Raw genomic sequence first — 72089 nt, forward strand, 5'->3', positions numbered from 1 at the left:
GTTCTCCCACTTAAAAAGATGAGAGAGGCCTGTAATTTTCATCATAGGTACACTTCAACTATGACAGACAAAATGAGAAGAAAAAAATCCAGAAAATCACATTGGATTAGGATTTTTAATGAATTTATTTTCAAATTATGGTGGAAAATAAGTAAGCCACCCCCACTGGCTCCAGGTCAAAGTCTTTGCTAGGTGAAGCCCTGCCTTATCTCAGTTCACTGGTCACCATTGCAGCACCCACCCATAGCACGCCCTCCAGAAGGTATACTTTACGGGTCACCCCCAAAGCCAATTCCTCCTTTGGCCGCCTTTCCTTCCAGTTCTCTGCTGCCAATGATTGGAATGAACTGCAAAAATCACTGAAGCTGGAGACTCATATCTCCCTCTCTAGCTTTAAGCATCAGCTGTCAGAGCAGCTCACAGATCACTGCACCTGTACATAGCCCATCTGTAAATAGCCCATCCATCTACCTCATCCCCATACTGTTATTTATTTGATTTATCGTGCTCCTTTGCACCACAGAATCTCTACCTTCACACTCATTTTCTGCACATCTATCACTCCAGTGTTAATTGCTATATTGTAATTATTATGGCCTATGTATTGCCTAACCTCCCTTATCATACCTCATTTGCACACACTGTATGTATGTTTGTTTATTCCATGTGTAACTCTCTGTTGTTGTTTACTGCTTTGCTTTATCTTGGCCAGGTCGCAGTTGTTCTTGAGAACTTGTTCTCAACTAGCCTACCTGATTAAATAAAGGTGAAATTAAAAAAAAGAAACAATGAAGATCTGTGAAGTTATTTGGATTTTTAAGCGATAACTGGAATGAAAGTAAATGCAGAGGTATTCATGAGTAATGTAAATGGTCAATTTCTTGAATGGCTGAAGTGGCTGTGTTGAAGCCTAAATTGAAGCCAATCCTCCAATGAGAAGTATTTAATAGTTAATCAAAAGCTTTAGTCTAAAGTGCACAAATACTACTTATTGTATCCTTCAAGTCCAGAGTTCTCCATGCAACAGCAGGGACAGCTGCCCTCGTTCACAGCTCATTTGCTTCTGCTTGTCATCTGCCGAGACCTACTGTTTTTTTCCTTCTACTTTTATATGCCATTGTTATCCCCTGTCAGGTATTTCTGTCAATAGTCTCGTGAAAGGAACACGGTAACTTGCGTACAGTTGGGCACATTTGTGGACATTTGAGAGTTTATTGACCACTATCAATTTAGTGAAGTCACTATTGATTTTATTGAACCACTATCAAACAAATGTTTGCCCTATTGAGTTATTTAGATTATATTTTGTTGAATTACTAGACCAATGTGTTCAGATACAGTGCATTCTGAAAGTCTTCACACCCCTTGACTTTTTCCACATTTTATTACGTTACAGCCTGAATTTAAATGAATTAAATGTTTTTGTCACTGGCTAACACAAAATACCTCATAATGTCAAAATTGTCACGCCTGCTCCCGCTCCCTCTTTCTGGCGCTCAAGGGCGCCAGGCTGCCCTTCATTACACACACCTGTCACCGTCATTACGCGCCGCTGTGCAATATTGGACTCATCTGGACTCCATTACTTTGTTGATTACCCCCTCTTTATCTGTCTGCTCCTCGTGTTATTCCCTGCATTTATGTCATTATTTTCCCCCTGTCCAGATGCTGTTCTTGTCCTGATTCATGTCCGTTGTTCTTTAAATGTTCTCTCTGTACCTGCTTCCTCTCTCCAGCGTCGATCAAATACAAAAATGGAATTATGTTTGTCCAATTTTTTACAAATAAGTATTCAGCCTCATTGCTATGGAAAGCCTAAATCAGTAAGGTGTACAAATTAGCTTAACAAGTCACATAAAAAGTTGCATGGAATAGTAATGTAATAGTAACATGATTTTCGAATGACTACCTTATCTCTGTACCCCACATATACAGTTGAGCAGTGCAATTCAAATACAGATTCAACCACAAAGGCTGGGAAGGTTTTTAAATGCACTACGCCACAGGATGTTTTTGTGCTGGTTAAGGACAGTCAAGTCTGGAGTGAACCAAGGGCTATATCAGTTCTTAGTTCTACATTTTCTGAATGGGGCCTGCTTATTTAAGATGGTGAGGAAGGCACTTTTAAAGAATAACCAGGCATCCTCTACTGACGGGATGAGGTCAATATCCTTCCAGGTTGATTAGAAAGGCCTGTTCGCTGAAGTGTCCTTAGCAATTACAAGCATACACATAACATGACGCAGCCACCACAATGTTTGAAAATATGGAGAGTACTGTATTGGATTTGCCCCATCAAGGACAGAAAGGTAATTGCTTTGCCACAGTTTTTGTATAATTGCTTTAGTGCCTTGTTGCAAACAGGATGAATGTTTTGGAATATTTTTATTCTGAACAGGCTTCCTTTTTATATCACTCTGTCAATTAGGTTCGTATTGTGGAGTAACTACAATGTTGTTGATCCATCCTCAGTTTTCTCCCATCACAGCCATTATACCCTGTAACTGTTATAAAGTCACCATTGGCCTCATGGTGAAATCTCTGAGCTGTTTTCTTCCTCTCCGGCAACTGAGTTAGGAAGGATGCCTGTATCTTCGTAGTGACTGGGTGTATAGATAGACTATCCAAACTTCACCATGCTGAAATGGATATTCAATGTCTGATTTTTTTCTACCAATAGGTGCCCTACTTTGCGAAGCATTTGCATTGAATAGCCCCCGCAATATGCAACTATTCAGTGAAGTTAGGAACCAATATACACATTCAGTTAGGAAAGCAATAGCCAGCTTTTTCAAACAGAAATTTGCATCCTGTAGCAAAACTACAAAATGTTTTGGGACACTGTAAAGTCCATGGACAATCAGAGCACCTCCTCCCAGCTGCCCACTGCACTTAGGCTAGGAAACACTGTCACCACCGATAAATCTACTATAGCCGAACATTTCAATAAGCATTTTTCTACAGCTGGCCATGCTTTCCACTTGGCTACTCCTACCCCGGCCAACAGCTCTCCGCCCCCCCCCCCCGTTTCTCCCTCACCCAAATCCAGATAGCTGATGTTCTGAAAGAGCTGCATAATCTGGACACCTACAAATCAGCCGGACTAGACAATCTGGACATTCTCATTCTAAAATTATCTGCCGCAATTGTTGCAACCCCTATTACTAGCCTGTTCAAACGCTCTTTTGTATCATCTGAAATCCCTAAAGATTGGAAAGCTGACAACTCGCAGTTGTAAATGGCAACTTGCTCTCAACTGGCCTACCTGGTTACATAAAGGTGAAATTAATAAAAGGACTGGGGAGGTTTTAAGGATAAAAATAAACATAAAGGAGCGAAGCACAGGCAAAAACCCTAAAGGAAAACCTGGTTCAGTCTGCTTTCCAACAGACTCTGGGAGATTAATTTACATTTCAGCAGGACACCATGCTAAAGCACAAGGCCAATTCTACACTGGAGTTGCTTACCAAGAAGACAGTGAATGTCCCTGAGTGGCCGAGTTACCGTTTTGACTTAAATCTGTTTGAAAATCTATGCCAAGACCTGAAAATGGTTGTCTAGCAATGATCAACAACCAATTTGACAGAGATTGAATAATGTTGAAAAGAATAATGGGCAAATGTTGCACAATCCAGGTGTGGAACATTTTTAGAGACCTACCCAAAAAGACTCACAGCTGTAATCTCTGCCAAAGGTGATTCTAACATGTATTGACTCAGAGGGTTGAGTCAATCAAGATATATTAGTGTTGTGTTTTATTTCCTTTTTTTTTTTTTACAAATGTTACATTTTTTATTCCACTTTGACACTACAGAGTACTTTGTGTAGATCGTTGACAAAAAAAAGACATTTAAATCCATTTTAATCACACTTTGTAACACAACAAAATGTGGAATAAGCCAAGAGGAGTGGATACTCTCTGAAGGAACTGTATCTATACTTTTCATCTATAATATAAAATATCCCACTGCTGCGAGATATGTCTTGATAAATATATTCATCTTATACATATATTCATCTTTTGAATGTATTTCATAATTTAGATGCATGGTGTTATAACTCCATTAAAAGTTGTAACCATTTACCTCACAGCCCATTGTTGTGAACATTCAGTGATTTTCCAACCACAAGCACATCTCCAATACTCTTCACCAGTGAGAAAGAAGTACAAAAAAATCGTCCATGATATTTCCATGTGATTAAGAGTCAAAATAAAAAGTTGTTTCATAAAAATGAGTTAGTCCTTTGAGTTAATGTCGAGGAAAGACTGATAAGGGGGACATGGGGGCTCAAATTGATAATGAGTGATGCTTGCTGGGTCAGCATTTCCATTTCCATTTTGTCAATAGTGTGCTTCCCAAATTTTACAAGGTGATTCATTCATTAAGTTGGAGAAAGAGTGACCGGGCCTTCCAAAGGTAAGCACCCACTTCAAAAGAAGACAGAAGACTTGTATTGAGATGTAGGGAAGATTAACATAAATGTCTTCTTTTGATGTTTTATTTGTGTGAGAGGGAAAATGAGAGGCAACATGTTTGCAACATGTTTGCAGTGAGTGGTAGGGTCTTCTCACTGGTGCTCTGAGAGGTTTGTCAGATAGTACTACATAACATGTCTTTGGTTTGGTTTTGCAGCATTCACAAATCTCAATACTCTCGTCTTGCCCTCTGCTCTCCTCTGCTGACTGACTAATGGGTTATTGAGTAATTAATCAACTTCTAACGAGTTGGCCACAGAATTCAAAATGGGGGCCAAAATTAGTCTGAACCGCACACTTAAACATGCACTGTGACTCGACGTTCAGGACACTGCAATTAAAAATGCAATATCTAGTCTTCTCCTCCAATGATTCTCTTGGTGGAAGTGGATGACTCTGGCTTGTGTCCTTGTGAAGAGGAAAAACACTTGACTTTATCTGTCAAAAGTGAATGTTTACAAGCCTTAGTTTTATGAGTAAAGTTGTATTGTCATGTGCACAATCACAGTGAAAAGCTTTTCTTGCAATCTCAAAAACCCAACAATGCAGTAATCAATGTAGTACTAAAAATAACAAGGTAGAACAAAAAAAATAATAAAGTATAAGTAAGCTATACACAGTGTCAGTTCCTGTGCCATATTTACACTGTGCAGGGATTCTGGAGTGATGCTTTATCTTGGCCAGGTCGCAGTTGCAAATGAGAACTTGTTCTCAACTAGCCTACCTGGTTAAATAAAGGTGAAATAAAAAATAAAATAAAAATAGAGGTAGTGTTACGATCGTCATAAGGAGTGGACCAAAATGCAGCGTGGCATGTTTCCATCCTTTTATTTAGGAAGAGAATACTCAAATAACAATTCTGCGAACAAACAAAACGCTCAGCGTCGTGCTCACAGGCAACTATACCTCGACAAGATCCCACAAAGCAGAATGAGAAAATGGCTACCTAAATATGATACCCAATCAGAGTCAACGATAAACAGCTGCCTCTGATTGGGGACCATACTAGGCCAAAATAGAAATATAATTCACCTAGATAACCCACCCTTAAATCACACCCTAAATATGTGTGCATGTTGTGTGTGAGAGCAAATTAAATGTGTGTGAGTGTATTTATTGGAGTGTCAGTGTGCGTTAGTGTGTAGAGCTCTGTGAGCGTGCATATAGAAACATGTTAATAAAATACAAGGATCCACTCAGATAGTTAGTGTTATCATTATCGGCTATTTATCAGTATGCTTTGGTATTGGGTTTCTAATGGGTGGGAACTAGCACCATTTCACCAATTCAAAATATTGACACCTGCACCATACAGGTTGCAAAATAGTTGGGAGATTTGATTTAAATTATACAAATTATTCCAACCAATAAAATGTTGTATGGGGGATACAAGCATCCCAGCTCTGCAGCTTTTACTGCGAGGAGACAGAATCATAAGATCACCTGTTTTGGTACTGCCCAAATGTAGTTTGTTTTTAGTTGCAGGTTCAGGGATGGCTGAAAAAAAAACATTTACTTGGTGCTAGCTCTGCAAATAGCACTGCTGGGTGATATGAAAAGTCAAAGTCAAGCAATAATTTAATAATACTCTTAGTGTTAAGCGGAGCAGCAAAGGGGAACCCAAGAGCAGACTCAGACCAGGAAACAGGGATGATTGAACAAATATATTTATTGTAACACAGGGAGAGATGAAGTGCAGATCCAGGGAAGCTCGGATGAGTTGTAGGAAACCAGACGTGGAGGCTGAGGTTGGAGTGAGCTGGGTTGGGACAGGGTAAACAGGTCCGGGGGGGAATCCAAGGGAGTGATGATGAGTTGTAGGAAACCAGATGTGGAGGCTGAGGTTGGAGTGAGCTGGGTTGGGACAGGGTAAACAGGTCCGGAGGGGAATCCAAGGGAGTGATGATGAGTTGTAGGAAACCAGATGTGGAGGCTGAGGTTGGAGTGAGCTGGGTTGGGACAGGGTAAACAGGTCCGGGGGGGAATCCAAGGGAGTGATGATGAGTTGTAGGAAACCAGATGTGGAGGCTGAGGTTGGAGTGAGCTGGGTTGGGACAGGGTAAACAGGTCCGGAGGGGAATCCAAGGGAGTGATGATGAGTTGTAGGAAACCAGATGTGGAGGCTGAGGTTGGAGTGAGCTGGGTTGGGACAGGGTAAACAGGTCCGGAGGGGAATCCAAGGGAGTGATGATGAGTTGTAGGAAACCAGATGTGGAGGCTGAGGTTGGAGTGAGCTGGGTTGGGACAGGGTAAACAGGTCCGGAGGGGAATCCAAGGGAGTGATGATGAGTTGTAGGAAACCAGATGTGGAGGCTGAGGTTGGAGTGAGCTGGGTTGGGACAGGGTAAACAGGTCCGGAGGGGAATCCAAGGGAGTGATGGTGAGTTGAATCCAGAACAGGGTAGCTTGGTGGTGAGATGTGGAACAGGAGACAGGAACCAGAGTCAGAGCGGCAAAACAGCAGTGAGAGGAGAAACAGCGCCAGGCAAGGAAACAGGCACAGTAGGATACAGGATATGAAAATTCCTCTCGTCTTTCCTCTTATTTACAACAATAACATTATTGCAAATATGATGACATAGCACATATTTTTTCCTTTGGGCAATTTTCGGTAAAATGTATTTCTATGGCTAAAGAAACCCATTACACCTAATACCAATAAAAGACCAATAAAAGACGTTGAATTAAAAAATCTAGATTCGATACTAGCCATGCTTAATTTGAGATCAACTCACCAAACCAATACTTTTTCCTCCACATGTCTTCCTCTAGTGTATGTCCTGCACCAGTTAGAGAGATAAACATAATTAGCTGAGAGGAAAGGGCACTGAAGAGCTGCTGAGAGATGCTGTGTTTGTTGAGTTTCAACCACTGGTTATCCACATCTGAACATAGAAATATAATTACTGGCATGGGTACACTCATTATGGCCGCCGGGCTATCCATCGCAGAACATTGACTTGTAGTTTTAGTAATCATATTTCTATGGATGTGATTTCACAAGCTGGGCCAGACATGGCCGCTCCCCTGTGGGGCTTCGACAATGCAGCTGTCGAGGTTGGCAGTTGGCAGTGTCACTGGAACGCCAGTTTCCCGCTTGGAAGCCGTTTGAATAGAAAAACATCTGATGCTTTCGTTTCTGTGGAGGCCTTTGTGGTGCAAATTTGTTATTGGGTTTTCACTTCTACCATTTTTGACCTTCGACTCCAGTTTGAAATATTCTGTAATGTATGTCGTTGAGAGTGAAAGAGAGACCCTATCAACTCGCTCAGTGGGCCCTCCGTTGTCACGTGTTGCTGAAGAAACTCAGAGGGTGACTTCCAGAGATTGGGATAGGATCAATACACCTATCAACTTCGGGACACACTTCTGACTATAATGATGCAATTCATGTTCCACTTTTAAATAATAAAACTAGCATGAAATTCAAATTGATAAATCCCCTGTCGTGTTACAAAATATGGTCTCAGTAACCTCAGTTAAACATTTCATCTGGTACATGTCAAGTCTCGAAATCAGACATAAACAATTGCACGTGACATATAATTAGGCACGCCTCTCCATTATTTTGTATGACATTGTGCAAACTCCAAACATATGGCATTGCGTGGACTCCGGCCGCAAACCTGACACTATAGGGGAGGGTCCGGTTGGGCATCTATCTTGGTGATGGCTCCGGTGTGGGATGCAGACCCCGCTCCACCTCTGGCTCCCCCAACTTTGGTGGCGCCTCTGGTGCGGGGACCATTGTTGCCGACCCCGGACTGGGGATCCTCTCCGCAGGCCCCGAACTGGGAACCCTCACTGCAGGCACAGGACTCACCAGGCTGGGGATACCTACTGGAGGCCTGGTCCGTGGAGCAGGCACAGGACTCACCAGGCTGGGGATACCTACTGGAGGCCTGGTCCGTGGAGCAGGCACAGGACTCACCAGGCTGGGGATACCTACTGGAGGCCTGGTCCGTGGAGCAGGCACAGGACTCACCAGGCTGGGGATACCTACTGGAGGCCTGGTCCGTGGAGCAGGCACAGGTCAAACTGGGCTGTGGGGGAGCACTGGATATCTGGTGCTTAAAGCTGGCACCACTCATCCTGGCTGAATGCCCACTTTGGCCCAGCACGTGCGGAGCACAGGCACAGGACGCACTGAGCTGTGATAGCGCATTGGAGACAGTGTGCAGAGCCGGCGCATGGATACCCTGGGCCGAAGAGGCACACAGGAGACCAGGAGCGCTGTGCTGGCACAATCCGTCCTGGCTGGATGCCCACTCTAGCAAAACACATGCAGAGAGCTGGATCACAGTGCACTGGAGACACCGTGCGCTTCACCGCATAACACGGTGCCTGACCAGGACCACGCTCCCTACCGTGAGCACGGGGAGTTAGCTCCGCCAACCTACCTGTGTGCCCCTAAAAATTATTTTTTTGGAGTGGCCTCCCGGTCTTCCTTGCCAGCCGTGACCCTGTGTAACGCTGGGACCCTTTACTAGCTGCTTCTGCTTTCCTCGCTGCTTCCACCTGCTTCCACGACAGGATCTCCTCCCACATCCAAGATCCCTTTCCTTCCAGAATGTCTTCCCATGTCCACTCTCTCTGCTCCTCCCGGCCACGCCGCTTGGTCCGTTTGTGGTGGGTTGTCTGTCACGATCGTCGTTAAGGAAATGACCGGACCAGGGTGCAGCGTGGTAAGAGTACATTCTTCTATTTTAAATGTCACCAAAAAGACAATAAACAACAAAATGAACGTGAAGCTCTGTAAGGCTATACATGCCACTAACAAAGACAACAACCCACAAATAAGAAAAGGACAAAAACACTGCCTAAGTATGATTCCCAATCAGAGACAACGATAGACAGCTGTCCCTGACTGAGACTCTTTCCCAGCCAAATTCAAAGAACCAGAAAGCATAGACTTTCCCACCCAAGTCACACCCTGACCAAAAAAAACATAGAGAATAAAAGGACCAGTGCGTGACAAAATTGTCTAACATTGGTCTGTGGAGACAAGACAATATAATCTGTTTTCTATTGCTTTCCTTCAATATGATTCGACTCACCTTAGAAAGAAAACATAACTGATACCTTGTGAAAGTGGGGTTGTCAGCCCGCACCTGCACTGAGCAACATACACTCAATGGTATTGATATTGCATGACACTGTTAAAAACTCTTTGATGAAGTGTGATCCGCAAACATATTAAGACACCATCTGTGCTTTCGTTTTCATTTTCTCCGTCTCCAAAGGACCATACTGAATGTGTCTAAAGCTATTATTACTGAAGCTATTTTGTGTTCAGATCACCCAACTCCTTACACAATGCTGCAAGGTTTCACCTCTGCGTTTTAGCATGGCACCTTCTCAGTGTGCCAGACACAACTCAATTCAGTGAGGCTCATAAATACAAATGAATATCACTTGAGCTTTTGGCTTTGCTTTGTATCTATGCGTCTCAGAAGTGGAGGCAATTTTAGTGGAGGAAAATACAGGTAACTGACAAAATAAAGGAAACACCAAAATAAAGTATCTTAATAGGGCAGTGGGTCACCACAAGCCAGAACAGCTTCAATGCACCTTGGCATAGATTCTACAAGAGTCTGGAACTCTACTGGAGGGATGCAACACCATTCTTCCATAAGAAATTGCATAATTTAGTGTTTTGTTGGTGGTAGATAACGCTATCTCAGGAGCCACTCCAGAATCTACCGTAGGTGTTCAATTGGGTTGAGACATGGTGACTGAGACGGCCATGGCATATGTCTAACATAGTTTTCGTGGTCCTCAAACAATTCAGTGACCCCCTCGTGTCCTATAGATGGGGGCAATGTCATCCTGTGGGGGCATAGCCAAGGCAGCCAAAGTAATGGCCAAAATAATGGTCTGCCCAGCATTTTTATACATTTAATTAAGTCAAGAAGCACACGTGTGGAAGCACCTGCTTTCAATATACTTTGTATCCCTCATTTACTCACGAGTTTCCATTATTTTGGCAGTTACCTGTATGTGAAATTCATTATAAATCCATTTACTTGTGCCACTGAAGATATACTCTCAAAGTGCTCTATTACATCCATAGTGCTGAAGTTACTCTTTAAAGAACAATTGACAATTAAGGGCGATATTCCCACGGTTGCGGAGACTGCATTCACGGTAGGCCTAAACACTGCGATACTTCAGTGATACGAATTGAGTGCAGCCCAAAGATTCACCTTAAAGTATATTTACGAACAAAGTTGTAGCTCACCTATGTACTTGGTGGGCTGAGTAGTCTCTCAACTGAACAACACTTGGTCTAGACATAAAGTAATGCCAGACAAAAATACAAATTAATATCACTTGAGCTTTTGTTTCCACCAAATGAAAAGCTATACCTCCTGTTCTTCTGGAAATTATGATGAAGATTTGAGATTCAGGTTTGAGTTGTAAAATGACAATGAAAAGGCGACACTAGGATTATGCACTGTCTATAACAGTGGATGGGTCTATAACAGTGGATAGGTCTATAAAAGTTGATGGGTCTATAACAGTTGATGGGTCTATAAAAGTGGATGGGTCTATAACAATGGATGGGTCGATAACAGTTGATGGGTCTATAACAGTGGATGGGTCTATAACAGTGGATGGGTCGATAACAGTTGATTGGTCTATAACAGTTGATGGGTCTATAACAGTGGATGGGTCTATAACAGTGGATGGGTCTATAACAGTTGATGGGTCTTTAACAGTTGATGGGTCTATAACAGTGGATGGGTCTATAACAGTTGATGGGTCTATAACAGTTGATGGGTCTATAACAGTTGATGGGTCTATAACAGTAGATGGGTCTATAACAGTTGATGGGTCGATAACAGTTGATGGGTCTATAACAGTAGATGGGTCTATAACAGTTGATGGATCTATAACAGGTCTGTAACCTCTCTTTATGCTGCATCTCTGTCTCAGTAGTGAAGGCAATTTTATTGGAGGAATGTAAGTGAAATACATTATAAACCCATCCACCTGTGCTGTTGAAGATAGACAACCAAAGACTCATCTTAAAGTTTAGTTACCAACAAAGTTGACGCTTAGCTGTGTCAACAACAGTAAAGTCAGAGAAAAAAAATGGAACCTAGTTTTGGTTTTTAAGAACTGGATATTCCCTTCCCCAAAAGCAATACCTTGGAGATCCATAAAACTGAGTGGGTATTCTGATCCTCTCTGATGCACATTGATATGACATTGTTTTGATATAAGATTCCCTGACAGGCTTGTGCTTTGCACATGGTTAGCTACACATTCAAGATGTTTAGTATTTCAGAATGTGTGGGAAGAGTTGTGCGATACACATTTAGTAAGAAAGGAGCCCTGTTGAATGGGAAGAGTCAGTTGGCATATCAATGAGTGGAGATTTTTTTAGGTCTCACTTCCTGAGTCCCTGAGCATTTTAACTCATCTGTCAAGCACAGTTCACTTGTGTACTTGGGGGGCTGAGTAGAGTCTCTCAACTTGGTCTCTTGCTCTTGTCATCTTGATGTGGCTTTGATCTCGAAGAACAAACACACTTTTATACGTATTACTTATCCAGTGGTGGAAAAAGTCATCAATTGTCATACATGAGTAAAAGTAAAGATAACTTAATAGAAAATGACTCAAGTAAAAGTAAAAGTCACCCAGTAAAATACTTGTTGAGTAAAAGTTTAAAAGTGTTTGGTTTTAAATATATTTAAGGATGAAAAGTCAATGGAATTGCTAAAATGTATTTTAAGTACCAAAAGTAAAAATAGAAACCATTTCAAATTCCTTATATTAAGTAAACCAGATGGCACCATTTTCTTATTTTTTTTTATTGACGGATAGCCAGGCGCGCACTCCAAATCAAATCAAATCAAATGTATTTATATAGCCCTTCTCACATCAGCTGATATCTCCAAGTGCTGTACAGAAATCCAGCCTAAAACCCCAAACAACAAGCAATGCAGGTGTAGAAGTACGGTGGCTAGGAAAATCTCCCGAGAAAGGCCAAAACCTAGGAGGTTTGAGGGGTGGCCAGTCCTCTTCTGGCTGTGCCGGGTAGAGATTATAACAGAACATGGCCAAGATGTTCAAATGTTCATAAATGAACAGCATTGTCAAATAATAATAATCACAGTAGTTGTCGAGGGTGCAGCAAGTCAGCACCTCAGGAGAGTTCATCTCAGCCTATGCCTCCCTCCAGTCCCTCGACTTCCTGGCACTGACGGAAACATGGATCACCACAGATAACACTGCTACTCCTACTGCTCTCTCCTCGTCCGCCCACGTGTTCTCGCACACCCCGAGAGCTTCTGGTCAGCGGGGTGGTGGCACCGGGATCCTCATCTCTCCCAAGTGGTCATTCTCTCTCTCTCCCCTTACCCATCTATCTATCGCCTCCTTTGAATTCCATGCTGTCACAGTTACCAGCCCTTTCAAGCTTAACATCCTTATCATTTATCGCCCTCCAGGTTCCCTCGGAGAGTTCATCAATGAGCTTGATGCCTTGATAAGCTCCTTTCCTGAGGACGGCTCACCTCTCACAGTCCTGGGCGACTTTAACCTCCCCACGTCTACCTTTGACTCATTCCTCTCTGCCTCCTTCTTTCCACTCCTCTCCTCTTTTGACCTCACCCTCTCACCTTCCCCCCTACTCACAAGGCAGGCAATACGCTCGACCTCATCTTTACTAGATGCTGTTCTTCCACTAACCTCATTGCAACTCCCCTCCAAGTCTCCGACCACTACCTTGTATCCTTTTCCCTCTCGCTCTCATCCAACACTTCCCACACTGCCCCTACTCGGATGGTATCGCGCCGTCCCAACCTTCGCTCTCTCTCCCCCGCTACTCTCTCCTCTTCCATCCTATCATCTCTTCCCTCTGCTCATACCTTCTCCAACCTTTCTCCTGAGTCTGCCTCCTCAACCCTCCTCTCTTCCCTTTCTGCATCCTTTGACTCTCTATGTCCCCTATCCTCCAGGCCGGCTCGGTCCTCCCCTCCCCGCTCCGTGGCTCGATGACTCATTGCGAGCTCACAGAACAGAGCTCCGGGCAGCCGAGCGGAAATGGAGGAAAACTCGCCTCCCTGCGGACCTGGCATCCTTTCACTCCCTCCTCTCTACATTTTCCTCCTCTGTCTCTGCTGCTAAAGCCACTTTCTACCACTCTAAATTCCAAGCATCTGCCTCTAACCCTAGGAAGCTCTTTGCCACCTTCTCCTCCCTCCTGAATCCTCCTCCCCCTCCCCCCCCTCCTCCCTCTCTGCAGATGACTTCGTCAACCATTTTGAAAAGAAGGTCGACGACATCCGATCCTCGTTTGCTAAGTCAAACGACACCGCTGGTTCTGCTCACACTGCCCTACCCTGTGCTCTGACCTCTTTCTCCCTCTCTCTCCAGATGAAATCTCGCTTCTTGTGACGGCCGGCCGCCCAACAACCTGCCCGCTTGACCCTATCCCCTCCTCTCTTCTCCAGACCATTTCCGGGGGACCTTCTCCCTTACCTCACCTCGCTCATCAACTCATCCCTGACCGCTGGCTACGTCCCTTCTGTCTTCAAGAGAGCGAGAGTTGCACCCCTTCTGAAAAAACCTACACTCGATCCCTCCGATGTCAACAACTACAGACCAGTATCCCTTCTTTCTTTTCTCTCCAAAACTCTTGAACGTGCCGTCCTTGGCCAGCTCTCCCGCTATCTCTCTCAGAATGACCTTCTTGATCCAAATCAGTCAGGTTTCAAGACTAGTCATTCAACTGAGACTGCTCTTCTCTGTATCACGGAGGCGCTCCGCACTGCTAAAGCTAACTCTCTCTCCTCTGCTCTCATCCTTCTAGACCTATCGGCTGCCTTCGATACTGTGAACCATCAGATCCTCCTCTCCACCCTCTCCGAGTTGGGCATCTCCGGCGCGGCCCACGCTATTGCGTCCTACCTGACAGGTCGCTCCTACCAGGTGGCGTGGCGAGAATCTGTCTCCTCGCCACACGCTCTCACCACTGGTGTCCCCCAGGGCTCTGTTCTAGGCCCTCTCCTATTCTCGCTATACACCAAGTCACTTGGCTCTGTCATAACCTCACATGGTCTCTCCTATCATTGCTATGCAGACGACACACAATTAATCTTCTCCTTTCCCCCTTCTGATGACCAGGTGGCGAATCACATCTCTGCATGTCTGGCAGACATATCAGTGTGGATGACGGATCACCACCTCAAGCTGAACCTCGGCAAGACGGAGCTGCTCTTCCTCCCGGGGAAGGACTGCCCGTTCCATGATCTCGCCATCACGGTTGACAACTCCATTGTGTCCTCCTCCCAGAGCGCTAAGAACCTTGGCGTGATCCTGGACAACACCCTGTCGTTCTCAACCAACATCATGGCGGTGGCCCGTTCCTGTAGGTTCATGCTCTACAACATCCGCAGAGTACGACCCTGCCTCACACAGGAAGCGGCGCAGGTCCTAATCCAGGCACTTGTCATCTCCCGTCTGGATTACTGCAACTCGCTGTTGGCTGGGCTCCCTGCCTGTGCCATTAAACCCCTACAACTCATCCAGAACGCCGCAGCCCGTCTGGTGTTCAACCTTCCCAAGTTCTCTCACGTCACCCCGCTCCTCCGCTCTCTCCACTGGCTTCCAGTTGAAGCTCGCATCCGCTACAAGACCATGGTGCTTGCCTACGGAGCTGTGAGGGGAACGGCACCGCAGTACCTCCAGGCTCTGATCAGGCCCTACACCCAAGCAAGGGCACTGCGTTCATCCACCTCTGGCCTGCTCGCCTCCCTACCATTGAGGAAGTACAGTTCCCGCTCAGCCCAGTCAAAACTGTTCGCTGCTCTGGCCCCCAATGGTGGAACAAACTCCCTCACGACGCCAGGACAGCGGAGTCAATCACCACCTTCCGGAGACACCTGAAACCCCACCTCTTCAAGGAATACCTAGGATAAGATAAGTAATCCTTCTCACCACCCCCCTTAATGATTTAGATGCACTATTGTAAAGTGGCTGTTCCACTGGATGTCAGAAGGTGAATTCACCAATTTGTAAGTCGCTCTGGATAAGAGCGTCTGCTAAATGACTTAAATGTTAAATGTAGGAGTAAATGTCAGTTGGCTTTTCATAGCCGATCATTAAGAGTATCTCTACCGCTCCTGCTGTCTCTAGAGAGTTGAAAACATCAGGTCTAGGACAGGTAGCACGTCCGGTGAACAGGTCAGGGTTCCATAGCCGCAGGCAGAACAGTTGAAACTGGAGGAGCAGCACGACTAGGTGGACTCGAGACAACAAGGAGTCATCATGCCAGATAGTCCTGAGGCATGATCCTAGGGCTCAGGACATCCTCCTCTGAAAGAAAAACATTTAGAAAAAGAAAGAGAATTAGAGAGTGCATACTTAAATTCACACAGGACACCGGATAAGACAGGAGAAATACTCCAGATATAACAGACTGACCCTAGCCCCCCGACATAAACTACTGCAGCATAAATACTGGAAGCTGAGACAGGAGGGGTCAGGAGACACTGTGGCCCCATCCGATGATACCCCGGAGAGGGCCAAACAGGCAGGATATAACCCCACCCACTTTGCCAAAGCAAAGCCCCCACACCACTGGAGGGGTATCTTCAACCACCAACTTACCATCCTGAGACAAGGCTCAAGTATAGCCCACAAAAATCTCAACCAGGGGGTATAACTCAAGGGGGGGCGCCAACCCAGACAGGAAGATCACGTCAGTGACTCAACCCACTCAAGTGACACACCACTCCTAAGGACGGCATGGAAGAGCACCAGTAAGCCAGTGACTCAGCCCCTGTAATAGGGTTAGAGTTAGAGAATCCCAGTGGAGAGAGGGGAACCGGCCAGGCAGAGACAGCAAGGGCAGTTCATTGCTCCAGAGCCTTTCCGTTCACCTTCACACTCCTGGGCCAGACTACACTCAATCATATGACCCACTGAAGAGATGAGTCTTCAGTAAAGACTTGTAAAGGTTGAAACCGAGTCTGCATCTCTCACATGGGTAGGCAGACCATTCCATAAGAATGGAGCTCTATAGGAGAAAGCCCTGCCTCCAGCTGTTTGCTCAGAAATTCTGGGGACAATTAGGAGGCCTGCGTCTTGTGACCATAGCGTACGTGTAGGTATGTACGGCAGGACCAAATCGGAAAGATAGGTAGGAGCAAGCCCATGTAATGATTTGTAGATTAGCAGTAAAACAATCAGACATAATTGACAAACAAAGCGTGTGTATTTAGTGAGTCTACATTCATTTCTTTTGGAATGTAGTGAAGTAAAGTCAAAGTTGGCAAAAATATAAATAGTAAAGTAAAGTACAAATACCCCAAAAAACTACTTAAGTAGTACTTTAAAGTATTTTTATTAAGTACTTTACACCACTGTACTTTTCCATCAACAATGGATGGGGAAATAGGAATATGATCTAATTTATGTAATTAGTAAAAAAGACCATAGATGCTGCAATTGTAATTAATTGCCCTTATCCCTAATGTTGCATGGTGTTGGATGAATCATTAGCAATAGAACAAAATAAAACATCATGATTATGTTCAGAGGTATATCAAAGGGTATGCAAAGTTTTCCACCCACAGAAGTTGTTTTGTCACTTCAAATCTATAATGGAGATGCAATATTCATCTGCTGGCCGTTGTATTCAGTCAACCCAATGACTCAGTCAACGGAAAATGAAAGCCAATTCCTCACATTTCACATCTCAGCTGTGACGTGTTTCCAACACCAGATGATTGGGCCAACGTTACCTCAACGTTATATCTTTCACTTCACAAGTTCTGCAATAGCTGGAAGATTCTGAAGTATTTTTGTAGTTTTTCAAAGCCGGTTTATGTGATTTTGATGAAAATCGATTTCCATAAAAAACAAACAGTGTAACCTGTGTGGACTGCAGATGCCGAGCGCTACAGAATAACATGAAAGTATAATGATGAAAGACATCAAGTCCTAATGAAGCATCTGGAATCATCAAATAAGAAGACAACCTGGTGTATTCCTTCTCTCCCTCCCTCCCTGGTGCTTGTCCTTGATGCTCAGGGCCTTGTAAAAAAAACTAGGTGGATGCCGTGGGAGGGTTACCAATAGGGGGTAAGAGGGTTGGAAAACTCATATATTTTCATGAGTTTGCCTGTAAGTAAATTGACACAAAACAACAGGAAGAGGCTCGGACAGCTTAGAAGCCACCCCCTCCCCAAGGTTCAAATATCAGTTTAAAGGTCAATTAACTTAGATTTCCTCTCTTACTCGGCACAAAACTGAGCTTACTGAGGCAGTTGAATTCATTACAAAACTGATGGAACTGTTTCTGGGATTGATTGATCAGAAACGGTCTGTAAACCTTTGTCCACTTAGGGGCACTTTGGAGTTTATTGGATAAAATACTACTGTATTCTGCAAAAAAAAACAACTTTGGACAGACGAATGGTGTGAGTCAGTGATGAGTATTGTCTTTCAGATGCCTGGAGGATGGTTGTGTTAGCTTAATATTTCACCTCGGAATGGCGATAACTGGAATGAAAGTAAATGCAGAGGTAGTCATGAGTAATGTAAAATGTCAATTTCTTGATGGCTGAAGAGGCAGAGTTGAAGCCTAATTGAACTAAGTGTTCACTCTGACACAGGGGTTTGGGATATTTACTTATACAGTTCTATTGAGTATGGCAGTGTTTCCCAACCCTTGTCCTCGAGTACCCCAACAGTACACAGTTTTGTTGTAGCTCTTGACAGGACGGCATCCATCTCACAGCCACTTTACCCTCGCCGACACACAATCCTCCAATGATAAGTATTTAATAGTTTAGCATTATCCTTAGTGTACTAATACTGCCTCTTGTAAGTCCAGAGTTCTCCATGCAACAGCAGGGACAGCTGCCCTCGTTCACAGCTCATTTGCTTCTGCTTGTCATCTGTGTATGAATAATAACTCTGCCGAGACCTACTGTTTTTTTCCTTCTACTTTTATGTGCCATCGTTATCCCGTCAGGTATTTATGTCAATAGTCTCGTGAAAGGAACACCGGAACTTGAGGAGTCATACAGTTGGGCATATTTGTGACATCTGAGAGTTTATTAACCACTATCAATTTAGTGAAGTCACTATTGATGTTATTGAACCACTATCAAACAAATGTTTGCCCTATTGAGTTATTAACATAATATTTTGTTGAATTATTAAACCAATGTATTCAGGTATATTCAGTGCCATCGGAAAGTATTCACACCCCTTGACTTTTTCCAGATGTTGTTGTGTTACAGCCTGAATTTAAATCAGATTTAATTTAGATTTGTTTTGTCACTGGCCTACACACAATACACCCCATAATGTCAAAATGGAATTATGGTTTTCCAATTTCTTTAACAAATTAATTACAAATGAAAGCTAAAATGTCTTGAGTCAATAAGTGCTCAACCCCTTTGTTATGGCAAGTTCAGGAGTACACATTTGCTTAACAAGTCACTAAAGTTTCATGGACTAACAGTGTTTAATATTATTTTTGAATGACAACCTCATCTCTGTACTCCCCACATATAAAATTATACAGTGCATTAGGAAAGTATTCAGACCCCTTGACCTCCTCAATTTTTTGTCATGTTACAGCCTTATTCTAAAAGGGATTTAAAAACACTTTTGCTCATCAATATACACACAATACCCCATAATGGCAAAGCAAAAACAGGTTTTTAGACATGTCAGCAAATGTATAAATACAAAAAAAGAGAAATACTACATTTACATAAGTATTCAGACTGTATACTCCGTTATTTGTTGAAGCACATTTGGCAGCGATTACAGCCTTGAGTCTTCTTGAGTATGAAGCTACAAGCTTGGCACACCTGTATTTGGGGAGTTTCTCCCATTCATATCTGCAGATCCTCTCAATCTCTGTCAGGTTGAATGGGGAGCTTTGCTGCACAGCTGTTTTCAGGTCTCTCCAGAGATGTTTTTACTGTGCCATTATGGGATATTGTGTGTAGATTCATGAGAAAAAAACAACTATTTAATCCCTTTTAGAATAAATCTGTAATATAACAACATGTGGAAAAGGGGAAGGGGTCTCAATACTTTCTGAATGCATTGTAAGTAAGGTCCCTAAGTTGAGCAGTGAATTTAAAACACAGATTCAACCTCAACGACCAGGGAGGTTTTCAAAAGCCTCGCAAAGAAGGGCACCTATTGGTAGATGGGTAAAAATAAAAAAAGAGGACATTGACTATCCCTTTGAGCATGGTGAAGTTATTAATTACACTTTGGGTGGTGTATCAATACACCCAGTCACTACAAGGATGCAGGGGTCCTTCCTAGCTCAGTTGCCGGAGAGGGAGGAAACGGCTCAGGGATTTCACCATGAGACCAATGGTGACTTTAAAACAGTTACAGGGTATAATGGCTGTGATGGGAGAAAACTGAAAATGGATCAACAACATTGTAGTTACTCCACAATACGAACCTAATTGACAGAATGAAAAGAAGCAGCAAAAATATTGCAAAACATGAATCCGGTTTGCAACAAGGCACTAAAATAATACTGCAAAAAATGTGGCAAAGCAATTCACTTTTTGTCCTGAATACAAAGTGTTATGTTTTGTGCAAATCCAATACAACACATTACTGAGTACCACTCTCCATATTTTCAAGCATAGTGGTGGCTGCATCATGTTAAGTGTATTCTTTAAATAGTTAAGGACGGGTGAGTTTTTCAGGATGAAAAAGAAACGTAACGGAGCTAAGCACAGGCAAAATCCTAGAGGAAAACCTGCTTCTGTTTGTTTTCCACCAGACTCTGGGAGATGAACCTAAAGCACAAGGCCAAATCTACACTGGAGTTGCTTACCAAGAAGACTATGAATGTTCCTGAATGGCCGAGTTACAGTTTTGACTTACACCTGCTTGAAAATCAATGGCAAGACCTGAAAATGGTTGTCTAGCAATGATCAACCAATTTGACAGAGCTTGAAGAATATTTAAAAGAATAATGGGCAAATGTTGCACAATCCAGGTAAGCTCCTTGAGGCTTACCCAGAAATTCTCACAGCTGTAATCACTGCCAAAGGTGATTCTAACATGTCTTTTTTAAACTTTATTTAACTAGGCAGGTCAGAAAAATGTACATTACATTACATTTAAGTCATTTAGCAGACGCTCTTATTTTGTATTTTCAATGACGGCCTAGGAACAGTGGGTTAACTGCCTTGTTGAGGGGCAGGTTTGTACCTTGTCAGCTTGGGATTTGAACTTACAACCTTGCGGTTACTAGCCCAACGCTCTAACCACTAGGATACACTGCCACCCTTACTCAGGGGGTTGAATGCTTATCTAATCAAGACATCAACACACATACGTTTTATTTTTCATTTTATTTTTACAAATGTAGGCAATTTTCTTCCTCTTTTACATTGCAGAGTAATTTGTGTAGATCATTGACAAATAAATGATAGTTATTTAAATTTTAATCACAATTTGTAACACAACAAAATGCGGAAGAAGCCAAGGGGTATGAATACTTTCTCAAGGCACTCACTGATCATCCCTAAAGCCAACACCTCATTCGGCCGCCTTTCGTTCCAGTACTCTGCTGCCTGTGACTGGAACGAATTGCAAAAATCGCTGAAGTTGGAGACCTTTATCTCCCTCACCAACTTCAAACATCAGCTATCTGAGCAGCTAACCGATCGCTGCAGCTGTACATAATCTATTGGTAAATAGCCCACCCATTTTCACCTACCTCATCCCCACAGTTTTTATTTATTTACTTTTCTGCTCTTTTGCACACCAATATCTCTACCTGTACATGATCATTTATCAATCCAGTGTTAATCTGCAATATTGTAATTATTCGCCTACCTCCTCATGCCTTTTGCACACATTGTATATAGACTCCCCTTTCTTTCTACTGTGTTATTGACTTGTTAATTGTTTACTCCATGTGTAACTCTGTGTTGTCTGTTCACACTGCTATGCTTTATCTTGGCCAGGTCGCAGTTGTAAATGAGAACTTGTTCTCAACTAGCCTACTTGTTCTCAACTAGCCTAATAAAGGTGAAATAAAATAAAATAAAAACTGTATGTATACTTTTCATCTATAATATAAAATATCCCCCTGCTGCATGATGTCTTATTAAATATATTCATACTATAAATATTTTCATATTTTGAAGGTATTTCGTCATTTAGACGCATGGTGTTGCAATTCAGTCCATTAAAATTGTAACGCACTTCACCATCACCATCTTCACCAACATTGTTGTGAACATTCAGTTATTTTCCACCCACAACCACATTTCCAATACTCTTCATTGAGTAAGAAGTACACAAAAAAACTGTTGTCAGTAATTATTCAGTGTAATTAAGAGTCAAAATAAAACATCCTTCAATGAAAATGAATTAGTCCTTTGAGTTATGGTCGAGGAAAGACTGATAATCAAATTGATAATGAGTGATGCTTGCTGGGTCAGCATTTCCATTTTGTCAATAGTGTACCTCCCATATTTTACATGGAGAAAGAGCGACCGGGCCTTCTAACGATAAGCACCTACTTCAAAAGGTGACATGAGACTTGTATTAATATGCAGGGAAGATAAACATAACACTTGTTCTTTTGATGTTTTATTTGTGTGAGAGGGAAAATGAGAGGCAACTTGTGTGCAGTGACTGGTAGGGTCTTCTCACTGGTGCTCTGAGAGGTTTGTCAGATAGTACTTGTCAGATAGTACTTGTTTTTGTGTTTTTCTTCATGTATTGGGTCAGGCCAGGGTGTGGCATGGAGTTTTTGTATTGTGGTGTGTTTTGTCTTGGGGTTTTGGTGTGTATGTATTTGGGATTGTAGCTCGTGGGGTTATCTAGCAAAGTCTATGGCTGTCTGGAGTGGTTCTCAATCAGAGGCAGGTGCTTATCGTTGTCTCTGATTGGGAACCATATTTAGGCAGCCATATTCTTTGAGTTTGTCGTGGGTGATTGTCCTTAGTCTGTGTTAGTTTGCACCAGTTAAGGCTGTTTCGGTTTTCACTACGTTTATTGTTTTGTAGAGTTTGTGTTTTGGATTCGTGTTACGTTGTGTAAATAAACATGGATCACAATATACGCGCTGCAGTTTGGTCCGACTCTCCTTCACCATTAGAAAACCGTGACAGTACTACATAACATGTGTTTGTTATGTATGTATACAACCTGTAACATTTGTGGGAACGGGCAATAGCATTCAATGGTATCCTACGTACTATAACACAGGAGTGTCTACCCTCCTCCTAGATAACTGGGTATGTACTGTAGGATTTTGCGCCTCACGCTTGACATTCCTTGTTAAAAGTATTTGTCAGACATATTGTCAGCAACTTTGCCTACATTGTCCAATATCAAAACCACTTTATTTCCGTATGTTTGCAACATTCACGAATCCCGATACTCTCGTCTTGCCTTCTGCTTTCTTCTGCTGACTGACTAATGGGTTATTGAGTAATTAATCAACTTCTAATGAGTCGACAGTAGATTTCCAAATGGGGTCTGAAATGATTCTGAACGGCACACTTAAACATGCACTGTGTCTCGATGTTCGGGACACTGCAATAAATGCAATATCTAGTCTTCTCCTCCAATGATTATCTTTGTTGAGGTGGATGACTCTGGTTTGTGTCCTTGTGAAGAGGAAAAACACTATACCTTAGTCTTAAGATTCAAGTTTTAATGTTATGTGCACAAGTACAGCGTAATGCCTTTCTTGCAAGATCCAAATCTAACAATGCAGTAATCAATATCAATGTAGTACTAAAAATAACGTAAGGTAGAACAGAAACACAACAAACAGAAATATGAATTCCAGTAGCATATTTACAATGTGCAGGGATTCTGGAGTGATAGATATATATATAGGGGTAAGGTGACTAGGCACCAGGATATTTGAGTTTGAGTGGGTAGAGTCAGTATAAGTGTGTGTGCATGTTATGTGTGTGAGCAAATGAAGTGTGTGTGTGTGCGTGCGTGTGTATTGGAGTGTTAGTGTAAGTGAGTATGTAGAGTCCTGTGAGCGTGCATATAGAAACATGTTAATAAAATACAAGGATCCACTCAGATAGTTAGTGTTATCATTATTGGCTATTTATCAGTATGCTTTGGTATTGGGTTTCTAATGGGTGGGAACTAGCACCATTTCACCAATTCCAAAAATTGACCGCTGCGCCATACAGGTTGGAAAATAGCTGGGAGGAGGTTTTCAATGTACCGATTCAGTGGCGCAAGTTTTTCAATCTACATTTTGATAGAAAATAAATTCAACCAATAGAATGTTATATATATGTGGGATACAACCATCCCAGCTCTGCAGATTTTGCTGCGAAGAGACAGAATCCTTATATCACTTGTTTTGGCACTGCCCATATGTAGCTTGTTTTGGTACTGCCCATATGTAGCTTGTTTTGGCACTGCCCATATGTAGCTTGTTTTGGCACTGCCCATATGTAGCTTGTTTTGGCACTGCCCATATGTAGCTTGTTTTGGCACTGCCCATATGTAGCTTGTTTTGGCACTGCCCATATGTAGCTTGTTTTGGTACAACCCATATGTAGCTTGTTTTGGTACTGCCCATATGTAGCTTGTTTTGGTACTGCCCATATGTAGCTTGTTTTGGTACTGCCCATTGGTAGCTTGTTTTGGCACTGCCCATATGTAGCGTGTTTTGGTACTGCCCATATGTAGCTTGTTTTGGCACTGCCCATATGTAGCTTGTTTTGGCACTGCCCATATGTAGCTTGATTTGGCACTGCCCATATGTAGCTTGTTTTGGCACTACCCATATGTAGCTTGTTTTGGCACTGCCCATATGTAGCTTGTTTTGGCACTGCCCATATGTAGCTTGTTTTGGCACTGCCCATATGTAGCTTGCTTTTGCACTGCCCATATGTAGCTTGTTTTGGCACTGCCCATATGTAGCTTGTTTTGGCACTGCCCATATGTAGCTTGTTTTGGCACTGCCCATATGTAGCTTGTTTTGGCACTGCCCATATGTAGCTTGTTTTGGTACTACCCATATGTAGCTTGTTTTGGTACTGCCCATATGTAGCTTGTTTTGGTACTGCCCATATGTAGCTTGTTTTGGTACTGCCCATTGGTAGCTTGTTTTGGCACTGCCCATATGTAGCGTGTTTTGGTACTGCCCATATGTAGCTTGTTTTGGCACTGCCCATATGTAGCTTGTTTTGGCACTGCCCATATCTAGCTTGTTTTGGCACTGCCCATATGTAGCTTGTTTTGGCACTGCCCATATGTAGCTTGTTTTGGCACTGCCCATATGTAGCTTGTTTTGGCACTGCCCATATGTAGCTTGTTTTGGCACTGCCCATATGTAGTTTGTTTTGGCACTGCCCATATGTAGCTTGTTTTGGTACTGCCCATATGTAGCTTGTTTTGGTACTGCCCATATGTAGCTTGTTTTGGCACTGCCCATATGTAGCTTGGTTTGGCACTGCCCATATGTAGCTTGTTTTGGTACTGCCCATATGTAGCTTGTTTTGGCACTGCCCATATGTAGCTTGTTTTGGTACTGCCCATATGTAGCTTGTTTTGGCACTGCCCATATGTAGCTTGTTTTGGCACTGCCCATATGTAGCTTGTTTTGGTACTGCCCATATGTAGCTTGTTTTTGGTCGGAATTTCAGGAACGGCTGAAAAATGTCACCATTTAATTGGAGCTAACTCTGTAAATAGCACTACTGGGTGATTTGACTTTTTAAAATTAATAATATAATAATACTCTTAGCCAAGGTGTTTGTCTTTAATTTACAGTGTGTAGAAACTACTGTATGAGAAAAGAAAGATTCAAAACTTTTGTGAAACATCACAGCACAGTAGAACATTTATGGCAGCTGGATCAAACTGGATGGTGTTTGAGATAGATGGGAGTGGTTGAGGGTAGCTGAAGGCTGGGATACTAAAAACGAACAAAAGATAACTAATGTACAATATACTGTCCGTGAAATGTATGCAGTATTTATGATCTGGAAGTGGAAGCCTAAGTATTGTTGTCCATTATTTCTTCCAATTAGGAGAGGGGGTGGTAGGGTTAGGGGAAAATAATAAAGAGGGAAAATATATTAACAAATCTATAATATATATTTACCCCAAAAATATATTGGGGATTGGAAATGATTCAGAGAATTACACTGATAGAAGCCACAATTGATTTGCAGTTTTAAAGCTGATTTTGCCACTAAAAAAGTGTATAAAAATATATGTATATCTGTGACTACAGGTCATAATTCCTCTTGTCTACAACAAAAACATTAATGCAACTATGATGACATAGCACATATTTTTCCTTTGGGCAATTTCCCATAAAATCTATTTCTATAGCTAAAGACACTTATTAGACCTAATACTAATAAAATACATTGAATTACAAAATCCCTCGGTCCAGTTGAACTAGGTTTCTGTAGTAGCCATGCATAATTACAGATCAAGTCACCAAACCAATACTTTTTCACCACATGTCTTCCTCTAGTGTATGGCCTGCATCAGTTAGAGAGATAAACATAATTAGCTGAGAGGAAAGGGCACTGAAGAGCTGCTGAGAGATGCTGTGTTTGTTGACTTTCAACCACTGGTTATCCACATCTGAACATAGAAATATAATTACTGGCATGGGTACACTCATTATGGCCTCCGGGCTATCCATCGCAGAACATTGACTTGTACTGTAGTTTTTGTAATCATATTTCTATGGATGTGATTTCACAAGCTGGGCCAGACATGGCCGCCCCCTGTGGGTCTTCGACACTGCAGCTGCTTGGAAGCCGTTTGATTAGAGAAACAACTGATGCATTCGCTCCATTGGGGGCCTTTGTTGGTACAAATTTGTCATTGGGTTTTCGCTTCTACCATTTATGACTTTCGACTCCAGCTTTGTCTGGTTTATTTCAGAAAATGTGTTATTTGCCGTGGCCAAATGTGTGTTTTGGTTTGAATTGTCATGAATTTCTGTATTTAGCAGGTTGTTGACATGGGATGTTCTGACATAAGAACTGGAGCACAGTGTGTGTTCACAGATGAGACATTGGCATCCATTAGGTATATGAGAAAGTACCATAAAGGTTTTAAACCCTTACTTTACCAGGTAACTTGATATACAAGCAAAGCTAGAGGGACAGGTCAGAATTTAAATTCTAAGATTGTATTTATTCAAGTTAGCTTCCTATATAGATAAACCAGTTGGTCAGGACTCATTCCTGTTGGGATGTAGTTAATAAGGGATCAAGATGTAACCCACAATATATATGTGGCAGCACAACCACCCATAGTGTGTTTTTCGCTGTCTGCAACCTCCATGTCGCTGAGTCATCTCACCACTCGTTCCAACGCTGCCCCGGCCTCTTCCCTGCTCACACCTTCTGGCCACCGGGTGTGAAACTAGAAAGAGCAAAAAGGGAAGACAGGTGAGAGGGCAAAATAAGTTCTTTTGTAGTGGCAGCAGACCACGATTTTTCCTTTCTATTCTCTTCTCTTAAGATTTGTGTTAATACCTTTCACAAAGCAGTTTTTTTTACTGAAAATAAACAATTGATTTGCCATTCAATTATATTTAAATACAAAATCCCCTAACTAAAGTTAAATTAGGGCAGAGCAGCCGCTATAACAAAAAATAACTAAAACATTTAAATACATATTTAGTACAGGCACCCACATCGCCTATATTGGTGGCCATTTTAGGTACTACCGGATCAGTCAAATTAGCTCAATTGCCAATTTCTAAGGCTCTGGGTATCACAGAAACACTTTGAATGAGTAGCAGACAAATCTTGTGATTGTGTTTAGTATTTAAAATGGTATTTTAAAATCTAAATTGGCATTAAATCCCACAAATGAAATGATGTGTTACTCAACACAAATAATATAATATAATATAATAATATATAATAATAATATATCTATATTTTTATTTTAATAGGCAAGTCAGTTAAGTATAAATTCTTATTTTCAATAACAGCCTAGGAACAGTGCCTGTTCAGGGGCACTGTCAGCTTGGGGATTTGAACTTGCAACCTTCTGGTTACAATCCACCGCTCTAACCACTAGGCTAACCTACAGCCCCACCCTGATCTCTAAGAGCAACATGTCATGCAGTATCTATCCTGTAATTAGACTGAGGGCTCCATCAAGGTCTTTTAGTTCTTTCCATGGAGCTCCATTTCACTTAATGGATGTTGATGCTGATAATATACAGTAAATATACAGTCTTTAAAATAGACAACTGGGATGCAATGAAAATTACTATGAGAAGTCACATCTCGCTCCTGGCGACAATAACGCATTGTCTCCCATCGTGCTCCAGCTGTTATAGTCTACAAACAAATTCACATTTCATGTTTCAATGTAAATAACATCTCATGCGGATTTCATTTTTTCTCTGCCTTTCCATACATCAACATCATGTGTCTGTTTTCAGTATATGGCAGTATAAAGGGCAACAACCTCAACGACAACGGGATTAAGAGGAGTAGGAGTGTTTGTGTCTACAACAATTAAATCAGAGTAATTACAAATTCAAACATTGGAACAGTTTATTTTTTTAGACTGAGACACTACATCCATGATTTCCCCTGGGTTGGGCCACGGACTCTGATCACAGAGCTCAAGGTGAAGGAGAAAATAAGAAAAACAAAGGGCCTTATAAAATTCCCCTTATAGCTTGATAGTATTGTTTGCTGTACACCTGTAAAATCTAACAAATGATGACTGGTAATTAAGTGGTAATACAACATAAAAGGGAGTCTGGGGTGTGTGAGAATGGGTTTACCTTGAGATGACCTTGTTCTCTCTTTGATTCTCAACCCCTTGCTGCATATTGGAGAGTGTGGATATTGGCTACACAGTAAATATCTGAAGTAATTGCATTATTTACATGGGAATAGTTGGTTTCATAATGCAAATTAAACAGGACTGTAACAATGTTCCAAAGGTAAAAACCAGTCACCACAAGACATCATCCAGGTCAACACCACAACCAGCTTTTTTATATAAGTTCTATTGTAAACAACACACACAACTTTAACACAAAAACAACCCTGGCAGTCACACATATAGAACATTTTTTTTTGCATGGGATCAATCGAAACAAAAATTTGCGAGCGCCTAGTAAAGTAGCCTGGAGGAGTAGAACTCTGTCCCCTCACTTTGAAAATTCTGGAGCATTTCAAAGGAGATTTTTATTTTACCTTTATTTTACTAGGCAAGTCAGTTAAGAACAAATTCTTATTTTCAATGATGGCCTAGGAACAGTGGGTTAACTGCCTGGTCAGGGGCAGAATGACAGATTTTGTACCTTGGGGATTTGACCTTGACCTTTCGGTCACTAGTCCAATGCTCTAACCATTAGGCTACACTGCCGCCCCAGATGAATAACAAGGACGGTTTAAAATGTCCTGCGGAGGACCCATCAGGCCGTTTCAGCGACAATCTATTTGCTCAGTGTCAGTCGGAAATATTACATTGAGGAGATAAATCTCTCAGCTGTCAACTGATGATCCAGTTTTAACTGTAAAAATGTAACAACTTTTCTTAAGTGTTGAAGCTTTTGGTATGCAGATGAATCATTTCATAATTATTGAGTGATAATCTTTGGACTGTGACCAGAAATGGTGTTGTGTTTGACCTAAGCTACCTCAATGCATTTTACAGCATATAAACTACAGTACAAGAGAAGTAGCACTGAATGCCACACTAATACATCTTCTTATAGCAACAGCAGTGCACTTCCATGTCTCTTGTGAAAATACGTCCACTTTGATTTGAGGGGAGCGTCCGGATGTACTCTCTCAACTCGTCGTGGTTGCCGGGTCCAAGACGAATGATCCATGATTGGTCAGGTCTGGGTACTCTGGCCAATCGGAAATAAAGTTTTCAGAGCGATTCCAATGTAAGGACGTACAGTACTAATAGTGCTAATCAGATTTTCCAGTAATTGGAAAAGTCCTGAATGTTTCAGCGGCACCTCTTAAACTGTTTATGGACAATAATTGAAGACTTGAGAAATATGAAATCCCCCAAAAATTGCAGATTGCAAGAGCTAGCTATAAACAATATGAGAAGTAGAATCATGACCAGCTGAGAACCCTGTCACTGTCAGTGTCTATTGTACAATCCTCACATCTGCCTTACTCCACTAATGTGGGTAGTAAAGTTCAACTTGCATATTCTTAATTGCAAGATATATATTTGTACTCACAACCTTTTATAAAAATAGCACATGAAGAAGGTAATTGTGGATGACGTGTTGCCTTAACCTTGGAAACCTCTGACTTTGGATCACTCATCAGTCTCTCCTCCCATCCTATCAAATTTAACTATCAATGAGATGGGTAGCAACTCTGTGGCAGTATATACAGCTCAGTAATTGGTGCACCGTTTTGTCACCTCATGCATAAAACATACCTTTTTACATCTTTAAGTTCCTCGTCTGGTACCTCGCCATCAACGGTCCAAGGAGAGATTTATCATTTCGCCTCCTGTCAGATGAGGAATATATTAGGAGTGGCGCCTCCATGGAGGATCAGCTTCACGATAAATACCATATTTATAATGGCTGGAGGAAGATGGTGATGGCTGATAATTTGCTGTCTTGATGTCTGACCCAATGCTGACTCCTGGTTGGGGCAAGTGATGAATGTTTACAAAATCCACCAGGGGAAATGTAGTGATTGTCGATGAGTAATGTGCAAAATACTACAGAGGTTAGTGGATTTATTGTTTATGCGCTGTAGCCTTCTCCCGACAGTTGGCATACAGTGACGAAAGTGAGGGTCCAGAAAATAGCAGATTCATCGAGGGATACTTCAGTCCATGGTTCAGGGGACCCAATGATACATATTTTGTTTCTTGCCCAGAACTGACACCTAGTTCAACTAATAGGCAAGTCAGTTAAGAAATAAATCTTATTTACAATGACTGCCTACCCCAGACGACACTGGGTCAATTGAGCACCGCCCTATGGCACTCCCACAGTTGGTTGTTGAACCAGGGTCTGTAGTGATGCCTCGAGCACTGAGATGCAGTGCCTTAGACTGGTACATCACTCGGGAGCCCCTAATTTGACTATAAATTAATGAACATGTTTAAATACTTTATATGCTTATTTTGGGGAATTTAAACCATTTACTTGTGTTAAAAAAAAATTAAAATATAAATAAATGGTACTGCTTGACAGACTGTCTCTTAGGGGTAATTCTCTTGTCTCTTAGGGGTAATTTTACTCCTGTTGGTGCCTTTAAGCTAAAAAAATATGTTGTCGCTTTTAGGGTTAACTTCAATCAATTAAATATCGCTGGCATTTCTTCTGAAGAAGGTGCCACCATTTTGTTATTGATGCTCGACTGAGCGGAAACACCTCAGCAGTTTTTAACCTTTACTATGTGCTAGATAAATCTCTTTTATTAGACTTTCTGTCACAACACTGGCAGTACACATCATTGACCCCTGTGTTCTCGGCAGCAGGTCAGTTGCCCTTTAAAATGGCCTTTAAATCGGACTTTAAATGTGGATCTTAAAGAATCCAATCTGTTAGAGGATACATTATCCCATTGTTGTTCATCATATCAAAATGGTGGACTGTTTTGTTGCCCCCTTCAAACTATTTTCATTTGTTTTATTTACTTGACCATCTTTTGACATTCAGAACTTTCTATGAAAAAAAATCATTTAATGTAAACAGAAAGCAGAGGAAAGCTTTTTATCAGGCAGAAGTGTACTATGAGTAGGATAAAAACATGGTAATCTTGTTCCTCCCTTCTGAGTATTTTAAGCCCAAGGCTGTGGCATTAAACTTGAAGTTACATTTCCTTTAAACCTGTGGACTGAATAACCCCACCAAATAAATACTAAACAGCCTAATAGTAGTCTCATGGGATCTGTGTATAGTCAACTTACGATGTGCCATTCATGTTCTATGGTGTGACATTCTCTTTGACGGGATATAGGTTTATCCCAGCAGCGGCGCTGCCTTATGAATGTGGAATCACATTGCGGTGACAATAATGGCACACTGTTTATTTCCAGGATATTCCTCATGGATGATTTACAGTAGCATAATAAATGACCAGTGGCATGAATCACATCATAGTGTAAAGAATACTGAGTCACATCCCAAGCCTGATAATGATGAGGTTTATAGGGCTGTTACAGTACAAGCTGGATTGTCTTAACTCGATCCCTAATAGACAGGCGTAATACAAGGGTGTGTGTGTGTGTGGTGGGAAGGGAGAATTGTAGGGTGTGTGTTTATATGAGTCCACGCATGTGTTTGTGGCAGTGAGCGTGTGTGTTTTTGTGTGTGCGTGTTTACGTGTGTTTGTTTCCATTAGACGTGCATTTGTTTCCACTTCTAAGAAATGCATGTAATCCACTGTGTTGTTGCTGCGATAGCTAAAATAAGGTTGGTCTTGGAATAGCTTTCCTTTTTTCTGCTGATGTGGAACAGGTCTTTGCTGGCTTACCTCCTACAACATTAATTAATAGTCTAGTCTATGATTGATGACCTCAGCTTTAGCTGCCTTGCTCGCATTCATCACCAGAAGATTAGGAGGATGGGATTCAAAACATTTGATTTCTTTTTTTCACTCCCTTCCTCTTTCCTCTGTGACATGAACAGAGCCGGAGTGGCGTTATGTGCCACAGCTTTGTGAGGTAGTCACAAAAACACTTGTTGATTTGATCGAGTCGGCCTTCTTGGACATCTCTGCTCTCCTGCGCTTGACTCTTTCACCCACCTCTAAATACAATAACGGAACACATCCACAGAAGCCAAGACAGATTGTCTGCGGTGACATAAATAGGTCTTTGCATGTTAATCATATCAGATATATGTGTTTTTCAGTTCCTTAGGTGAAAGAGTCAAGCGCAGGAGAGCAGAGATGTCCAAGTAGAGTCTTTTAATAGGCAAGTCCACAACAATAGGGTCAGGTACAATACCAAAATAAATGGCCACGACAAAAGAGAACACAGTTACTCACAGAAGGAGGAAAACCAACGCTCCTTAAACTTATACACAACCGGTATATACGTGAAAATAACTGAGGCACAACCTCAACAAGCAACATGAAACGAATAATCCCGCACAAACCAAAGCAGGCAACAGGGGTAATTATACACACAGAAATTAATGCAAATTAAACCAGGTGTGAGAGAACCAAAGACAAAACAAACGGAAAAGGAAAAATGGATCGGTGATGGCTCGTAGGCCGGCAACGCAGACCGCCGAGCACCGCCCGAACAGGGAGAGGAACCACTTTGGTGGAAGTCATGACAGGATGTCGGTTGTTGATGTGAACAAAACTAGAAGAAATTGAATGATATGAAAATATTGGTAGGGTTTGGAATTAGTAAATCATTTTAAATATATTCCAAGGCATGACAAATGACTTCATTGCATGGTTCATGTCATTATACAGTGACAACGAAACAATAAACCTAATTACACTGTACTGTAGAATATTTTAGCGAACAGGGAAGTGAAACTGGGTGGCTAGCGTGAAAGGCAAATACCTTACACAATAGTGTTTACCCACCTGGTGGGAATTGTAATGTGGCTCATATAGCAAGGATGACTACTCAGCTCCTTCACACCTCTATGCTGTGCAGGTGGTCTCACAGCCGCCATCCCACTTTTGACACCAACTTAGCGAACGGCGGGGCAGGAACGGGAACCTGGGTCGCTGACGTGAACAGCAAACACCCTACTCATCTCACCAATAGGGTTAACCCACTTGGTGGGAATTCTAATTTGGCTCATATAGCAAGTATCAATACAATACTTTAGATGCCAGGTATTTCTTTATGATTTGCATTAAATGAATTGAATAATGCTTACAAAATAAGTTACAGTATGATTTTAAATCATCTTTAAGAAACCTGTTCTATGATGGTATTGACAGAGGCACGTTTGTTTTTTCGAGCTGTGCAAACCAAGACCTGTTGACTCTAGCTATTTTCAGTCCGAGTTTTGACCGCTTGTGTAGAATATTCATCTGACGTTCCTCCTCTGGGTGTCAAAACAAGATGAATACCTTTTCTCTAACCTTTGCTCTCTGGCAACTCATCCCATTCACAAAATAATACTGCTAAAATACAGAATCTATTTTTATCTTAGAGATGTGACCAGTCTTAGCTCTGCTCTATTTTGTAGGTACTTTTTTTTTCACTCAGGTGTTGCCAATTTCCCCAAGAGAAGAGAAATCCTTGCTCGATCATCAATTTGTTTCTTACAGCAACAGTCTTTTTCTATTGGTGAAAATTACAGAAATTGAGCTTGTATATTGTAGCAACTTGACTTCACTCTATTTGGGGGTGTACGCTCAAAGTAAATCTTTATTATTGTTTTAAATTGAACTAGAAAAGTCCGTTAAAAACACATGTTTATTTACAATGACAGCCTACGGGGGAACAGTGAGTTAACTGCCTTGTTCAGGGGCAGAATAACAGATTTTTACCTAGTCTGCTGGGGGGATTCGATCCAGCAACCCTTCAGTTACTGGCCCAATGCTCTAACCACTAGGCTACCTGCTGCATAAGTAAAATGTAGGATGAGGCACAGTAATTGATAGTAATTACCTAATCCAAAGCGCTGTAAATTCGTTCGGGCAATTTGGTCTACTGCTACACCAATTAGGTTTTCCTCTTAATGAATGAGATAGCTATAACGACAGCAGATTAGCTGTCCAACTCTCTTTGTACATTCCACTGCCAAATTAATAAGGTGCCTAACAGTAGCTGTAACAATTCTTTTATACTGTCGTGTGTAAGAAAATGTGTACCTCTCTAAAGGCCTTTGCTAGTTAGCTACAACAATTCCCTCCTTAGACTCCGAACATTTGTACCATTCAAAATGAGACATTGCCAAAGTCATGTGTAAAAGGTGGCTAACTAAATATAACAATGACTTTATAGAGTGTAACGGAAACACTGAGTAGATGGTAGCTAGATACAATTCCTTCATTTAGTTTTAGAAAATGTGTACCACTTAAAAGGAGACATTAAACCACACCCATGGTTTCCTTGTTGCAAAGGGAGTCCAAGGAAGGTGAATAGCAAGCTACACTCATTACTTCCCTCCTTTAGTCTTAGACAATGTGTACCATTCAAAAGGAGGAAACACAGTATCCCACTCGTGTCACGCCCTGACCTTAGATTATCTGTTTTTCTATATATTTTGGTTAGGTCAGGGTGTGACTAGGGATGGGTACTCTAGTTGTATGTCTAGGGTTTTTATCATCTAGGGTTTTTGTATGTCTGTTGACCTGATATGGTTCCCAATCAAAGACAGCGGTTTATCGTTGATCATATTTTGGTAGCCATTTCCCCATTGTTAATTGTGGGATCTTGTCTATGTTTGGTTTCCTGTCAGCACTAGTTTGTACAGCTTCACGGTTCGTTCGTTTGGTTGGTTGTTTGTTGTTCATTCATTAAAAAGAGAACCACGCTGCGCCTTGGTCCGATCATTATGACGAACGTGACAACTCGCGTTCGATTTCCATGTTCAAAGGGGAAGTCCATGCAGCTAAAAGATCATGAGGCAGTGAGTCTTTAATGGTGGTACAGCGGTGGATGATACAACCTAGCTTAGCCCACGCTTTCATTTCACATGTACATAGAATTATGTGGGATTTTACCCAGAACAAAAGACTCCCCACCAAAGCGAGTTTGATGTGTGATGTGATAGGCTACACGGGAACCTCAGCCAATTAGGCTCCCTGGTTCTCCTCTCTGACCTTCCCTCTTCTGTGACAATTAACATATCTCCATCTGCCTTACTGGGGCCTTAATTGGGACTTGGCTATAGGAGGAATTGACCGGTTGATTATTTCTCTGCACACTGGTGGAAGAGATGACACCTCAATTGCACATCTTACATCAGTTTTGGTGTCATTCATGTACAGTAGTTTCTGTCAGCAGATATTTGGGGTGTATAGTATGTTATAATGATCTAGTGCCAGCTACTGGGACTGTAGACATGATTCTGTATTTTAAGGTGTTAATTATGGACCTAGTAACTGAGGACTGTAACTGTTTTTCATAAATTGTGTGTTTTGTGTTGATTGCTGTTTTGTTTTACATTGTATTGGTTGTTGTATTGTTGTGATCAGGGAACCCCTGGGAATGAGATCATGGTCTCAATGGTTTTTCCCTGAATGAATAGTGCATAATACAAAATAAATAGTTAGCGTCTATAAAGGGTTTTAATGTAAATAATTACATTCTTCAGTACTGCTGCCTGTGACACAAAAGACATTGAAACTAATGGTTACATGCTGAAGTCATAATGACATGCACTGGTGCCGGGTGGTAAAGACGTACACAGCCTTTATCTAGCTCAGTCTCTGATGTCTGTGATGGACCCTGTACCACCAACCATCAATTACTCAAAGACAGATGAGGGAAAGGGAAGAATAATGATACATATCTAAAAGATGGTCACATTTGTAGCACAATGTTGCCATTATAGTGCTCAGCGTTTGACTCCCGGAGAGATAGATAATTACTCTATAGACTGCACAGTGCAAAGACGTGCAAATAGCCTGTTAGTCGCCTCTCCCGTGGCAGCGTTTTACCTCGCTTTTGTTCACTCTCATCGTAGCCCCGCTAATGCCAATAAGCCAGGAGACGTTTGAAGTTATCACCCCTTCTTGGAGTTAGAGGCAAATAGCTAATATCCAATCACAGACGACACCAGAAGAATAGCTTTAGAAAGTGAAAGAGAGAGGGGTAGAGACAGAACATGTGTGATGGAAAAAGAGAGCAAAGGAAGAGAGGGGGGAGAGAAGGAACAGAGAGAGAGAGAGAGGGGCAGAAAGAGAGGGAGAGGGAGAGCAGAGATGGAGACAGAAAGAGAGTGAGAGGGAGGGGGCAGAGAAAAGAGAAGGAACAGAGAGAGAGCAGAGATGGAGACAGAAAGAGAGTGAGAGGGAGGGGGCAGAGAAAAGAGAAGGAACAGAGAGAGAGCAGAGATGGAGACAGAAAGAGTGAGAGGGAGGGGGCAGAGAGAAGAGAAGGGACAGAAAGAGAGTGAGAGAGAGAGAAGAGATGGAGACAGAAAGAGAGTGAGGGTGTTTTTACAAAAACATCTGTAGAGTCTGAAGGGTTTAAGCTACAAACGATTACAGTAAAAGCTATCTATTAAAAACGGACTCTCACGCACATGTAACATGTATTGCTCTGACGCTCACAAGCTACACAAGAGTTGTTGATGGTAAGGGTGTCTTCTACATAGAAGATCATAGGAAATCCCAGGACATAGTGTCTAAAATACTGTAATAAACTACAAACTCCACACACTGACTCATTGGATATTAATTTCCCACTGAGCAAACCATTTCTGAACTTACAGCATTCATATACATTCTTTTTTCCCCTCCAGGTTTTTGCTGATCTTGTTTTTTTATTGATATATGTCAGTAACAGTCATGAATGCAACTGTTCATGTCAAATTGTTTAGTGTTGTACTTGTAGCCCGGGTTGTCCTGAATAGAAAATGGTAAAACACTTAATTGTGAGGCTAAACATATGGGCTGGATAAGCAGATAAATGAAAGTCAGATAAATTAAAAGCCGATTTTTACTGGGGTCTCGGGACTGATAGGGTTAAGCGGATAAGTTTTTTCATCCCATAATGAGCCTATATTTTTTTATAATGAATAGTCATTACAAGTGCTGCCTGCATGTGGGTGCCTATATCTACATTTCCAAAAACAACCCTATATGTTTCCTGGCTATGTTGTGTGTGTGTACTCATCTGTGGATGTACACCTTAAACATGTTTTCTAATTAGGACAGGGAACCCCTGAGTTGAAGCTATTGCTGACGAAACATTTAGTTTTGTGTCTATATGTGGAATTATTTTGATATGTTCTCTGAACTTTTGATCAGAGTCATACTGTAACTGATTGCCCCAGATTGGTTAGCATATAATTTTCTACAATGCTGTCCATTGCAGGTTACGGTTTATGGGTAAGACCCATATTAAAGTACCGATGTAGGATCTTAAATTTGAGCCAGTTTGCTACAGCAAGGAAAGAATCCTGCAGCAAAAGGACATTTTAATTTGTATGTAGGTTATAATTAATTAACATTTTGTAAGGGTTGATACAAGTCTGAAATGTCAAACCTTAAATAGACAACAAGTTTTACATTTCCTGCTTTACAGGAAAGTTATCCAGCAACAGGGTGATCAAATAAAGATCCTACATCTGTATTATCCTTATCAAAGTATAGGTCAGAAAATATACAGTACTGTATTGCATCCATTCTGATGGACTCTAGTGAAATATTGTCTTTTATAGATAGTATTTAAACCCAGGTTTGCTGACTATTTGAAATCAAATATCTGGGCTTGATTGAGCTTGTCTGGTGCCGTGGAACTATTAGAGTAATTGCAAAAGAGTAAACCCCGCCCATCTTCCACGCCTGGCAGGTTAAAGCAAACGATAATGATCTGAACAAATTATACTGTCCCTGTTGACGTTTGTCCTTCTTGATATTCTAGCTTATGGAGTCGGCCTAATTAATCATGGGTGTTGAGCTAAGGTTAAACTTTTTTTCACTGCTATCGGACTGTACTCTGTAACATCATTGGGGTTGTCGTGATCCAAGAAAAATTCACTGTTAAGAACTCGATGGGATGATTTGTGGAGCTGCCAGCTCGTCTGAGAGTATGAGTCTGTTGAATGCATTCATAACCCAGATGGGGAATGATGATAGAGTATTGTGGATGTACGCTCAATTTGAGGACATAAAATTCAGGGCAATATTACAAAAGTATTTCCTGCGAATCAGTCACAGATTTTGTTATTCAGAAGAGGGCAATAATTCAATGGCATCCATTGAACCTGAACCACCTGTTTTAAATCATTTGGAACGCATATTTGTTCTATTCTGGAAGGGCAACAAAATGAAAAAAAAACCTGCATAGCTAAATCAACAAATACAGTCAGGTCCATAATTATTGGCACCCTTGATAAAGATTAGCCAAAAAATAATGCATAAAATAAACAATACAAATACTGAGCTATATTCTATGCTAAAATACAATTGGGAAATGATATTATTTTATACTAATACAATTGCAAAATAAATAAATAAAGGGAGTCTGACGCTCTACATACAAGCTCCCAGTCATTTATTGGGTAAACTACCAACGTTTCGGCATCACTGTGCCTTCTTCAGGGTAATGTCATACATGCTTGAACCAGGTTATGTAGACAAACAGTGCAATAGTGCAACCAATGACAATAGTGAGGGGTGTGTCATAGTAATTAGGGTGATGAGGATTAAACATTTTTTACTGTTAAAAAGACAATAGTTTACAGCATGTTGAATATATTAGGCTATGGTTATCATATTGCAACATAATTAGATATTGTACATAGTAATAGTAATAGCATCAACATACAATTGTTTTTAAATTTCATGTACATATTTCATTGTTCCCATTTAATTTCATCTTTGTTACATGTGATCTTTTGTTCATAAAATGTGGTCAAAGTTAGTGGTCAGACCACTAGAGGTCAGTGTTTTTAGATAGGAGATCCAGTAGGCCTCCCTCTGTCGTAGCAGGATCTCGATGTTACCTCCTTTCCTTGGTAGAGTAACATAATAGATACCTGTATAAACCCAATAAATTACTAGGAGCTAGTATATAGAGTGTGCAACTCTATTTATTTTTATAGCATACAGTTTACTTGCCGTAAGTCAGCACTTCTACCAACCTTTTTGAAGGGGTATGCCAGCTCATGCCTTTTATCATACTAATACAATACTCAGAGAAAGAGATGATGTTTAACAAGTAATAAAACAAATCTCAAAAAGATAGGGGTCAAACTGATTAGCACCCTTTTTTTCGATACTCTAGCACCCTAACCGTGCTAAAAATGATATGATTGATTGGAGAAAAAGTGGTGGGATCTTAGACCGTTCCTCCATACAGAATCTTTCCAGATCCTTAGCACGTGGATTGGAACTGGTGCTGTGGTCAGATGACATGAAAGTAGAGCTCTTTGGCCACACACACCAGTAGTGGGTTTGGCATTGAAAAACAGGAGCATATGGAGAAAAGTACCTCATTCCTACAGTAAAATATGGATCTTTGATGTTATGGGGATATTTTGCTTCCACTGGCCTTGGGGCCCTTGTTAAGGTCAACCAGTGGCGTCAGTTCAGATTTTTTGGAAGTTAAAGCTACTTTACTGCATTTCTACTCAATTTAAAAACTCTAAAATGCTCTTTGGAGAACAGCAAAAACAAACAAAAATGAGCTTCCGTTAATTTAGTAGAAGCTGTAACTGTATTACATCCAATATAGCATCCGGCTCAGTTACATCCATTATCCAGCATCCAGCTAAGAGTTACATCCATTATCCAGCATCCGGCTCAGTTACATCCATTATCCAGCATCCAGCTAAGAGTTACATCCATTATCCCGCATCCGGCTCAGTTACATCCATTATCCAGCATCCAGCTAAGAGTTACATCCATTATCCAGCATCCGGCTCAGGGTTATATCCAGCATCCAGCATTCGGCTCAGATTCACATCGAGCATCCAGCATCCGGCTAAGAGTTACATCCAGCATCCAGGTGACAGTTACATCCAGTATCCAGCTCAGTTACATCAATCATCCAGCAGAACTTAACAATACTTTAAAATAAGAATCCCCCTGTATATCATGCCAAAATAAAAGTCCAGCATTTCAAAATAAGAGTCCCACAATTTATCATGCCAAAATGAGTCCTGCAATTTCTAATTTGAAAATAAGAGTTCCTCAAGTTGTCATGCCAAAATAAAAGTCCTGAGTTTATTATTGTCCTGCTGAAAGGGGAAATCATCACCCAGAGTCTAGAGGAAAACTGACTGAACCAGTTTTTCCTCTAAGATGCTTCGCTCCATAATGGGTTTTTTATATAAAAATAAAAAGCCCTAGTCCTTGCCGATGACAAGCATACCCATAACATGATCAAATCATATCAAATCAAATGTTATTGGTCACATACACATGGTTAGCAGATGTTATTGCGAGTGTAGAAATAATAAATAAAAGGTAAAGTTAGAAATAATTACAAAGAAGAATCACATAGGACCCAAGGCAGGTTATTGCTGATTGGGCTTTCTGTTACAGAGAAACAGAGAGAGAATGAGAGAGAGAGAGATCTGAGCCATTCAGGTACCAGGATGTCCGGTCTGTATCGTACTGAATTATAGCCACTTTACCCAGGAGGTCATCGTTTGGCCTCCTCCTGTCCCCATCGCCATCGTCACTGGCGGTCGGCTCCTTATCAACATCCGCACTGAGGGGTTGAACAAGATGGGCCCTCAGTCAGAAACTGTACAGGTCAGTAGCTACAGTCTTGGTCAGAACCTTTATTCTCAGTTTACAGCTCTATAGAAGCTTAGCTTTGCTATCAATTGCAAACGGCATATTGGAGCCAGTTCCAAATGTTCAACAGTTAACAGTCATTACATTTTGTTCATTATTATCATAATTGTTAACGGGAACATGTCCATCTATTTAACTACACTCGCCAAAAGTATGTGGACACCTGCTTGTCGAACATAATTGGTCCCCCCTTTGATGCTATAACAGCTTCCACTCTACTGGGAAGGCTTTGCACTAGATGTTGGAACATTGCTGCGGAGACTTGCTTCCATTCAGCCACAAGAGCATTAATGAGGTCTGGCACTGCTGTTGGGCGATTAGGCCTGGCTCGCAGCCGGCGTTCCAATTCATCCCAAAGGTGTTCGATGGAGTTGAGGGTCAGGGCTCTGTGTAGGCCAGTAAAAATGTTCTTGTATGGACCTTGCTTTGTGCACAGGGGCATTGTCATGCTGAAACAGGAAAGGGCCTTTCCCAAACTGTTTGACACAAAGCTGGTAGCAGAGAATCATCTCGAATGTCATTGTATGCTGTAGCATTTTGTCCCTTCACTGGAACTAATGGGCCTAGCCTAACCATGAAAAACAGCCCAGAACATTATTCCTTCTCCACCAAACTTTACAGTTGGCACTACGCATTCGGGACAGGCAGCGTTCGCCTGGCATCCACCAAACCCAGATTTGTCCGTCAGATGGCGAAGCGTAATTCATCACTCCAGAGAACGCGTTTGAACTGCTCCAGAGTCCAATGGCGGCAAGCTTCATTTACACCACTCCAGCCGAAGCTTGACATTGCACATGGTGATCTTAGGCTTGTGTGCGGCTCTTCGGCCATGGAAACCCATTTCATGTAGCTCCCGACAAACAGCTCCTGTGCTGACGTTGCTTCCAGAGGCCGTTTGGAACTCGGTAGTGGGTGTTGCAACTGAGTACTTCAGCACTCGCCGGTCCTGTTCTGTAAGCTTGTGTGGTCTACTACTTTGCGGCTGAGCAGTTGTTGCTCCTAGATGTTTCCACTTCACAATAACAGCACTTACTGTTGACCAGGGCAGCTCTAGCAAAACAGAAATTTGACGAACTGACTTGTTTGGCATCCTATGACATTGCCATGTTGAAAGTCACTGAGCTCTTCAGTAAGGCCATTCTACTGCCAATGTTAGTTTATGGAGATTGCATGGCTATGTGCTCGATTTTATACACCTGTTAGCAACGGGTGTGGCTGAAATAGCCATATCCACTAATTTGAAAGGGTGTCCACATACTTTTGTATACATAATGTATGATGTATATAATGATTGTATTCGATAAAACAGCTAGATAATATCAGAGAGAGAGAGAGAGAAAGTTATGAAAGAAAGTGGTGAGGGAGAGAGTGAGTAAGTAGAGGGCTAAAAAGAGTAACAACGGTATGATGTGTTAAGACTACTGTACCATTATGACTTTATCTGATGAGCAATGTGTCTGTGGCTCAAGTTGCAATGTGTCAGATGTCTTCTGTCTGGCTTTGTGTGATGTTATGCAAGGAGGGAGCAGAGGCACACCTTTGCTGATTAGGAACTGTACACTACACAGGTGTCCCGCTCTGATTGCTTTCAGTCAAACCGGGACACCTGTGAGAGTGATGGAGTGCTGCATTAGATGACCAGCATCCACAATCACCCGACCTCAAACCAATTGGTTGGGACGTATTGGACCGCAGAGTGAAGGAAAAGCAGCCAACAAGTGCTCAGCATAATGTGGGAACTCCTACAAGACTGTTGGAAAAGCATTCCAGGTGAAGCTGGTTGAGAGAATGCCAAGAGTGTGCAAAGCTGTCATCAAGCCTACTTTGAAGAATCTCAAATATAAAATATATTTGGATTTGTTTAACACTTTTTTTGTTACTACATGATTCCACATGAGTTATTTCATAGTTTTGTTGTCTTCGTTATTATCAAATCAAACTTTATTTGTCACATGCGTCGAATACAACAAGTGTAGACCTTACCGTGAAATTACAAGCCCTTAACCAACAGTGCGGTTCAAGAAGAGTTAAGAAAATATTTACCAAATAAACGAAAGTAAAAAAATAATACAAAGAAACACAATATTATAACAATAACGAGGCTATATACAGGGGGTACCGAGTCAATGTGCGGGAGAACAGGTTAAACGAGGTAATTAGTACATGTAGGTAGGGGTGAAGTGACTATGCATAGATAATAAACAGCGAGTAGCAGCAGTGTACAAAACAAATGGAAATAGTCCAGTGTCTATTTGGTTAATTGTTCAGCAGTCTTATGGATTGGGGGTAGAAGCTGTTAAGGAGCCTTTTGGTACTAGACTTGGTGCTCCGGTACTGCTTGTCGTGCGGTACCAGACTTTCGTGACTGCAGTCTGACAATTTTTGGGGATTTCCTGTGACACCACCACTTATTATATTATTATATAAGTATTATTATATATTATTATACTTATTATATAAGTGATTATATTATGATCCTCTGTGGTCAAATCATGCTCTCTGGTGTAGTATTTTTAATTATTTAATCTATTCATGTAAAGGCACCAGTAATTATTTAGCATTTTGTTAAATTCATTTTAATTTAGGGGAAGCTCATCTTCCCCTAGTGTATTGGACGCATCGCCTATGCCGACATCAACAACACAACGTGAAAGTAACCAGTGCATAAAACAGCTGGTTGCGAGGCTTATGAGGCAGAGTTCAAATGCCGACATCAAAGAAATAGGCGCCTTGCCTAAACGACTGACTGGCTAAGCAAACTGTCTGGCACTGTCTCTGCTCTCTGAAAGAAAGTCACGCAGGCTTGTAGCTTCTCGCAGAGCAATGATCTGCATGGTCCCAAAGCCAGCTATTCGTGTATTAAAAAGTAGTGACATTTTAATTGGAATGAAAGTAAATTCTTACTTTTTTTGAAGCCTACTTTTACATTTTTGGTCTTGATCTAAGATTGGCATTCCCAGGTGACGCACCTGCTTACACTTAACTCTGTGTAGCTGGTTTCTGATCTCCGCTCATACCCATCTAAATGCCAAGGCCGGGATCATTTGCACGTTGTGCCAGTCGCCGGTCCAAATACACCTGGACGAATTACAGCTGGATACCGGTACACGCGTGGCTGCTTGTCCGAACCAGGCGGCCAAAGCAATGGAACAGGTCTGGCTGGAGTACTAACAAATTACTTGAGTACTAAGCAACACCCAACAGGCAGGTGTTTCTAAGGATGAGCCGAGTCTCACTGATGATGGAGTTACCGCAAAAGTCGCTCTGGAAGATTCAACCGGGTGTAGTGAAAACGAGTGAGTGAAGCGGTCCCGAAACCCCGATGTTTAAGCGAGAGCCTGAGGACCGATGGTCTCGGTTTGGAAGGAGATAACTCGGATGAGAGGAGTCCTGGTCCATTACTGGACAGAAAGTCTGGGCCGATTCGAATTAAAGTGTAACACGGACGAGAGGAGAGGGACTTCCAGAGGAGATAATCCCAAACTAATCAGCACTACTTTCACCTTGGCCTGTTACTCCGCGCACAACCGCGCAGTGGTTTACTATTCGGGAGAAAACCGCTGCGTAAGTGATGATTATTCACCAAATGCGATTTGTTTGCTGCAGAGATTTGCTGCAGACTCCGTGCCCGGGCCATACATATCGTTTGAAAAACACTCGCTATAGGTTGCGCGTAGACTACAGCATACTCTGACAGGTTAATTCCGCAATTAGTTGTAGTTTATTTATATGTAATGAAAACGAGTGAAATAAATCCTAATCCTTAACTTGTCTTGTGTTTTGAAATAGATATGCTTGGTAATAGGTTATCATTAGTACTTTGCTTCAGATCCGAGATCATTCATCCAATTTGATTGACTGGACAGAGTTGTAAATCATTTTTGACGGGGCTATAAATTCTTCAAAATCTTTACTTATAATTACATTTCCTTGAGAATGAGAGCCTATATTTTAATCTGAATTGCTGGCTTGTTCTTGCCACTTCTACCTTCACAATGCCTTTACAAAAGCTATTGATTAGGTCTTGTTTAATTATTCGATTCTATGCCTATGTAGTATGTGGACTTTGTACAGTGGTGAGCCGTCAGGGCCAGCAAGGCCTTCTCTGCTGGCCTAAACATCATCAGAATATATTTTTTTTAAATATATTTTCCCACAAATATGTATTAAAATATTCCCCAGAGTAAGATACACTCTTCATTTCATTGCATTCCTCTTGGTTGCACTGCTTCCAGCCCCAGGTTGAGATTTGGAGGGCTGGTCTTTATGTTAGATATTTTATCCAATCATATTCAGCCATCATGTGTTGCCAGAAGTCTAAAATCTGCCCTCAGGCCTTCAGAATCAACAGTGCGGGCGCTTGTAGCTTAAAGTGAATGGAAATTAAAATTTAGTGTCAACCAATCAGCTTTAGAGTTGGCTATTGTACGCCTGCTGGCTGGCTCCAGTGTTACACAGGAGCCAGCTAGCAGGCGTAGTGCTTGCACGTCTTTTGATTGGATTACCAATATTGAGAGGCAGGTCCTATATGGGCAGGTCTCAGAACTAGAAAACTGAAATTGATCAACAAATTAATTCACATACTACTAAGCTGTTTTTTCAACCCACAATGGCGGAAGGAGAGATATCGATTTGGTCGAGGATATAATTATAATGCCATTCTCAAGACAAACTTTTCAAGAAAAGTTAGACATTGTCAGGAGAGGTAGACGCCGAAGCTACAAAGCCTGTCACAGGCGGGAAAGGGGTTCGTTTGCCACTTTCAATTATGGGCGCTATCAATGACTCACAGGCTCCGAGAAGCACTGCAAACTGTACTGCTGGGAATTCCTATTATTTGCAAGTGATCGATTTGGTGTTTGGAGCCACACTGGCTTTGCAAACCTGAGTTGTCTAACCAAGGCAGCAACAAAACACCAAAGTACGGCTGGGCACTTACAAGCAATGGTGCTTTTGAAAACTTTTGGGGACACCCGAGTGGATCTACAGCTCAACGAACAAGCGCGCAGGGCAACGAAGCTGCACAATGAAAATGTATTGTACTCTTCCCCTGCAATTCTCTGACTAAAAATGTCAATTTCAAGGTGACGCAACGCCTGGTTATACTGCGTGTCTGTCTAAATGTATAGTGTCTAGAGCCATGGTATCATAATGATGGTAATAAGAGGTGGATTAATTCGGGTGGGACTGTGTAGGACTTCACTGAAGGCCCAGGCCCCAGAACCACGGCACGCTACTGACTTTGTATGAGGGTATCATTATGCTTCCTTAAAGCAGCATCTGCAGTTGTGTATTATTGTAGTTATACAGAGACAATATAATCATATAGTGAAGGATCTACTCTTAACTTTCTTAGCAAAACATCCACAACACTTATAACACTGTTATAAATATGCCTTCTTAGGCCGGCCTAAATGATCAATATCTGATGGTTAAGAGTGCAATTACATTGATTGTCTGGCCATGAGCCCATGATAGCAGGCGTACACATTCACACAGAACAATTGTTATGTCGTATCTGATTTTGGTCCATAACTGCTTCATGATGTTATGCCACCAAAATCTGGCAGTCCACATAAGGGCAGTGGCGATTTTAACATGTCAATCTTGGTGGGGCAAAAAAACAACAACACGTGGGATGCATGCCAGAAAATCCACATTCACTACATGACACAACACTAAACGATACATTAATTGCACTATAACGGTGACAAACGGTACACACAAACTGTTAGGGCCTACATAAAGCTGTCTTAACAGCAGTCTCAACACCTTATCACTGCTACACCTGGCTATCAGCGGAGCCTTGTCTGGCAGCGAAACAGTTCATGGAGCCTCATTTACGGCCTTTAAAAAAAACATAGCTGATATGTCTGACTTACTTAAACGAATATTGTTTCTACTGACAATTGAGATGTATAAATTATGGCATAAGGGGACAACAAGCAGATAAGAGGCAAACTGTAATTTCGATTAAGACATTAATGAGCAAGCTAGGACGGATGTGGTGAATATAACTAATTGTTCAGCACTTTTAAATGTACAGCGACAGATTTCAGAACATGAGCTGTTCTTACAGGGTTCTCCCTGTACACCAAGTCAGAACAGTAGGATAAATAAAGGGGGCATATAAGCAGACAATGAAAACTCTTACAATATTCATGATTACATTTCTCAAAACAGGTTATAGGCTACATGTGCACCACCAAGTCAGAACAGTAGGTGAATTTCAGAGGTGAGAATAGACCAAATTATTAGGGTGAGGCACATGGGCTACCAACAGCTTACTACTAAATACACATCTAGTATTACTTTGTTAGCTACAGTATACATACAGCAGTTGAAGTCGAAAGTTTACATACACCTAAGCCAAATACATTTAGACTCAGTTTTTTACAACTCCTGACATTTAATCATAGTAAACATTCGCTGTCTGTCTTAGGTCAGTTAGGATCACCACTTTATTTTAAGACTGTGAAATGTTAAAATAATAGAAGAGAGAATGATTTCAGCTTTTATTTTTTTCATCACATTCCCAGTGCGTCAGAAGTTTACATACAGTCAAGTAGTATTTGGTAGCATTGCCTTTAAATTGTATAACTTGGGTCAAACATTTCGGGTAGCCTTCTACAAGCTTCTCACAATAAGTTGGGTGAATTTTGGCCCATTCCTCCTGACAGAGCTGATGTAACTGAGTCAGGTTTGGAGGCCACCTAGCCCGCACATGCTTTTTCAGTTCTGCCCACACATTTTCTATGGGACTGAGGTCAGGGCTTTGTGATGGCCACTCCAATACCTGGACTTTGTTGTCCTTGCGCCATTTTGCCTCAACTTTGGAAGTATGTCCAAATGTCCATTTGGAAGACACATTTGCGACCAAGCTTTAACTTCCTGATTGATGTCTTGAGATTTTGCTTCAATATAGCCATATACTTTTCCTTTTTCATGATGCCATCTATTTTGTGAAGTGCACCAGTCCCTCCTGCAGCAAAGCACTGCCACAACATGATGCTGCCACCCCCGTGTGTGATCTTCAGCTTGCAAGCATCCCCCTTTTTCCTCCAAACAGAGGACATTTCTCCAAAAAGTACGATCTTCGTCTCCTTGTACAGTTGCAAACCGTAGTCTGGCTTTTTTGGGGCGGTTTTTGGAGCAGTGGCTTCTTCCGTGCTGAGCAGCATTTCAGGTTATGTCATTATCCTTTTGGAACTCTAGGGGCGCAATTTCATTTTTGGATGAAAAACGTTCCCGTTTTAAACAAGATATTTTGTCACAAAAAGATGCTCGACTATGCATATAATTGCTACTGTTCGAAAGAAAACACTCTGACGTGTCCAGAAATACAAAGATCTTCTCTGTGCGTGCCCTTTAACGTGAGCTTCAGGCAAAACCAAGATGAGATGGCATCCAGGAAATGACAAGGATTTTTGAGGCTCTGTTTTCCATTGTCTCCTTATATGGCTGTGAATGCGAGAGGAATGAGCCTGCCCTTTCTGTCGTTTCCCCAAGGTGTCTGCAGCATTGTGACGTATTTGTAGGCAGATCGTTGGAAGATTGACCATAAGAGACCACATTTACCACGTGTCCGCCCGGTGTCCTGCGCCGAAATTGGTGCGCAAAAGTCACCTGCCAGTATTTTTCCAAACAATACAGAGAGTAAAGCAAGCTTCCACGAACTGCATGTCAATGAAGAGATATGTGAAAAAACACCTTGAGGACTGATTCCAAACAACATTTGCCATGTTTCGGTCGATATTATGTAGTTAATCCGGAAAAAGTTTTACGTTGTAGGTGACTGCATTTTCGGTTCGTTTCAGTAGCCAGGCGCAATGTAGAAAACGGAACGATTTCTCCTACACACAGACGCTTTCAGGAAACACTGCGCATTTGGTGTGTAACTGAGAGTCTCCTCATTGAAAACATCAGAAGCTCTTCAAAGGTAAATACTTTTATTTATTTGGTTATCTGGTTTTTGTGAAAATGTTGCGTGCTACATGTTATTCAAAATGCATTGCTAGCTTTGCATACTCTTACACAAATTAGTCAATTTCTATGGTTCAAAAGCATATTTTGAAAATCTGAGATGACAGTGTTGTTAAGAAAAGGCTAAGCTTGAGAGCAGATGCATTATTTTAATTTTATTTGCGATTTTCAGAAATCGTTAACGTTACATTATGCTAATGAGCTTCAGGCTATAACTGTATACAGGGTTTTTTCATAGCCAAACGTGAACAAAACGGAGCGATTTGTCCTACACAAATATTTTTTTGAAAAACTGCACATTTGCTATGTAACTGAGAGTCTCCTCATTGAAAACATCCGAAGCTCTTCAAAGTTAATGATTTTATTTATTTGGTTATCTGGCTTTTGTGAAAATGTTGCGTGCTACATGCTACACAAAATGCTATGCTAGCTTTGCATACTCTTACACAAATTAGTCAATTTCTATGGTTCAAAAGCATATTTTGAAAATCTGAGATGACAGTGTTGTTAAGAAAAGGCTAAGCTTGAGAGCAAACGCATTATTTTAATTTTATTTGCGATTTTCAGAAATCGTTAACGTTGCGTTATGCTAATGAGCCTGAGGCTTTAGTCACGATCCCGGATCCGGGATGGGGAGTTTCAAGAGGTTAAAGGACTCGTTTTACTGTGGCTATAGATACTTTTGACCCTGTTTCCTCCAGCATCTTCACAAGGTCCTTTGCCGTTGTTCTGGGATTGATTTGCACTTTTCAAACCAAAGTACGTTCATCTCTAGGAGACAGAGCGCGGCTCCTTCCTGAGCGGTATGAAGGCTGCGTGGTTCCATGGTGTTTATACTTGCGTACTATTGTTTGTACAGATGAACGTGTTTCCTTCAGGCTTTTGGAAATTGCTCCCATGGATGAACCAGACTTATGTAAACTTATGTATGTAAACTTATGTATGTAAACTTCTGACTTCAACTGTATCTCCTAGGCATGTTACGTCATTTATGCAGCAGCATACAATACATTTTTGGACTCACTTGTTGTGCTGTGCTCACTTGAACAGGAAAGTGGCGCGATGATCCTTCCTGGTCAAATTTAGTCATGAAACATTGTCATCAAAGTCTGGCATTCTCTAGATTTATGGTGCTTTCAAGACAACTGGGAACTCAAAAAAAAGGTTGAATCATGATGAAGTCAGGGATCTTCAGGTCGGTGCTTTCGAAAGAGTCCCCAGTTCCCTATTTACAATTCCGAGTTCAAAACATATTTACAAAGTCGTAGCTTATTTTTCCCAGAGTTCCCAGTTGTCTTGAACTCACTAAAGTCAGATGTTGCTGTTCCGAGTTAACAGTTGTTTTGAGCAAGGCACAAAACATGCTTCATGGACAGCATGGCCAATGTTGAATGTTTATAATTTTAAAATATGAAAAGAGAGCCTTATTCTTAGATTTGGGACCACACAGCCACTTCACTCATTCGTACATATTTAATTTGTTGTTGTGGCTGCTACTTTTTGCTTGATTTCATTCAGATAAAGGAGAAACAAGTTTCCGTTCTCTTGTCTGGAACGATGATGTCATGCTGCATGAACCTGTTTTTTAACCCGTTTGGGGGAAGTGTGTGTGTGTCTGTCTCTGTGTGTGTATGCCCTTGCGTGCCTGTAAAACAGGGTTGCTGGGTGTACTGTCTACCTCATCCTTCCTTCCTGCCTCCATTTTCCCTTAGCTGTAAATCTTTAATAAATATCTTGAACACGGAAACTGGCATCCATTTTGAAACATTTTCTTCTTGCCAGGTGATGGGGACTGACTGCCTGCATGTTTTCTCCAGCTCTCAGACACTAGTACTGGGCTACTTTATCTTCATTGAGCTTTAGCTCCTGATTGAGTGGGTGATGAATTAAGCCCTCAAGGACGGCCTGATGGAGCCTGAAGTCCTCTAACTCTAACTTAACCACAGCAGTTGGGGTTGGTGTGTGTGTGGTGGGGGTGGGTGGGTGGCTGAACAGGTGACTGAGTTTACTCTGGCCTCACCAATTCATTCACTCACTTGCTGTTGTCACCATTTTCCCTTATTCTCTCTTTTATTCTATACCTCTCCCAGAATGCCCTGCTCTGTTTGTGCTGCCAGAGCTGTGCTGTGTTTTACCACTATTCCCTCTAGGATGACCTGGGTAGTAGTGGTGTTATGTTCTCCGGTCGTTCGGTCGGTCGGTTATCAGCTGGTAGGCCGTCATTGTAAATGAGAATTTGTTCTTAACTGACTTGCCTAGTTAAATTAAAAATGTAATATGAATAGTGTGGATCCAAAATGGCCACCATTATTGTGCCTCATGCTGATCGTTATTATCATAAAAGCCACTTTCCTAAGAGATTTTCAACCTTAATAATTTATTTAATCCATCAACTCACTTTTTAATTTGATTCTTCCAGTAAGGCACTTCGCTGTTAGTAAATATCTACATATTTGTCAATATTGCAGGAAAATCTGCCAGCCTTGGTGTGATCAATGGAAATGATTTTTCTCAATGTTATGGATTTGCATAAGATGCAGAGTGGGACTCCTTGAGCTGGTCAGAGAGAGTTCATTATATATCTGGCAGGTTATCAATGTAGTGAGCTGGTCTTTTGAAATGCCTAAATCTCTTTCAGAGAGCTAATAGATACACACACACACACACACACACACACACACACACACACACACACACACACACACACACACACACACACACACACACACACACACACACACACACACACACACACACACACACACACACACACACACACACACACACACACACACACACACACACACACACACACACACACAGAGGCCCATTTTGTAAGGCATTGTGTAATGTACTGTACACATGAAAGTCTTTCATGCACAATTAGTAAGTAAATGTCCACTGTAATATTTAGGTTGTAAGGCATACTGTATAGACCATAATTGGATACATTTCAGTACATTTAGTAGACTCAAGCACCTGGCTCCTCAACCTGAACAAAGGAATATGTTAGTACACATGGATTCTTCCATTTGAAATAAACTGAACTAAACTGAAATTAATTGAACTGAAATGAAATAAACTGAACTTAAATGAATTGAACTGAAATGAACTTAAATGAACTGAACTAAAATTAACTTCCTTAGTCAACATCCAATCATGTGGAAGAATATCGTTGTACTGCACCCACCAACAGTGAGGAGAGGGTGGCATACTCGGTTGGCATTGACTAGCACAGCTCTGGCATCCATGCAGAGGCCTGGAACATGATTTAGGATGTACACAGGGGCTTGTTCCTAGCCCTGTCTCTCTTCTCACCCCTTGGATGTCTTCCCTTCCATTTAGTGATGCTAATGGCTTGAAAAGTGGCACTATTTTGATACCTAGCACTATGGAGGAACTAATTGCTCTGGAGGAAGAAGGGAAGAGAGAAGGACTCTTCCAAAGGGACTCTTCCTCTTTTCATTCCTCAGTCCCCTCTCCTCTTCATCTACTTTGTGTTTACAAATGTGTTTTCCCAGACCTTGTTTCCTCTCCGCAGTGGAAGTAGTGAAGCTTGGTGGAATTATACCCAGGGTCCTCGTTTTAACCTTGTGAACTTTTCATGAAAATCCTTGTCATAACTGCTTTCCAAGACCTACCGATGAAGGAAACTGTAAATACAGTTGGCTTATCAGCATCTGTTAATAACCACCACAGGAGGTTGGTGACACCTTAATTGGGGAGGACGGGCTCGTGGTAATGGAGCTGAATCAGTGGAATGGTATCAATTACAACAAACACATGGTTCCCATGTGTTTGATGCCATTCCATTTGCTCTGGTCCAGCCATTATCATGAACCGTCCTTCCCTCAGCACTGATAGCCACACATTTTCCCAGTATGCCTGCATTGATGCTGGATTGATGCCTGCAACACATTCCGGGTCATTTACAATCACATTACATAGCACCTGCTGTTGGAACAGAGCAACATCTAAGACCTCAGAAGTCACTAAAAGCCTTGAGACGTTTCCTGCATGGCTCGGAGCTATCCATTGGATGAAATGTGTTGAAGGCAGCCAATCAGGCTAATGGTCTCGTTATGTTTCTTGTACCATCGCCACAGTAGCGGTACTAGAGTAGGCCTTGGTGGAAGAATACGTTAAGACTGTTTGACTTAAGTGTAATCATATGCTTGGCCACTCATCTCGTTCTGCTGTACAAGGGTGTCGACAGAGCAACGAGCCGCATGTCTGTGCGCGCGCGTGTGTGTGTGTGTGTGTGTGTGTGTGTGGCGTACAGAAAATGTGTGTGAGTGTGTTAGAGAGTGTCTGCGTGTGAGTGTTAATTACATTGACAAAAGAGTGTCAAATGTGATTTGATTTATTCTATTAAATCCCTTTTCCCATGGGGGGTATCTCAGGACTGTGACATTGTCTCTGGCTCTCTAACAGCTCTATCTGCAGCATGCTCCCCTGGGCATGGAGTCTTGACCTTTACCGCCTGCTTTTTTAGGCAAATTGGGAGACCTTGTAACGTCGACCTCTCTTGGACTTTTCTGAACATTAGCACGCTAGGCAGTACACGATCAGATCAAATCAATTTTTATTTGTCACTTACAGTTGAAGTCGGAAGTTTACATACACCTTAGCCAAATACATTTAAACTCAGTTTTTCACAATTCCTGACTTTTAATCAAGGTAAAAATTCCCTGTCTTAGGTCAGTTAGAATCACCACTTTATTTTAAGAATGTGAAATGTCAGAATAATAGTAGAGAGAATTACTTATTTCAGCTTTTATTTCTTTCATCACATTCCCAGTGGTTCAGAAGTTTAAATCACTCAGTTAGTATTTGGTAGCATTGCCTTTAAACTGTTTAACTTTGGTCAAACGTTTCGGGTAGCCTTCCACAAGCTTACCACAGTAAGTTGGGTGAATTCCTCCTGACAGAGTTGGTGTAACTGAGTCAAGTTTGTAGGCCTCCTTGCTCGCACACGCTTTGTCAATTCTGCCCACAACTTTTCTATAGGATTGAGGTCCGGGCTTTGTGATGGTCACTCCAATACCTTGACTTCGTTGTCCTTAAGCCATTTTGCCACAACTTTGGAAGTATGCTTGGGGTCATTGTCCATTTGATAGACCCATTTGCGACCAAGCTTTAACTGACTGATGTCTCGTCTTGCTTCAATATATCCACATAATTTTCCTGCCTCATTATGCCATCTATTTTGTGAAGTGCACCAGTCCCTCTTGCAGCAAAGCACCCCCACAACATGATGCTGCCACCTCCGTACTTCCCGGTTGGGATGATGTTCTTCGGCTTGCAAGCATCGACCTTTTTCCTCCAAACATAACGATGGTCATTATGGCCAAACAGTTCTATTTTTGTTTCATCAGACCATTTCTCCAAAGAGTAAGATCTTTGTACCCATGTGCAGTTGCAAACCATAGTCTGGCTTTTTTATGGCGGTTTTGGAGCTGTGGCTTCTTCCTTGCTGAGTGGCCTTTTTAGGTTATGTCGATATATGACTCGTTTTACTGTGGATATAGATACTTTTGTACCTGTTTTCTGCAGCATCTGTTGGGGAATAATCAGAATTAGTTGGTAACATAGGTAAGATGTTTTATATTCATCATGTGTTCATAAGTTACTTCTCATCAGAATGTTTATTTTTGTATAATACTGTGGCGGGGTTGCAGTATCTGTTCTCTGTCAAGACTAAGTTGCTTGGGCCGGAGAGAGGGGAGCGGTCAAGCGTGTATCTCTTGGCTCCACAATGTCTGTGTGCCAGTCAATGTGTCTCTGTGATCTTGTCAAGATAGGATGGATTTGATATAAGCCTGTTGATGTGGGGATTTGTTTAGGTTCTGAGTTTGAGAAAATAACATAGTTTAGGAGACAAAGCTGAACGATAAATTATGCCAATGCTGTCTGGCTATGTGTGTCTGTGCTATAAAGGATCTCAGTTGCAATGTGTAAGGGACTCTCAGAGAATTCATTTATAGACACTGAATTGATCTGAGAGTCACAGGGTTGTGATGGAGCTCATATAATTAAAAATGGACTTTGTGATAACTCTGACTTGTGTGTGTGGTTTGCTCTCATGATTTGGTAAATACAGGAAATTTCCACGACACATCTTCACGAGGTCCTTTCTCTAGGAGACAGAATGCGGCTCCTTCCTGAGCGGTATGACGGCTGCGTGGTCCCATGGTGTTTATACTTGCGTGCTATTGTTTGTACAGATGATCGTGGTACCTTTAGGCATTTGGAAATTGCTCCCAAGGATGAACCAGACTTGTGGAGGTCTACAATTCTTTTTATTGGCTGATTTCTTTTTATTTTCCCATGATGTCAAGAAAGGAGGCACTGAGTTTGAAGGTAGGCCTTGAAATACAGCCACAGGTACACCTCCAATTGACTCAAATGGTGATAATTAGCCTATCAGAAGCTTCTAAAGCCATGACATCATTTTTTGAATTTTCCAAGCTTTCTAAAGGCACAGTCAACTTAGTGTATGTAAACTGCTGACCCACTGGAATTGTGAATTATACGTGAAAGAATCTGTCTGTAAACAATTGTTGGAAAAATGACTTGTGTCATGCAAAAAGTACATGTCCTAACCGACTTGCCAAAACTGTAGTTTGTTAACAAGAAATTTGTGGAGTGGATGAAAAACGAGTTTTAATTACTCTAACCTAAGTGTATGTAAACTTCCGACTTCAACTGTACGTGTTTAGCAGATGTTATTGCGGGTGTAGCAAAATGCTTATGTTTCTAGTTCCAGCAGTGCAGTAATAATCTATCAATTTCACAAAAATGCACACATCTAAAGTAAAGGAATGGAATTAAGAATATACAAATATTTGGATGTGCAATGGCAGAGTGACATAGACTAAGAGAGTAGAACAGGATAGAATACAGTATATACATATGAGATGAGTAATGCGAAATATATAAACATTTTTAAAGTGACTAGTGTTCCATTATTAAAGTGGCCAGTGATTTCAAGTCTATGTATACAGGGCAGCAGCCTCTAATGTGTTAGCGTTGGCTATTTAACAATCTGATGGCCTTGAGATAGAAACTGTTTTTCAGTCTCGCGGTCCAGCTTTGATGCACCTGTACTGACCTCGCCTTCTGGATGATAACGAGGTTAACAAGCAGTGGCTCAGGTGGTTGTTGACCTTGATGATCATTTTGGCCTTCCTGTGATATGGGGTGGTGTAGGTGTCCTGGAGGGCAGGTAGTTTGCCCTCAGTGATTAATTGGGCAGTCCACACCACCATATGGAGAGCCCTGAGGTTGTGGAAGGTGCAGTTGCCATACCAGGCGATGATACAGCCCAACAGGATGTTCTCAAATTACCATCTGTAAGTTTGTGAGGGTTTTAGGTGCCAAGCCAAATTTCTTCAGCCTCCTGAAGTTGATGAGTAAGTATTGATGTCAGAGAGGATATTGAGAGGGGAGATCACCTATCTCTCTCTCTCGTTCCCTCTCTCTTCCTCTCTCTGTCTTTCACTCATTAATCTCTATCTTGAACACACACACACACAAAATCTATATCTCTCTCATTCACACACTCCCTCTTATCTCTTTCTCCCCCTCCCACTCTCTCTCTCTCCCTCCTTCTCTCTCTTTTATTCACACATTCCCCCCTTCTCTGTCTCTCTGACACGCAAACACTCTTTCCCTCCCCCTTCCTCTTTCTGTCACTCTCTCTCTCTCTTTCTCACTCGCTCATGTGAATGGTGTCATGCTTGTGAGGGGTGGCCATTGATGCAGGCTAATAATGACATATTATACCTCAGGACCCACACTCATTTAACACACTGTCTAATTAGAATAATCTAGCAGTTTATCTATGATGGAGACTGTGTGTGGCCATAAAACAGGGCCATGCCACATTAAGTTCACTATTCCCTTCTCCTTCTCTTTTTATTCCCATTTAGATTCGAATGATGAAAACCTGCTGACAAATCAGCCATTACAAAACATATTGTTTTAGCATCTTTCATTTAGTGGAGGGAAATGGATGCTGCTCAATGATAGCAAATTGCCTAACAGAGTTAGTCTCGGGAAGCAAGCCGTACATAACTTTGAACTCCTGTCTATCCATTGTATTTGCTAAAGGAAGACTCTATTCCTCTTTTAATCTCTCTCTATCTCTGAGGTTGACTATGATCATGAAAGTAGCCTCTAAATAAATGATCAAATCAACTTTTATTAGTCATATGGGCTGTAAGGGTTTTCCTCTGGTGAAGAAGAAGCGGACCAAAATGCGGCGTGGTAATTTTCATACATGTTTAATGAATGAATAAACACGAACAATACAAAACAACAAACGTAACGTGAAAACCTAAACAGTCCTATCTGGTGACAACAAACACAGAGACACGAACAATCACCCACCAAACACTCAAAGAAAATGGCTGCCTAAATATGGTTCCCAATCAGAGACAACGATAAACACCTGCCTCTGATTGAGAACCACTCCAGACAGCCATAGACTATGCTAGATACCCCCACTGAGCCACAAACCCAATACCTAACAAAACCCCAAGACAAAACACACCACAAACAAAAACCCATGCCACAAGCCTGGCCTGACCAAATAAACAAAGACAAACACAACATACTTCGACCAGGACGTGACATGGGCAAAATACAACAGGTGTACCTTACAGTGAAATGCTTACTTACAAGCCCCTAACCAAAAATGCAGTTTAAAAAAAGTAAGAATAATAAATAAAAGTAACAAGTAATTAAAGAGCAGCAGTAAAATAACAATAACGAAACTATACACTGAGGGGTACTGGTTCAGAGTCAATGTGCGGGGGCACCGGTTAGTTGAGGTAATATGTAAATGTGGGTAGAGTTATTAAAGTGACTATGCATAAATGATAACAACAGAGAGTAGCAGTGGTGTGAAAGAGAGGGGGGGGGGCAATGCAAATAATCTGGGTAGCAATTTGATTAGATGTTCAGGAGTCTTATGGACTGGGGGTAGAAGCTGTTTAGAAGCCTCTTGGACCTAGACCTGGCGCTCCGATAATGCTTGCCGTGTGGTAGCAGAGAGAACAGTCTATGACTAGGGTGGCTGGAGTTTTTGACAATTTTTTGGGGCATTCCTCTGACAGCGCCTGGTGTAGAGGTCCTGGATGGCAGGAAGCTTGGCCCCAGTGATGTACTGCGCCGTACGCACTACCCCCTGTAGTGCCTTGCGGTCGGAGGCCGAGCTGTTGCCATACCAGGCAGTGATGCAACCAGTCAGGATGCTCTCGATGGTGCAGCTGTAGAACATTTTGAGGATCTGAGGACCCATGCCAAATAATTTCAGTCTCCTGAGGTGGAATTGGTTTTGCCGTGCCATCTTCACGACTGTCTTGGCGTGCTTGGACCATCTTAGTTTGTTGGTGATGTGGACACCAAGGAACTTGAAGCTCTCAACCTCCTCCACTATAGCCCCATCGATGTTAATGGGGGTGTGCTTGTTCCTGTAGTCCACAATCATTTCCTTTGTCTTGATCACGTTGAGGGAGAGGTTGTTCACCTCTCCCTCCCCCTGCTATCTTAAATATGTGAAAGTTGTTAGTCTCTCTCTCTTTCTCTGTTCATACTGTATTATAAAGCCTGAGTTCAGACAGAGTTGAGCTGAACACCTGCAGTAAAGTTGAGTAATGAATGGTAACAAGTCTGTAATTAAATAAATACTTACCCTGACACATTTCAGGTGTTTCAGCTTACACACTACTTTTAGCTCTTCTGGCTGCTATGGCCAGAAACAGTGAAAGAAAGTTGCTAATTTAAAACATATGAATTATGAATACAGTGCCTCCTTTTCCTGCTGAGTGTCATGCAGGACTCTGGCCCATGTTGACACCAGTGCTTCCCACAGTTGTGTCAAGTTGGCTGGATGGCATTTAGTTGGTGGACCCTTCTTGATACACACGGAAAAACTGTTGATTGTGAAAAACCCAGCGGCGTTATAGTTCTTGACACAGTCAAACTGGTGCGCCTGGGATCTACTACCATAACCCATTCAAAGGCAGTTCAATCTTTTGTCTTGCCCATTCACTTTCTGAATGGCACACATACACATCCAATGTCTCAATTGTCACAAGGCTTAAAAATCATTTTTTAACCTGTCTCCTCCCCTTCATCTACACTGATTGAAGTGGATTTAACAAGTGACATCAGTAAGGGGTCATAGCTGTCACCTGGATTCACTTGGCCAGTCTATGTCAAGTGAAGAGCAGTTGTTCCTAATGTTTTGTACACTCAGTTTATATAATGGGTCCAGGTTATGAATGAATTCAAACTTTAATCATTAATGCAGTCAGTGTGAATATGAATTACCTTTCCATAATAGTTATCTTCAAACACAAACAGTATGGTTTCAGCACACACACAGTCACACGCACGCACGCACACGCCCACACACGCCCACACATGCCGGTTGGCTGATTATTAACATGCAGCATTGAAGGCATTGCTACATCATCCCCCCAGTGAGATGGATGGGGCTCTGGGACTGGTGTTTACCTCTCATTTGGATCCCACGGCGTATAGCCAGTGTATACGGATGGAAGACAAACCATCAGGTAATGATGGGCGGTAGCACCCTGCTTAAATACAAATGAACATACTTGCACATAGGAAGAAGCGTTCAATCCGGATGCTTTCATTATCTATGTGTGCGAAATTAAGCGTAGCCAGTTCAGAATGGAAACCTGAGTGTGGTTGATTGCATCAGCTGATATTGCACCAATTGGATTCACACTCTAATTTCATGCGGCCTATTTAGTTGACCAGTTCTACACATGCTTCCTCAATGCCGGATGTCACCCGCTCTCATGCGCTGGTGTCTCTTGCTGCTGTAACTAGCTGTTACCCTCTATGTTTGCTGTTTCTGATATCCCACCACCAACCCAGCCTCCACCTGTATGGGTTCTGTTTCTTCCATCAGGGGATTTGATATAGCATATCGTGCTCTCTGACTGTAGTTATAGTACCATTTTCATATGACGCTTTGCTCTGGCAGTGAGCTACCCTGAAGGAGTAGAGCCCTATTGACAAACCATGCATTGTTATATTTTCTAATGGTTAAATGTACACGTGGGGTTTTCTTTCTGAACATACTTTGCATGTAAGAGAAGTGTTCAATCAGGATGTTTTATCAATTGGTGTGAGGGATGTATTTGTGAAAGAGAGACAGATGGAAGGACAGAGAAAGAGAGAATGAGTTCATGCATGTGTTTTTATTCAGTATAAACCTATATCCTAAGACCTACAGTATCAACCATCCTCTCAATACACTATGTTTCCTAGTTAGCAGTGGGGACATCACATTATCACATACAATCTAGCCTGTGTGGGCTGTCTGTGTGAGTCTGCTGTGGATGGCAACATTCACAGTGCCTGTTGGTTTATCCTCAGGAATTGCCTGTGTCCATCACTAGAGGGAGTGTTCAGTCTGGACTAACACTAACACTAACATGGGCCAACAGACAGGATGGGTAGATGGAGCTGGAGTGGTCTGAGACAGAGAGATAGAAGAGAGAGAGAGAATCACACACAGAGACATTCACACAAACAGAGACACAGAGAGACATTAGTAGCTGGAGTTCGCTCATGTTTAATATCGCTAGTGTCTACCACCACTGTCTCAGTCTCGGCCTCAGTCTGGCTTTGTGTGATTTGTTAGTATGACAGCATGGCTATAGTGTGTTTATTCTTGACTTAATTTGTATGTAATTTAAATGTACTATAGTGGCTTGTGAAAGTATTCACCCTCCTTGTCATTTTTCCTATTTTCTTGCCTTACAACCTGGAATTAAAATAGATTTTTGGGGGGGTTTGTATTAATTCATTTACACAACATGCCTACCACTTTGAAGATGCAAAATATGTTTTATTGTGAAACAAACAAGAAATAAGACAAAAACACTGAACTTGAGCGTGCACAACTATTCTTCCCCACCAAGTCAATACTTTGTAGAGCCACATTTCGCAGCAATTACAGCTGCAGGCCTTGGGATATGTCTCTATAAGCTTGGCACATCTAGCCACTGGGATGTTTGCCCATTCTCCAAGGCAAAACTGCTCCAGCTCCTTCAAGTTGGATGGGTTCCGCTGGTGTACAGCAATCTTTAAGTCATACCACAGATTCTCAATTGGTTTGTGGTCTGGGCTTTGACTAGGCCATTCCAAGACATTTAAATATTTCCCCTTAAACCACTCGAGTGTTGCTTTAGCAGTATGCTTAGAGTCATTGTCCTGCTGGAAGGTGAACCGTCGTCCCAGTCTCAAATCTCTGGAAGATTAAAACAGGTTTCTTTCAAGAATTTCCCTGTATTTGGCGGCATCTATCATACCTTCAGTTCTGACCAGTTTCCCAGTGTCACGTTCTGACCTTACTTCCTTTATTATGTCTTTGTGTTAGTATGGTCAGGGCGTGAGTTGGGGTGGGTAGTCTATTTTCTTTTTTCTATGTTGTATTTCTGTGTTTGGCCTGGTATGGTTCTCAATCAGAGGCAGCTGTCGATCATTGTCTCTGATTGAGAATCTTACTGAGGTAGCATGTTTTCCCCATTTTGGTTCCGTGTCAGTGTTTGCTACATACAGACTGTGTCGGTTTCCATTTATTCTCTTATACTTTTGTGTTCTGTGTTCAGTTATATTTCATTAAAATTATATTATGGACACTTACCACGCTGCGCATTGGTCCGATCCTTCCTTCTCCTCCTCAGAAGAGGAGGCCGAAAACCGTTACACCCAGTCCCTGCCAATGAAAAACATCCCCATAGCATGATGCTGCCACCACCATGCTTCACTGTGGGGATGTTGTTCTCGGGTGATGGGAGGTTTTGGGTTTGTCCCAGACATAGTGTTTTCCTTGGTGGCCAAAAAGTTTAGTCTCATCTGACCAGAGTACCTTCTTCCATATGTTTGGGGAGTCTCCCACATGACTTTTGGCAAACATCAAACATGTTTGCTTATTCTTTACTTTAAGCATTGGCTTTTATCTGGCCACTCTTCCGTAAAGCTTAGCTCTGTGGCGTGGTCCTATGGACAGATACTCCAGTCTCCGCTGTGTAGCTTTGCAGCTCCTTCAGGGTTATCTTTGGTCTCTTTGTTGCCTCTCTGATTAACCTGTTACATCTATGGGGGCGCTATTTCATTTTTGGATAAAAAGACGTGTCCGTTTTAAGCGCAATATTTTGTCACAAAAAGATGCTTGACTATGCATATAATTGATAGCTTTGGAAAGTAAAAACACTCTGACGTTTCCAGAACTGCAAAGATATTGTCTGTGAGTGCCCCAGAACAGATGCTACAGGCAAAACCAAGATGAAACTTCAACCCGGAAATGAGTAGGATTTTTGAGGCTCTGTTTTTCATTGTCTCCTTATATGGCTGTGAATGCGACAGGAATGAGCCTGTCCTATCTATCGTTTCCCCAAGGTGTCTGCAGCATTGTGACGTATTTGTAGGCATATCATTGTAAGATTGACCATAAGAGACTACATTTGCCAGATGTCCGCCCGGTGTCCTCCGTCGAAATTGGTGCGTCATCTTCAACTGCACGTCTTTTTCCAAGCGATTCACCGGAGAAAGGAGACTACCACGAACGACATATCAATGAAGAGATATGTGAAAAACACATTGAGCATTGATTCTAAACAGCGTTTGCCGTGTTTCAGTCGATATTATGGAGTTAATTTGGAAAACAGTTCGCCGTTTTGATGACTGAATTTTCGTTTTTTTATTGGTACCCAAACGTGATGTACAAAACGGAGCGATTTCTCCTACACAAAGAATCTTTCAGGAAAAACTGAACATGCTATGTAACTGAGTCTCCTCATTGAAAACATCCAAAGTTCTTCAAAGGTAAATTATTTTATTTGAATCCTTTTGTTTTTTGTGCAAATGTTGCCCGCTAAATGCTACGCTAAATGCTACGCTAAATGCTACGCTAGCTATCACAAATGCTTGTTTTGCTATGGTTCAAAAGCATATTTTGAAAATCTGAGATGACAGTGTTGTTAAGAAAAGGCTAAGCTTGAGAGCTAGCACATTCATTTAATTTCATTTGCGAATTTCATAAATAGTTAACGTTACGTTATGCTAATGAGCTTGAGGCTATAACTGGATACAGGTTTTTTTCATAGCCAAACGTTAACAAAACGGAGCGATTTGTCCTACACAAATAATATTTTTTTGAAAAACTGAACATTTGCTATCTAACTGAGAGTCTCCTCATTGAAAACATCTGAAGTTCTTCAAAGGTAAATGATTTTCTTGTTTTTGTGAAAATGTTGCTGGCTGAATTCTAGGCTTATAGCTATGCTAGCTATCAACACTCTTACACAAATGCTTGTTTAGCTATGGTTGAAAAGCATATTTTGAAAATCTGAGATTACAGTGTTGTTAACAAAAGTCTAAGCTTGAGAGCATATATTTTTCTTTCATTTCATTTGCGATTTTCATGATTAGTTAACGTTGCATTATGCAAATGAGCTTGAGGCTATAAATAGAATCCCGGATCCGGGATTGCTCGACGCAAGAAGTTAATGTCCACCTTGCCTGGTCCATGGGTTTTGGTGGGCGGCCCTCTCTTGACAGGTTTGTTGTGATGCCATATTCTTTAATTACTTTTTAATGGATTTAATGGTGCTACGTGGGATGTTTAAAGTTTCAGATATTTTTTATAACCCAACCCTGATCTGTACTTCTCCACAACTTTGTCCCTGACCTGTTTGGCGAGCTCCTTGGTCTTCATGGTGCTGCTTGCTTGGTGGTGCCCCTTGCTTATTGGTGTTGCAGACTCTGGGGCCTTTCAGAACTGGTGTATATATACTGAGATCATGTGAGAAAGGATATACTGAGATCATGTGACACGTAGATTGCACACAGGTGGACTTTATTTAACCTCTAGCGTCCAGCAATCCCGTATCCGGGAGCGTAATTACATTTACATTTTACATTTAAGTCATTTAGCAGACGCTCTTATCCAGAGCGACTTACAAATTGGTGAATTCACCTTCTGACATCCAGTGGAACAGCCACTTTACAATAGTGCATCTAAATCATTAAGGGGGGGGGTGAGAAGGATTACTTATCCTATCCTAGGTATTCCTTGAAGAGGTGGGGTTTCAGGTGTCTCCGGAAGGTGGTGATTGACTCCGCTGTCCTGGCGTCGTGATGGAGTTTGTTCCACCATTGGGGGGCCAGAGCAGCGAACAGTTTTGACTGGGCTGAGCGGGAACTGTACTTCCTCAGTGGTAGGGAGGCGAGCAGGCCAGAGGTGGATGAACGCAGTGCCCTTGCTTGGGTGTAGGGCCTGATCAGAGCCTGGAGGTACTGCGGTGCCGTTCCCCTCACAGCTCCGTAGGCAAGCACCATGGTCTTGTAGCGGATGCGAGCTTCAACTGGAAGCCAGTGGAGAGAGCGGAGGAGCGGGGTGACGTGAGAGAACTTGGGAAGGTTGAACACCAGACGGGCTGCGGCGTTCTGGATGAGTTGTAGGGGTTTAATGGCACAGGCAGGAGCCCAGCCAACAGCGAGTTGCAGTAATCCAGACGGGAGATGACAAGTGCCTGGATTAGGACCTGCGCCGCTTCCTGTGTGAGGCAGGGTCGTACTCTGCGGATGTTGTAGAGCATGAACCTACAGGAACGGGCCACCGCCATGATGTTGGTTGAGAACGACAGGGTGTTGTCCAGGATCACGCCAAGGTTCTTAGCGCTCTGGGAGGAGGACACAATGGAGTTGTCAACCGTGATGGCGAGATCATGGAACGGGCAGTCCTTCCCCGGGAGGAAGAGCAGCTCCGTCTTGCCAAGGTTCAGCTTGAGGTGGTGATCCGTCATCCACACTGATATGTCTGCCAGACATGCAGAGATGCGATTCGCCACCTGGTCATCAGAAGGGGAAAGGAGAAGATTAATTGTGTGTCGTCTGCATAGCAATGATAGGAGAGACCATGTGAGGTTATGACAGAGCCAAGTGACTTGGTGTATAGCGAGAATAGGAGAGGGCCTAGAACAGAGCCCTGGGGGACACCAGTGGTGAGGAGCGCGTGGCGAGGAGACAGATTCTCGCCACGCCACCTGGTAGGAGCGACCTGTCAGGTAGGACGCAATCCAAGCGTGGGCCGCGCCGGAGATGCCCAACTCGGAGAGGGTGGAGAGGAGGATCTGATGGTTCACAGTATCGAAGGCAGCCGATAGGTCTAGAAGGATGAGAGCAGAGGAGAGAGAGTTAGCTTTAGCAGTGCGGAGCGCCTCCGTGATACAGAGAAGAGCAGTCTCAGTTGAATGACTAGTCTTGAAACCTGACTGATTTGGATCAAGAAGGTCATTCTGAGAGAGATAGCGGGAGAGCTGGCCAAGGACGGCACGTTCAAGAGTTTTGGAGAGAAAAGAAAGAAGGGATACTGGTCTGTAGTTGTTGACATCGGAGGGATCGAGTGTAGGTTTTTTCAGAAGGGGTGCAACTCTCGCTCTCTTGAAGACGGAAGGGACGTAGCCAGCGGTCAGGGATGAGTTGATGAGCGAGGTGAGGTAAGGGAGAAGGTCTCCGGAAATGGTCTGGAGAAGAGAGGAGGGGATAGGGTCAAGCGGGCAGGTTGTTGGGCGGCCGGCCGTCAGAAGGGGTGCAACTCTCGCTCTCTTGAAGACGGAAGGGACTCAAGCTCATTAGCATAGCGCAACGTTAACTATTCATAAAAATCGCAAATGAAATGAAAGAAATATATTCACCTTTTGTTAACAATTAGCCTTTTGTTAACAACACTGTCATCTCAGATTTTCAAAATATGCTTTTCAACCATCGCTACACAAGCATTTGTGTAAGAGGTATTGATAGCTAGCATACCATTAGCCTAGCATTCAGCAGGCAACATTTTCACAAAAACAAGAAAAGCATTCAAATAAGATCATTTACCTTTGAAGAACTTCGGATGTTTTCAATGAGGAGACTCTCAGTTAGATAACAAATGTTCAGTTTTTCCAAAAAGATTATTTGTGTAGGAGAATTCGCTCCGTTTTGTTCATCACGTTTGGCTATGAAAAAAAAATGAAAATTCAGTCATTACAACGCCAAACGTTTTTCCAAATTAACTCTATAATATCGACAGAAACATGGCAAACGTTGTTTAGACTCAATCCTCAAGGTGTTTTTCACATATCTATTCGATGATAAATCATTCGTGGCAGTTGTGTTTCTCCTCTGAAGAAAATGGAAACATGCACGCAGCTGGAGATTGCGCAATAATTTCGACGGAGGACACCAAGTGGGCACCTGGTAAATGTAGTCTCTTATGGTCAATCTTACAATGATATGCCTACAAATACGTCACAATGCTGCAGACACCTTGGGGAAACGACAGAAAGTGTAGGCTCATTCCTGTCGCATTCACAGCCATATAAGGAGACATTGGAACACAGCGCCTTCAGAATCTGGGCCATTTCCTGTTTGAAATTTAATCTTGGTTTCGCCTGTAGCATAAGTTCTGTGGCACTCACAGATAATATCTTTGCAGTTTTGGAAACGTCAGAGTGTTTTCTTTCCAAAGCTGTCAATTAAATGCATAGTCGAACATCTTTTCGTGACAAAATATCTTGTTTAAAACGGGAACGTTTTTTATCCAAAAATTAAAAGAGCGCCCCCTATATCGAAGAAGTTAATAAATTATGTGACTTCTGAAGGTAATTGGTTGCACCAGATCTTATTTAGGGGCTTCATAGCAAAAGGGGTGAACACCTACAGTGGGGCAAAAAAGTATTTAGTCAGTCACCAATTGTGTAAGTTCTCCCACTTAAAAAGATGAGAGAGGCCTGTAATTTTCATCATAGGTACACTTCAACTATGACAGACAAAATGAGAAAAAAATCCAGAAAATCACATTGTAGGATTTTTAATGAATTTATTTGCAAATTATGGTGGAAAATAAGTATTTGGTCAATAACAAAAGTTTATCTCAATACTTTGTTATATACCCTTTGAGAGAATGCTGTTCATTGACTACAGCTTAGCATTCAACATCATAGTGTCCACGAAGCTCATCACTAAGCTAAGGACTCTGGGACTAAATATCTCCCTCTGCAACTGGATCCTGGACTTCCTGTGGTGCTTAGAGTGGTGCCCATTCCTATGGATTTACTGACACATGTTATAAATTTGGCGCTGTGTGTGTTATTTGTAAAGTCTTGGACATTTCATAAGTGGGAAGAGGAAAGAGAAGAGAAAGTTGTAAAGTTTGGTTTTAATCTTACGATAGAGGTAAGGAAAAACGTTGAAATGAGAGGGGTTATATTTTTGCCCACTGGGAAAAAAGAAATAGGATATGTTAAGCTGAAAGTGATTCAGGTGTGAGTAAGGAAACATTGTGATAATGTATTCTGATGATTATTGATTCTTGATATGATTTTTTAGGTAACACCAGTGAATGTGAGCAGGAAAGTTCATGTAGTCTAACATTATAATCTGTCAGGTCATTAAAGTTTATTGCAGTTTGAGTAGTTTTTATTTTTTACAGGGACAGTGCATCATTAATCACAGTTGTGTGTGTCTCATGGCAGGGTATTCCAGACATGGAAAGCTCTCACACTGAAAGAAGATTGCCTAAAGGTACTTTTCTTTAAAGGAACTATACAGTCATTTCTCATGGCGGTCATTGTAGATCTGTTGCCATGAGTATTATAGATTTTAATTATAGTTTTGTTACCTCTATAGTCAAAGCAGTTTCATATGTTTTGGGAAATTGGCTAGGTTGAATTTGGTTATTTGAGTTATATAAAAAAAGAGAGGTTGGAATCAAGTATGATGCCTTAAAATCAGATACCACCGGGAGATTTTCCCCTGATACATAGACATCAGTCTCAGGGGCATCAGTTGTTGTTTTTTGAGGAACATGCAGACTGTATTTTTTTTATTAAGATGTAAACATGAGTCTCTGGAAAAGTGTCTCATCTGAACCATTGTAGTAGTGAGTTCTTGAGAAGTTTGTTATTTGCATGCATTTATCACTGTATCATCTGCATACATTGGAACTTCAGACCCTGTAAAGACAGAAGGAAGATCATTAATGTACAAGCTGAACAGTATTGACCTTTGGGTAATGAAAACATTGTGGATATGAGTGGGGAATAAAGTTTGTTTTGATTGTTACGCTGATGAGGCAGCGCCAACTTTTGAAAGAATTTAATTTGTTAAATATCAGGATAGTTTTTACAAAATTTATATCAACAGGTTGAAATGATTTAGATAGCTGATTAAAGGGTTGTGTTTATTTTAGGTGTTGATTTAACCTAATTAAACATTGTATTATCTGATGTGTTTGAGTAGGATTCTTTCTTCCGGGACGGATGGAAGTTATCTAAAATATGTAAGTTGAAGGAGCCATGGGAGAACACGTTTACATTTTTGTTAAATACTTGGGATTAAATTACTGATTCCTTACGCTGAGAAATGTACTACATTTGCAACAGAGGAAAAAAATATTACATTTAGATAGTAATGATATCAGGATAATTGTATCTAAGGGTAGCATGTTCACTTAAGCATACATATACATTGATGTTGATTAAAATGTATGATTAATGATTTGAGGTACAGTGGAATTATCATTAAGTTTGGTTTATAGTTCACTTTTGAGTTTCTGAATCGATGTAGTATAATGAATACTAACGAAGTGTTTTGTGTTTTTTTTCTGGGAAAATGGGTGTTTCATTGTCTCTCTTTGAAATGTTTCCTGGGACTATAATCTTGGGGAGAGTGAGAGAGATTGAGGCCATAAAGTACCAAATTGAAAAGGGCATGGAGTTTTTGTGTTTTTTTTACCTTAAGTTTTGCAAATACACACACATAATACATTTGTTATGACTATTTGTTGGTGTTTTTAAAATACTATGTTTGATTTGTTTTAAAAATTTGTTTTAGTGTAAAGGTATCTTAAAGGGGCACGCACGCACATGGAATTTTAGTGAGTTGTAATTAAACACATTAATTCTATTGATAAAGGAATGTTCTGGGAACCTGGGATACAACAAGTAGGAAATATTTGACTATTTTTATAATTTGTCTAATATAGTAAAATAGGCTTCTTTGAAAGGTTTTGTATGACCTATGACCTCTATAATGACTTTCCGTTGTGGCTTGATCACCCTCATTGGAAAGCCATTTGGATAATGAATTTATTGTCATTTGTAATACTGATTTCAAGATCATTTGTGTAATTGGTAAATATGATTGAGTTTATAGTTCTTAGCCATATTTGTAATTTAGACCAATGTGAAGAAGGAGAGGGCATTGCTTTTAACTAAGGGTATGCTGCTTTAATTATATTTTCCTATGACCATATGGGTTCAATAATTTTTCTTTGTGGAGTTTTTCAGAGTAGTGATTTTATTTGATTATCTAATTTGAAATTTTGTTTGACCTTTTGTACCAGTAGTAGTTACGAATGGACAAGACATAATGGGTGGTGAAGATGAGACATTGAAATTGGGACATTATCATGGGCCATCCACTTTGAACTGTAAAGCCATCTGAAGAAGAAGGAAGCCAGGAGAATCCGTGCCTGAGAGAGGGGGTTGGTCAACTGTGCCAATAAAATTGTTTTAGACTTTTGTGGTATCAGGTTGATTTTAGAGGTCTACACCATGTACAATTATAGTAATTTAGATTAAGAATGCATTGAGATACTGATCTGTTTTATAATCGTGATTTAAAAAAAGTTAATAGTAGAATTATGGGATAATTAAACTGAAGGTTAATATGAATGGAAACTCTGCCAATATTGATGTGTGTTAAATTGAGTTTTTACTTTGAGTGATCAGACCAATTTGAATCACTGAGGAATGTCATTCTAATTTTTGGTTGGATAAATAGTTGGATTGTTAATTATGATTTGGTATATGAATGATTTCCCTGACCTATTCTCTATTCCTGACTTCATCTCTGAGCATAAGGATTTAGAGGGATGCCTGTCCTATATGTTGTGATGAGGCCTGTGCTTAGACACAGGTTCTCCTGTAATTTAGGGAGCATTTCTATGTTATGTTTTTATTTTTCGCAACAATGGATTATTCTGTGTTATTGAACCTGTGCAAGTTTGTCTTATAGAATAAAGGTTGTAAACTTAGTTTCAGAAGGGAGAAGGCTTACATATAAGCCAAGGTATTTGACATTGAAGGGATTTGATTTTTTCCTTCCTTTTATTAAATATTGAGTATGGAATTACTGTTCTGATTCTCCAGAAGGGGCAATGTCCCTTGAGAGGGGAATGTCGTGGCTGAATCAGAATTTGTTAGGTAACATTGATAAATAAGATGTGTTATTTACATAATAATGCTTATGTGAGATATTTGTGACTGATGTTTTCTTTTGGATAATACTGTTGGCAGTTGCATTTTCATCTCTCTTCTCCAGGGCTTAGTCACTAGGGGCCCAGAGAGGAGAGAGGTCAGGCTTGTCTTCATATGTCAATGTATCTGTTAAACCATGTGATGCTATGAAGAATATCAGAAGGGGAGGAGGACAGAATGGAGGCTTGTCTTCTTGTGGGAATGTGTCTGTAACTTTTGTATGTCCCCTCTGAGGTTGCCCTTATCTTGACCTAGTATATGACCTAAGAGGCTCACTGTCTCAGTGAGCTTGTCCAGGAAGGGGTGTATTTGAGATGGGAGTATCTAGAATTAACAATTGATATACAGTGGGGCAAAAAAGTATTTAGTCAGCCACCAATTCTGCAGGTTCTCCCACTTAAAAAGATGAGAGAGGCCTGTCATTTTCATCATAGGTACACTTCAACTATGACAGACAAAATGAGAAAAAAAATCCAGAAAATCACATTGTAGGATTTTTAATGAATTTATTTGCAAATTATGGTGGAAAATAAGTATTTGGTCATCAACAAACAAGCAAGATTTCTGGTTCTCACAGACCTGTAACTTCTTCTTTAAGAGGTTCCTCTGTCCTCCACTCGTTACCTGTATTAATGGCACCTGTTTGAACTTGTTATCAGTATAAAAGACATCTGTCCACAACCTCAAACAGTCACACTCCAAACTCCACTATGGCCAAGACCAAAGAGCTGTCAAAGGACACCAGAAACAAAATTGTAGACCTCCACCAGGCTGGGAAGACTGAATCTGCAATAGGTAAGCAGCGTGGTATGAAGAAATCAACTGTGGGAGCAATTATTATATTAATTATTATTACAGACACCCAGGCTGCGTTTCTATCAAAGTAAGTGCCTTATTATGTTATAATAGTTTCTGTATGTGAACTGTATATCCAATTATAAAAAATACCATGTTCAGTAATCGTCTCACCTGTTACTTGGCAGTGAACTATGTGGCCTTTGAGGGCTGCAGTGTCGATCAGATGGAAAAATACCTTCTTATACCACTTGGTTGTTTTCCGAGTGCATTCCACAAAGCTGTTTATCATGTCCGCCTTATCCACTGCCCCATTCTGAGGTTATAGTCAAGCACGCATTCTGGTTGTATTTTTCTCTCTCCCGTCAGGTAGTCCACCTTCCTTGTGGCCAACATGATTGCTGAATGGACAATAGAGAGGATATGGACGTCTCGTTTGTCATGGCACTTTACTGCCAGCTGTTGACCGTTCTCCATGAACTCCACCTCCCCTCTCTGCATCTTCCTGCATCCGAATGCCGGCATCCCCTTCCTGTTCGACAGGCCCCTGTGTTGTTGGAGAGCAGATGCTGGAAGAGTGTGGGACTGCTGTAACAATTGTCCACATACAAAATGTGTCCGTTGCTGAGATGAGTAGCCAGCATGGTCATCACCACAGACCCGGACACTCCAAGCCCCTCATCATGTTGGATGTCAGTGGTGGACCCTTTGGTAAACAATAATGTCATGGAAAAATCCTGTCATGCATGACAAAGAACTTGACCCCAAACCTGTGCCTTTTGGAGGGAATATATTGACGTAACGCCAGCCTATCTTTCCATAACATCAGGGACTCATCAATGCATAGGTCCTTGTATGGCACAAAGACCCGACCAAATGCTGATTTCATGCTAGTTAGAACATTTCTTAATTTGTATAACTGGTAATTTAGGATGGCAGTAGCATTGTTGACGAAACGCAGTCATAGCAGCAGAACTAGGAAGCGGACCTGGGAAAAGATGGTGACAAAGAAAGGAGTTGCAAACATAGGATCTGTGCTCCAGTATTCTCTTAGTGAGTTCTTCTTTACTATCC

Source organism: Oncorhynchus masou, chromosome 4 (assembly GCF_036934945.1).
Source record: "Oncorhynchus masou masou isolate Uvic2021 chromosome 4, UVic_Omas_1.1, whole genome shotgun sequence".
NCBI lineage: Eukaryota > Metazoa > Chordata > Actinopteri > Salmoniformes > Salmonidae > Oncorhynchus > Oncorhynchus masou.